We start from the raw sequence: 60,948 nt of genomic DNA, 5'->3' as shown, positions 1-60,948 counted from the left end.
CCCTGAACTAGAGAGGAATATAAGGCAGGAGGAGACAGGAGCTCAGTGCAGTCTGAGCAGTCTGAGGACAGGACTGCCCTTTGCCCTTTTAGCCTGAGCAAACTCTCTAGTGGCTGGCTTCGTTGCTTCTCTGATCTTCAGCTTTAACCCCAATATCTGACTCTGAGTTTTTATTATTAAGAACAATTAGAAATGGTGAATAAAAAAAAAAAAAAAAAAAAAAAAAACCAGGCTGCAGAATCCAGAACCCTCCTGTCAGGACTCTGCAATAGTGGCCCTGAGCAGCAGGTAGCAAGGAGAAACAGATTGTCAGCAAGTTCCCAATCATCTTTCCAACTGTGCCTAGATGGCTTTGTACTGACAGCTTGTTCTGAATCTCAGTGGAAACACAAAGAATTTAGATACAGTTGAACGACAGTAAGTATCAATTCCGGAGTAATTCTAGGAGCACACTGATATTCTGACCACAGGGAGTGAGGCATGTAATATCCCAGTATTAAGCATACACAAATGAAAATTCTGAGTTGTAACTTGTCACCATGTTTGTTCTGTTTGAAAGCAAGTACGATAAAGTGAACAGTATGAAGCATAAACACTTAACAAAAGAAAAGCTACTATGAGCTTAGAAGAGAACATTCAATCAGAGCTTAAAACTTTCTAGTTTATTTCTAATGACCAACACTTGATGCTTGACTCACAGATTTTATTTACATTTGTCTACAGTATCATTTCCTTGTGAAATGAACTAGTACAGCTCAATTAAACCAAATCAAATCATAATTGTCTGAACTGTTTTGTAAACTTCTATTAGCTAAACTTATAATCTTGTATTTGTCTAGTACAGCCCAAGTTTTAAATACAGAAAGCACAAGAACAAACCAAGGCTAACACGTTGGATCTAGAAGATCTGGGCAACTCAGAAAGTCGACTTTCGAGAAGTCTGAGGCACAATTACAAGAGAGTAAGAGTTCGTGTGCAACCTACAGTCAATGCAGCAAGGAAAATAAAGACAAAAAACACAGGAAAGCTTGTAAAAATATTACGAAAATATTTCTACATAGGATATTTTGTTTTCATCTTTAGATCAGTTGAGGTGAAAAACACTTTAAAATAAAAACAATTTGTTTGATCTGTCTACTAAACATCTTAGAATGCTTTACTTATTTAAACTGCAGCAAACACTAAAGGAGGGGAGAAACAGGACAAACAGTTGCTGTAATGAGAAGCCCCAGCACAAGGGCAGGTCCCTTGTATACTTACCTTGCTCTGCTGCTGGAGAGACTGTTAAAGAGAAACCTTTTAACTTTTAAACCAGAGAACAAAATGCATCTCAAGTGACCAGATTTTAACTTTAGAAATAAAACTCTGAAAGCATTTTAAGCCATATGTTTTTTTTTTTTTTTTTCCAGGTGAGGAAAGAAACAATTCTGCTGAAATCATGCAGAATTAAGAATTCTTCTATTACTGTTACTTAGACATCTACAGTGCTGAAAAAAAAATCAGACATCTCAAGGCAAATGTTCACTTAAATTCACATCTCTGTCAGTCTGTAACTGAGAAATAGGCCATTAAAAGCTTTCTTCAATTTTCTCATTAACTATGATTTTGGCTTTTTAGAAACCTTTATTAAGTACAATATATTTGGTAACCAGATTTAAAGGATATCCATTTGTCTTAAACTTATACTTCAGATAGGCAGTTTGAAATAAGATGGATAACCTATTCCTTCTTCAATTGCTAATACCCTCTCACATTAAAAGTGGGATAAAGCTGATAAGAGAGAATGTTTCTAAGGCACCCTCAGAACAGAGAACTCAAAGTTCCCAGTTGTCAGCTTTGTGATGTAATTAACGTCTGGTAAGAAATCACTGCACAGGTAAACAACATGTCCAGGTTGACTACTTCTCCCATATGAACACCCACTTGTATTTCCAACAAGTCTGTAAGCCTTGCCCATGTGTCTGAAGTGCAGGCAAGCCCAGGCAACCCTGTCTCTGTCAATAGGACATTTAGAAATGAAAAGGACAAGGAAACAAAGTACTTTGTTACAGCTGTTTTTAAACAAAGCAAATGGTTGTAAATAATGAACAGAGCATTTATCTGGGGAACAGTATGGCTTAAAATGCAATTTACTTTCAATTTCACAAACACAGTTGTACTGTTCTGAAAAGCAATAAAGGCATGCTCCTCTACTAGCAGATGTAGCACTTCTGACCAAATGAGACATCAACTTCCTAAAAAATATGCTTCATGCACTGTATTTAATGTTTTTTAAAGATGTAAATTTTAATACATTATTTCTTTTTTGAACTTGAACGGGAACCAGAATGGGTTGATCCAGAAGACGACCTGTGGTGCCTGTAAGACATAAGAGAGCAGCACAATCTGTACACAGCACTGAACTGAGTGTCTGTTCCTAAGTCTGCAAGCACCAGAAGAGCAGAGCCAACACTAGGTACCTTGATGCTGGCAAGAGTATTTAAACCTCAGACGGCTTAATCACACTTTTGAATGCGAGCCCAGAATTGGTGTGATTTTAACTCAGAACTCTCTATAAGAATAAACACTCATTTCAAATATAGCCACTTTTCAATTATTCAAGGCAACGAAGAGATAGCCTTAAAAAAATCATATACCTGTACAAGGCAGGCATATAATCCTGGTAAAATGTGTGATATTGTCAGCTGTACCACAGAGAGCACACCAGGTCTCTCTATGAGGCAGCACGGTTTCTGAGTGTATGATAATGTGCATTCAAAGCAATGATGCTTTGGAAGTCATGAGGTGACTGTAGTTAGTTAAAGTGCTAGTCATGCAGCCAACGTGAGTAAGTCAGTATCAACCTGGGCAAAGTGGTGGTGTTCCGGAGGGGCTGGCCCTGGGCTCAGGGTTGTTTAATGTTTTCACCAATCACCTGGCTTATAGGATAGAGAACATGTGCATTAAGTTTAGATGACAACAGACTAGGGGGTGGGGATTATATGTGGTTAAGATAAAAATTTGCAGAAGCGGTAAGAAGGCAGCAGAATGAATTTCACTCAAGTACAGAGTAATTTTTTTACAAAGAAACACTGCACAGAAAGAAGACTGTGTATAATCTTGAACTCCAAGTGTCAAGTACATGTAATTCTGTGAGAGCAGGAGTAACACAATCCTACACACTGAACCCAACTACCACCAAACTCTAACCGTCCTTTTCTTTCACAAGCTGAGAGGATATGGAAAATTTGGTAAAGATTACAAATGAAGCTACAAATCGTAATTAGACATTGAGAACCAAGAGAAAATTAGTGAAACCGAGTGAGTACTCAAGTATGTTGCAGAGTAGGCTATGTCTTAACAAGTGCACTTCAGATGCAGGGACCCAGTGAAGGTCCTCCTTGAAAGAGAAAAGTGGATCTGGACTGCAAGGTGAAAAAAGTACTAACTACAAGGAGTAACTTCCATGTAAAGGGCATAAAAGTCACTGCTATGGAAACACAACTGTACATATTTATATAAGGACAGATTCCCAAAGACAGTGCAAGTTAATCCTGATGAGGTGCCCTACAATCCCTACCATTTCAAGCATTTAATTTTAAAAAAACAAACACAAATTATTTCAACACACAGCTTTTGGGTTCAATCTTTAAGAAAACAAAATAACCGAGAGTTGGCTATAACGTACATGGAAATAAAAATTCAAACAATAAAATAATGGTCGGAGAATAGTGTATCCTGTAACTTTTTCTAAATAACAAGCTAAACAAAGTAACCTGTTTCTGAAGTTTAAAGATGAAAAGAAATCTAACCCTTGCCTACAAAGTCCTTCTATTCAATACAGTAAGAACACCCATTCTTATGCTACAGAAACCCAAACCTTTCGGGAGACCGTGATCTCGTTCGTCTTTTTTTGCGAACAGCGGGTGAAGAAGGTCTAGAGCGACTCCTCTTCCTGTCTCTTTCGGGAGATGACGAAGAACTCGAGTAAGGTCTTTTTCTTGGGGAGGAAGAGCCCCTGTGGGACCTGGAGCTGGATCTTCATTGATTGAGAGACAAAGCAGACGTTTCATTAAGGGCAGAAGTGAAGACTGTCCAGTTCCCAAAGCAAACAGGACTTGACTATGAGGGTGTTGTAAGAGGGAATACTTACTGCTTATTCAGCAGAAGACTTCTGGGTCAACCTTCAACATGTTCTATTTATGCACAACCATTTTATCATTACAAAATTCTAAATATTTACCCCTTGGTAAATATTACTTACTGAATTAAGATGGGATATTTTCATAATTGCACTAGCTTTGTAATTTAAAGTACACAATTAGTGAAATCAAGAGGTAACTTCAATTCTATGATTTTATGGTTAAGAAATTAGAGAGCCTTCCATTTGGGGGAAAATACATATTATATAAAATCCACCAAGGACAATGACCTTAATTTCTTACAGTAAGGTGCAACAGAGAACTGAGGGACACAGCCCAAAGAGAGAACACTATATGGCTAAGTACTCAAAGAAAACGGTAGCTTTAGAACTTAACTTGTGCTTAGGTCTGTGCTATGACGTATGAAGTGGTGACATTCAGATGTTTTAGGTGGAAGTAAATGTAAAAATCTTACAATGCAAATTTATCTTCATTTACATATTTTGGTTGAAGGAATTTAGCTCAAACTTCCCAAAAAATTCACCTTTGGGCTTAAAATAAAATGAGAAAGCCCAAAAGGAGAATTCTTTGGAAAGTTGTAAGCAAATAAAATGTTTGGGAAGGATATGGTTTTCTGTAAACCTCAGTCCTATAGTTCCCAAAGGGACCACACCAAGACTCAACGGTTTGAGGTAGCACCAACATGTTAATACACATAAGGAAGCACCTTTGCTCTACTGTGCACTGGCTCAGTGAGTGCACGCATCGCTCTTCTCCTCAGTGGGACTCAACGGTAGTTGCCCTCAAACGCTAGAATGGGCTCAAGTAAGTGAACCTTTCTCCAGAAGAGCTGTTAGGAAACTTCAATGTCAATTCCCACAAGTGGGATTTTAGAGGCTTTCGTATTAATGCTGCGTGCCTGCAGTAGACAACAATACAGTGACTTAACATAAAGGCAGCATATTTTGATGAAGTACAGAAAAATTTTTCAAGAAAGCAGAAAACTAGCGTTGCAATTGTTTTTTTTTTTTTTTTTTAACCATCATTGTCCTTTGATATTTGACTAAACATAACTGAAATGTTCACAGCCTGGCTTATATCACATATTAGCTAAGCTAACATCCTACTTGACTTAGTGCTAAGAGGGATGTTTGTTACACAGATAATTTGTAATAGTCTTAAAAATCAGGGAGTAAATACATATAGCACTCACTAGAAACTGAGATAAAAATGGCAAAGCTGTTTCTGTAAACAGTTGCCCATAAAACAAAATCTACTTTGAAGCTGCATACTGGACTAGTCTTCCTTTTAGCAATATTTGTGTGTCACATTTAATAACCGACTGTGAACATCATCTTAACACACTAGCTATCTGGTGGAGTAATCTTCCTACGTTACACGTCTTAGCTATGGATGTAAAGCCATCCCTTTTATTCAACCATGGAAGGGTCTTGGCACACACTACGAAATAGAAACATTGTGGTGAGACTAAACTAAGGCAAATGCATTAGTTCCCTAGTGCTAAAATGAAATCGACAAGTAGAAGCAGTCATGTGGGAAAGCAGTGGAGCCTTCTGAAGCCTTTAAGTACTTTCCTCTCTGCTTTAGAGAGAGGTGCTACCTCATTCACCTTGATTTCGAACCACGGGATCTGGAATGTTCTCTGGAACCGGAGTGAGACCTTGACTGCGAGCTGGAAGAGCTTCGTGAACGGGACCTGGAACAACAGGGAAGCATTTTTTTTCCCTAGGACCACATTTTGAGCTCTGTGATATGAACACTGAAAAAAAGACATATATTAAAAGTGCATTTTCACACAAAAAGGTGTCTATTCAAGATACACATTTTCAAAGCAAAAATACTTTAAAACAAGGCTTCTTAATAAAGATTAAGCTGAAAAAAAAAATCAATGACAACTTTCATCCAATTAAACTACCATAAGGCCCTAGACCGCGAGCGAGCGAGCACAACCAAGACAATGTTGACTGTTCTGGCGTCACTTCCACTTGCAAACCTCAGTGTCCTGCAGGCAGCAAGCACTAACTGCTGCCTCCCATCTTTACAGCTACTCTCCATTTACTCCTCTTAAAGAATTAAAGGTGCGACAACCCTAGCAATGCTCTTACATTAATTACAGGAGTATGGAGCCAAGGAAATAAATATAATACACTTTGAGAACCACAAATGGCATCTTTGACATCATCTTTAATTTGTCCCCACAAAAAGGGATTGTCACATTTTTATCTCAGAATTACTGTGTTTTTGAGGAAAGGGAAGGACTTAGGAATTGAGTCCAGAGCCCCATACATGCTAGACAAGTCTCTACCACTGAGGTATATTCTCTAGTTCTCAAAATTACTCTAAAAAATAGCATTCTTAGGCAACACATTTTACTCTTAAATGATTAAAAATAATTGGGCATTAATTCTGAACCATATAATAGCACTACTTACTTTTTTATTATTAAATATGTGTTTACAACTGCACATCCTGGACACCTGAGAAGTTTAAGTACTCAATGGCTAGATTTATTCTGTTATTCAGAAGAATAATACCAAAATAAATTATCAAAAATTGTGCAAGTGTTATTAATAATCAAAGAATCGCCAGCTAAACCTCTAACACACTGAAATAAATATCCACTTGACCACGTCTGAACACACACTACCTACTTAAATATGTATCACTTACACAGTGCTTTGAACTTAAGTTACTCTAGACAAAGCCAAGGGGTGACACAGAACAAGCAACTTCTAAGGTCTGAATTTCTGAAAATATAGGGCAGTATCTGTAGGATACAAAGATAAAGTCTAGCTAAGGTGACTTGATTGAAATATTTAAAATAAAAGGCTTACTTAAATAGTAAAATAAAGTGTATAAGTAAAAAGTTAGATACTGACATTTTGACTGGTGTTACCCTTGGCCTGCACCCGTTTACCTGGACCTGGACCTTGAACTTGAGAGGGAGGATGAGCGTGATGAAGATCTCGAGTGAGATGACCGAGACTTAGAGCGACTCCGTCTATTCGCTTTCCTTTTATTACTGTCTTCTTCTTCACTGGCATCAAGATTATATTTTGAGAGATCAGCATCATCTTCATCCTCATCCTAATAAAATTTTAATACTATTTAGACATTTACATTTTTAATTATATCCACAAAAAGATGAATATTCATTACACTGGACATTGTCAGATGGGTCTGTTACCAAATACTTCAATGCAAACTTATTTTCAATTCTGGGGTTCACCTACTAAGCTCCTTTGATAGAACAGATTTGAGAACTGGGCAGACAGTTCAGGCAAGATCCTAGAAGCTACCCCACTGGCTCTCAGAACACACCAAACTATCAGCAATTTTTAATCTTGCCTGGAGTCGTTGGTCCAGCACCACCAGCTGTGGTTTGGAACACTATTTTCTTCTCTCTGTTACAATAACCATTTGCTTGGTTCTGTGTCCCTAACACTTCAAAGTGCTGGCACTCACCTGCTCCTCCATGAGCTTGGCTTAGAAGATTAAAGACAATATATAATAGATAAATACATACCATTTGTTTCTTAAAACACATCCTAGGACATTCTAAGGTCTGGACTTATAGAGATCCAGACCATAAACTCATATAGCAGCCCACACTGAGTACAAGCTATATGCCTCATCGCCTGCCCCAACCCCCATGGTGAGATAGTGTCTGCAGTGGTTCAGGTGTCGAAAGCATCTTGAGCTCCAGAACAGTTTCAGTATGATAAAGGGGAGTGAGGACAGGAGCAGGGGGCATCACCTCATCCAGTTTATATTTAGAAAGATCTTCATCCTCATCCTCTTCTTCTCCCTCTGATTCTTTATCTTCAACTTCCTTTAATATAGATGCAGGACCAACTGCCTTCCCCCTGTATTTCTTCTTTTTACGTCCAAACTAGAGAAAAACAGATTTAAAAAGTTTTCTTTAGGCTGAAAAACATGAGAATCATTTTACTTTCTAAAACTATTTAAAAAGGGCAGATGTTAACATTTGAGCCTATAATCCCTATACTTGTAGGTGGAGATGGAGAATCCCTTACTAATCAGCCAATCTAGTCTAGGTTCAATGGAAGAATTTGTTTCCAAAAACAAGTTAAGGATCATAGAGGAAGACACCCAGTATCAATCTACAGCTTCTGCAGATATACAAAGGGCACATACACCCCTACTAAGGCATGCTTTCCTACACACAGAGCTCTTCTGAATTTCAGGCTTTTTATCATTTCTCTAACTAAAACATAGTTTATATAAACACACCCACTGAGAGCTTACCTCATCATACTCTCCATCAGATTCTTCTCTTTCGATATATTCAACATTTTCTCTTTCATTAAAACCACCTCCATATCCTTTAGAAAGAATGCATAAATTGCTGTAATACTCAAATAACAAAATTATTATGCCCACACTATTCCCAACTAACAGAAAGTGAAAATCTCATCAATAGTGGTTATTTATGTAATTAATAACTATTCTTTTACATGTTAAAAATCGTGATAGACAATAAGTCAATCTACTTTAGTTGTGAAACCTCAGCAGTACTTACTGATCTTTTCAACTTAAAAATTACCCATGACAGGTCATTCATAGAATATAGAAGCATAATATCTTTCTCTTCTGCTATGACAAAGTTTTAGAAGGACATTCCTCTCCATTTATAATTTTTCTAGAAACAGATTAAACTTTGTTTATCTAAGAGCACAGACTCTAAAGGTAGGTTAAAATGAACAAGGGGCCAGGGAGCATGGAACTCAGGGACACATCCTGATGTAGGCAGCACTAACCTCAAGACACAAAACTCTTCAAGAGGCCAGGTCTTAGCAGGAAATGACAAATTCAGTAGGGGTACAATGAATGTGATAATTGTACAACAATGTAAAATAAATAGCTTTATGGGTAGGTAAAAAACATCAGAGCTGGAAACACAAGTTTGGGTATTACAGTGCATGTATTGTTACTTAAGACTTTGGCTTTAGAAGAAAATACACAGACAACAAAGGAAAGGTAGATAGAGGGCCCAAGGAAGATACTTGAGTATCCCAATCCCAGAGGTAAGGTAGACTACAGGGAGACACAGCACTGAAGAGGAGTTGGCCTGTACAGAAGGCAAAGCTGCCTCAGGAGTTAAGAGGTAAACTCCCAGGAATGAAAAACAGAAACATAACCAAACAACCCCACTAGAATGTTACATAATAAGAGTCCTACATATAGAATTTAAAAAACCAAAGTGGGGAAAGAAAAGATGGAGAGACTTGATCCTAAAGAAAGATCTACCACTAGCCCCCTGAACCACAGAAACCAGACAGGACAGTGGTGTGTGCAATTATGGTGAAAAGGTAAACACTTTCAATCAACTTAAGAGCCTCTCCTGCTGAGTATGTGCACTATCTGTGACACAATCACATTTCAAGGAGGTAATAGTTGGGTAATTGCTCACAATGGAAAAACTATATTCTGCCAGAAGTTTACCACCAACACAGAAACAACAGTAGTCAACAATTACCAAATAGCATCCACACAATCACTAGGCTTTGGGACCCACTCCCAAAGAAGCCCAGTATCTAACACAAGTATAAAGAGTTTACATTTCTTTAACAAAATAACGTTCTCACAAAAGGTGCAACATACTTCAATCATAGGATATGAGGATATGGAGCTATCAAACTGGTACTAACCTGAAAGTTTTATCCCAATTGACTAATTTCATAGTGTCAGAGGGTTCTATGCACACTACCAAGAGAAGAAAAACATTATTTTTTTCCCCAAACAGGGCTTCTCTGTATTGCTTTGGAACTAGCTCTATAGACCAGGTTGGCCTTGAATTCAGAGATCCACCTGCCTCTGCCTCCCAAGAGCTGGGATTAAGGGCATGCAGCACCAACGCCCAGCAGGAAAGTAATCATCAGTCTTTCCTCAGCTGCAAACCCTGCTAGTCATAATGAGAGGTCTTTCCAGATGTGTCCCCTGGTGCAACAGCAACACAATGTTATGGGGATAACCAACCATGTTGTGATTAGATTTAACGCTTTCTCCAGAAGACAGACTCATACATGGTGCCATTAGTAGGGCAAAACAACCCATATCTCGGTAGGTCACAGGCCCTGGGAAAAGCCTGACACAATGTTTCTGCTATATGAACATAGTTAAGGGATGCATGTCACAGTTGATTAATACAGAAGTCAACAGGCAGTCAATATGCAGAAAACGTGTGGCATGCTCCCTTGAGTGGCACGTCTATACTAAAGGCTCAGTCATCATCAAAAGGGGACGGAAAGACTGTAAGCTCTAAAGGGAGTAGAGTATACTACAGTAAAGTTATTGGATGGACTCAACTGCAGCTGGAACATGAACTCACAGTGGCTGTGACTGTGTACACAACACTTTCACAATATCAAGTTGCCAAAGTCCCAAGTCCCATCATAGATTGAGGAAACTCACAAAAATCCCACCCCAGCTCCGATGTCACTTGCAATTGATGGCTGCGTGCCACCCATGCTCCAGTAGATGGATGGCCCGATTCCCATACCACATAGCCAGCACTAATGGTACTCAGTGGTTTAAAAAGGAAAAGAGAGAACATGAGGTTGAGGAAAGAAAAGTAGGGTCACTAGAGGAACTGGAGGTGAGGGAATGTCTGGCCTGTGAATTTGATCAAAACATAGTCACATGTGAAATTCTTAAAGAGTAGAAAGAAATGCAAACAAAACCCCAAGGGCAACAAAAAAGAATTTAGTTTTATGTATTTTGATTTGTAGTTTTTAAAATTTTACTGATAATTCTAAAATGTGGCTAAGGTTAAGATAATTTTTTTGGGGGGGGGGTTGAGACAGGGTTTCTCTGTGGCTTTGGAGGCTGTCCTGGAACAAGCTCTTGTAGACTAGGCTGGTCTTGAACTCAGAGATCCACCTGCCTCTGCCTCCCGAGTGCTGGGATTAAAGGCATTCGCCGCCGCAGTTACCACCACCCAGCAATTACAGGATGCCTTTAAAGGTATCCTTTACCATATGTCACACCAGAACACACGCTATTACTTTTTCACTTCCAACTATGATACATATAAGCTGGGGGAGGGAGACAGAAACACATTTCTCAAAGTAACCTAGGAGCCCAATGCTAGGGTAAGGCTGCCTAACACTACTCTATAACCAGAAATCATCAAATAAAGGATTTTTGTTATGAGTGCTAAGGTGTGGCGGTAATACCAGCACACAGGAGGATGAGGCAGAAGAGGAGAGGTGAAAGCTATTCTTGGTTACTCATCAAGTTTAAACTCAGCTAAGGCTACATAAGCAGAACACACACAACAAACAAACCAACCAAACAAGATGATAGACTGTTCTTTTCCTGTGCTCTCGAGAGGGTAGCAACTTCTGGAAATCGTGATTAGAACATGGCTCATCTTACCTGTTCTTTCTTCTAACTTAGCATACTTTGGAGTATTACACATGTTACACTCCGATCTTCTGGCCCAATTCACATTACTGCAACTACAAATATAAAAAAAGCAAATCAGAAGGTCACCAAACATTGAAAAAATATTAACATTGAAAATTTTGGGGGAATTAGTACAAAGCATTGTTCAGGCTGAACTATGTAGATGGAGAACAAACTCTTTTCAATATAATAATACTTTGAGAAGCGAAGTGACATGACTAGATATTATGCTACTTAGGGATAATATTTATCATCTCTGAATCTACCTCAAGGGAGTAATGTCTTACTTTTCAAATACAGCTGTTGCTCTCAGTCCCCTAAGGACTCCTTTGCAGTACACTAAATCCTGTGACTCACGTTTGCTGCTAAACAATTTCCCAGTATATATTCAAGGTCTATCTAGGACCAGAGCTTTAGCTAAAATGCTTTTCTTATCTGGCGCTCTTTCATACAGTATAGGATTTTACACACACACACACACACACACACACACACACACACACAAACTTACCTATATACTACAAAATGTGGAGACTGGGAAAATCAACACTAAATGAAATGTAAATTTGAAAGGCAAAAATAATAAGAAACCTGACAAGAAGTATTTTTTCATGGAAGGCAATTTATGGTTCTCAAGTGTGATTATTTAGTAACAGGAAACAGAGCACATGTTACCGTCAACGTTCCTCATCCCTTTGGTTATCAGCTCATGAACATTCTACCACAGCAGCAATTGGTCATAACCCCTAAGACACAACTTAAAATTCCCTTTTCATTACACGTACACTAAGACCAATAACCTGGCTTAAAAGGCTGGACAGGCTCATTATTCTAATGACTGGAGACTGGGACGCAGCGATCCCAAGCACCTACGTTTTGCACTGCCAGTCATTCGCACTGAATAAGCCTCGGCTTTTCTCTGCCAGCGTCTTCCCTATTTCTGTGCCTCCAGCTTTCATCATCTTGGCTTCAGTTGTTTTCTCTGAAAACAGACAAACAATGCAATATAAATCCTGGGAATGGTTTACACGCACATTAGTAAGTAAGAGAATCAATCGTCCATAAGCACTTACCTCGACCACATCGATTACAGCTTGTTCTCCTAGCAAAGTTTACATTTCCACACCTGAAAACAAAATGAGAAGCACTTAAAGAAGTAATTCCTAAATACTTAAAATATCTACACCTTAAACTGTCTTCTCTGCACCCTGGAACACAGAACAAGCTTACCCCATCACATTAATACCAGCCACCATTGCAAAGAAGCAACAGTTGGTTAAAAATCTCTACCTTGTACTTACAACTGCGGTAACCATTTCTGGATTCACACCTATTTTCAGACTAGCATGTGTTATTAGCTACATTAAATTCCCTTGTTCCAAAGAGTCATGTGACTCTTCTTCAACAATTAGATAAGATACCAGACATTAAAAAAGAACACCAAACTAACTCAGTGAAAGTTCTGATGAGTTTAAGGAGAAGCACAAAATCCTAGGGATGGATCCGACAGGAATAGGGCTCCAGAGAATGGATGACACATCCTTTTAGAGGTAGGATGTGGGATAAGAAAAATGATTCGCTATATTAACTAAAAATATAAACAGTAGAGAAATTGTAAGTATTATAGTGTTTATAAAACAGAGCTAAAAACAAGAAGCCACACCACAACCAATAGTGAAACCTGATGACATTAAACACTGAAGTTTTTATATGCTCACATGATCTTATTGTTTACCAGTTAAAACATGTTAGATGTTCCAAATAGCATTTAATGTCTAAATTAAAAGACAAAAACAAGCCATCACCCGATTTAAAAAAAAAAAATGAACGAGATAAACAAGTAATGGAAGTCTAACACTGACCTGAACGACTATACAACGTTTAGGTTGCCTTTGGCTGTTAAAAAACATACACAAGACCCAAATGGCACTGAAAATACGTCCTATAAAAACGTCTCCTTCACACACACACACACACACACACACACACACACACACACACACACACACACACGTGAAGGAGACGATACATACATACACACACAGTAGAACTAACGTTTTGTATCTGCCAACGAGTTTAGGCGCAGAGACCTTCGAAAGAGGCGTCCTCCCGAAATATTTACAAAGGTGGGTAGGCTTTCGGTAAATGAACGCAGACCATGTATACTTTCTACAGGTGTCTCCCGGCAGCAGGTCAGGGGCTGGCTGTCCTAAGGTCTGAACGGTCGCCAAGTGTCACACGGTCAGTCCGCCCCCCCCCCCCGCCCCTGGGTCATGACAGTCCGAGAGGACCTCGCCGCTGCCCTGCTGCTCAGCCAGGCGGTTATCAGTCAGGTGAGTACGGGTGACATCATTTCCTTGCCCTCCGCACACCACACCACCCGGGATCCTGCGGTGCTAACTAACTGGAGGCGAGCAGAGGCGCCTTCGAGCTGGGCGCTGGGCAGGGCAGGGCAGCAGACACAGCAGCCCGGGCTCTGGCTCTCGGAGAGCGCGGGCCGGTGCATCGCTGCTTTTCCTTCCTCCCTTCTTTATGAAACACGGACATCTGCAGGGTGGGACGCCCCCCGCCGCCGGCCGAGCCAGCGCACCGCTCCGCACCGCACCGGCTGCAGCCCCGTCCGCGCCCGGGCCTCCGCCTGCAGGGAGGCGGGTGCGAAAAGCCAAAGTCCCCCGGGAAGGGGATCTGGGGGCCCGGGGGTGGGCAGGGCCGGGCCGGGCGGGCCGAGAGCCGAGCTCCGAGCTCCGCGCGGCGGTCACGTGCGAGCGAGCCGCCCGCGACCGCTCAAGGCCGGCGGCGGCCGCCCCGCCGTCCCCGACAAAGGCCGCAGCCCCGCCTTCGCCGCCGCCCTCCCGGGGGCCCCGGGCCCCACGCCGCCCCGCCGCGCTCACTTCTTGTCCGGGCAGATCCAGTCCCCGTCACTGACTCGGAAATTCTTGGTCGACATCTCGGACGCCAGCAGCACCGCCGCCCGCAGCGACGTCCCCGACCGGAGCCGCGGGGGCCTCGCGCCGGGCTGCCCGCGCGCCGCCGGACCCGCCCTCCGCTGCGGGGCCGGGCCGGGCCGGGCCGGACGGACGGCGAAGGCCGAGAGCCGGGCGCCGCCGTGCGGACACGACGCCCCTGAGCCCGCCTCTCGCTCGGCCCGAGGCTCTGCCCCGATGCGGCCTCACCGCGCTCCTGAGCAGGCGCCGCGGGGACAGCCCGGCCCGGCGGCCATCATGGCGCCGCAGGCGCAGCAGAGGGCCCCGCAGGCCGAAGGACCCTCCCTACCTGAGCTGCTCTGCACTTCCGCTTCCGGGGCGGGACTAGCGTCGCGGAGGCGGAAGTGACTCGGCGGTGCTCGGAAGCATGGGCTCTGGCGTTGCCTAGGGTTCACTGGGGCGAGCGGATAAGGTGGGCGGTTCGAGTCTTTGGAGGAGATGCTTTGTTTCTGAGTGTGAGGCTTGCTTAGCGCAGGTTGCCCGGGATTTCACTTGGTCGCCCAGCCTGGCCGAGCCTCGGGCCTGTCAATCTTCTGTAGGCTAGCTCCGCCAGGCTCTCCCCGTTAGCCCCAGCTGACTTGGGATTCCTCGTGTAGCCAGGCTGCGTAGTGTTTGGATAGGAAAGTCCTGTTAATAAAGGAAGACAACTGCCTACTTTGGGATGCTGATTAAAGACTTTTAAGTTTTCAAGTAGGTGACACGTGTAGGAGATAAACAAGCTTTCCTTGCACACAAGGGAGCTATCCAGAGGTTGTAGAAGCAGGACCTTGTCAGTAGCGATACCATTGCCAGTGTCTTCTGATCCCAGCCCCACCACCTTCCTCCAGATTTAACGCTGCCCCTTACTTTGAATTTATTCTCTTGCTTTTTAAGGAAATTCAGTTAAAGTGTGAAATGGGGATAATTTGTTACGGGGGGGGGGGCGTTGTTTTTAGTTCACCGTGTTTTCCAAGTTTGCAGGTAGTTTCTTGTAGCCTACCTTCATTTCAGTTACATATACTGCTACCAGTCCGTCCCTGTGACAGTTAAGTCCCAAACCCCACATTTTGTTGGTGTTACCAACACATGTGAACATTTTGTTTGTTTGTTTTGTTTTTGTTTTTTGTTTTTTGTTTTTTGTTTTTTTGAGGCAGGGTTTTCCTGTGTAGCTTTGGAGCCTGTCCTGTCCTGTAGATCAGGCTGGTCTCAAACTCACAGGAATGTGTCTGCCTCTTCCTCTCAAGTGCTGGGGTTAAAGGCCTGAGCCACCACTGCCCCGCTCATTTGAAAATTCTTACAGTCAACTCCCAACCCCCATGTTTTGCCATTGTGACCAACACACTTGTGAACATTCTTAATGCATTTAAGTTCTGCCATTTATATGAGAAAGAGTTTCTACCATATAGCTCAAACCTAGGAGAAAAATTGTTCGGCTACATTTTGGTTTTAATGTCACCTTTGTTAATTGTAATATTTTGGTCCTCTTCAGTTGGAAACTGTTGGTTATATTTTATTTTGGTAGTTTTTCACATCTTCCTAGTTATTTTGTATTGTATAGTCATTCATTGACTTTTTTTTCCTGGATTTTATCCTGGGTAATGTGGAATTTTTATTTTCTTTTAGCAAGCAATCCTTGGGTTGGCATCACAGGCTCAGTCTTTCGTGTGAGTACTGGTTCTATATCAGTTGGCTCCTCTGAGTATTTCCTGTGCCTTAAAAACATGTTTTTATGTGTATGCATGTTTTGTCTGCATGTATGTTTGTGCACAACATGCATGTTGGGTCCCCTCAGGTCAGGAGCAGGTGTGGATCCCCTGAAATTGGAGTTACAGATGGTTGTGAGCCACCATGTGGGTGCTGGGAATCGAAGAACTGGGATCCTTCAGGAAGAGCATTCAGTGCTCTTAACCACTGAGCCACCTCTTCAGCTCCTGAAGTGCTGCTATCTTGAGTCTGCCCTGTAGGTAAATACTTTGATTGTTTTGGTACCTTAGCAGTACATTTAAGTGTAGTTCATCGCATGAATCATTTCCATCCTGCTTTGATTTGTTCTGCAAACTCAGTTGAGATGTGAGCGCAGAACTTGAGTGGGTTCATACTGGATTTGGAGGACACCCTGCTCCATTTTTTTTTTTTTTTCCTTAGATTCCTTTCACATACTGCGTCTGATCCTTTTCTGAGAAATATGAGATTTTCCTTGAAGTTTTGGCAGCTTGTCATAGCATTTGACTAGGGCCCTAGCATAGGGTGAAGTGGCTAGGTAAAACAGAAAGGTGGGGTTTCCCTGCTGCCCCACTCCCCCAACAGCGACTTCCTCTCCTCAATATTATATGGAAGTACAATTTCTCCTATACTCTGGCTCTTTGGGTGGGAGAAGAGCTGTGAAACAGTTTAGTATTTCCTTACAAACTGGTAGCTCACATATGTATCCTTCTCCAGTTCATTTGGCTAGAAAAAAAATGTTTAAAATTAATTATTATTGGTTGAGCTATTACTACAAATTTACTAGCTGCCCAGCCAGCTACAAAAATGGCAAAACGAAGCAACCATCAACAAACCCATACCACTAAGCTTTGTCCTCTGCTGCAGTTTGCCCACTTTTATTCCTTCTTGGTGCCCACAGATAAGGAAGGGCTTTGTGTGTCTCATCCAGGTTTTCCTTGTGTTCAATGGGAAAGAGAATTGACAGTGAATCTGCCCCATCCTCTGTGACTGCAAGTCAGGGAATTACAAATTAAAACCATGATGTGGTGTTAGTGTTCATCCATCAAAGCGAACAAAGAAAAGCTCAGACAGTCCCAGGAGTCGGAGGAGGACTGCAGTCCTCATGGATGGTAGGCAATGTGTCCCGTCACGTGGCTTGACTTACACTGTTTTGTTTTCATCATAGGGCAAATAATGGTACCTAGGAGACTTCACAGGTTGAACTGTGAACTTTTCTTACTCTAATGATATTTGGTATACTTGAGATTCTGGGCAGTAACAGTGAGCTAACATGAGGGTGGAGGACTTATACTCTACAGTGTACAGTGTCACTAAGCTGTGGTACTCAGTCAGTTTGGTATATTCAGTGTGTTTTCAGCTTACAATAGGTTTGTTGTGTGGTATTTTCAATTCATTAATGTTTATGTAACCCCAGAACAAGTCAAGTGCATTTTCCCCCTCTGGAAAACAGTTGTCAGATTCTACTGAATCTGAACTAATGCAAACACTATGGCCCTGAAACTCCTAAGGGTATTCCCTAAGCCCAACAAGTGTTTTTACTGAAAATATGTATAACAGTGTCCATAACTTCATTACTCATGATGCTCCCAGTTGGAGGCTTCCTGACTTTTATCAGTGGTAGCCAGGGTAAAAAAAATAATCATATAGTTCTTTAATACAGTATGCAACAGTAAGAGTGATGTTTAAGCTACGTTGAACACTGTGAATATCACAAACACAATATTGAACTGAGAAATCCAGACACAAAGTCTATACCATTCCATTTCTGTTAAGTTTAATATTTAACAGTTTAGAATTAGTCTTCTATACTTGTTACCACTGAGAATTGGAAGGAAATAGGAGCTGGAGCTAATAAAAATGGCATGCAGTTACTGTAATAAAGGAGCAACTGTAGCTTGTAAAACTTGTGGGAGAGTTAAATCAACAGGAAAGTGGAGGCAGACTTTTCTGTCCCTCCTGCCAGCTCCAAAATCACAACACACTGACTTATTAATAATTACAAAAGCTCAGCTGATAGTTTAGGCTCTTACGATGTAAATTAACCTATTTTTATCAATCTACTTTTTGTCTTATGGCTTATTACCTTTGTTCTGTACTGTGCTGCTGCTGCTTCCTTTCCATCTGACTGGTGATTCCCTGTTTCATCTTCCTAGTATCCCATGTACCTGATAATCATGCCTAGCTATTTTCCATTTAGCATTTTATGAAACCAACCATAATGACCCATCTTTACAGTGTACAAAAAGATTTTTTTTTTTCACAATAGGAAAGTATTTTACAGTGAGTCTGGGATACAATAAGTACAATTTAAGAGTACGTCTGCCAATAACCTCAATAGGTGAGTTAAAAAACCATAGGTGGCTTTTCAGGGAGGAACATTCCTAGAGTAGAGAGTGAATTTCTTTCTGAAAGTAAGCAAGAAAAACCCAACTATCCATTATATTTACTCTAATTCTTTGATTAGTAATTTTGTCCCATCTCCCTGCTGAACATTTAAAGTGAGTTATCCATGGAAGTTATTCTTGTACATGAAGCTATATTTATTTATGGAACATCAAATAATCATGCAGGCAAGCACATCTTTGTCCCTAAGAGGTTAATCAGGTATGCTGGACACATTTGAGTTTCTGAAATTACATGTTTAAAAAATGCCTCTGGTTACTCTGATAGGGCTCTCTCTACTTGCTAAGAACCAATGTCAGAATATATGCCTTAACCCTTGCTCCCAAAACAAAACCAAAACAGACCAAAAAGGGAGAATGGAGAAGTGTCATGCAGATTGGTCACATGGACTGCTGGGGCAGGAGCATAGCTCGGGTCTGGGAAAGGGCTAAAAGAAGCTCCCGTGCTCCAGCAGTACATTTACTTAAGACCAACTATTTCTGCCTTAGTTCACAAGACACTGGGAGGCTCTAATACCATGCTTAGACCTGAGAAAGCAGGCCCTTAGCTTGTTGCGGCCCCAGCTGTGCTTTGGAAAACCTTCCTTGTAGAGATCACAGTCTCTTGTGTCTTGGGCCACTCTAAGCCTGGTCCTGTGTGGGTCCTGTTTGATAGAAACCCTGGTGTCCTGTATTACCCTCTGGTGGTTAGTGATGAGTCACTCAGGTTTTGAAGTTCTCAGGATGCTCTCAAGTTGTGTATGGGTTCAACAGGTGTTCTATAAGAGCTCTGGGGCTGGATTCTGTGAGATGAACTAGGAGTGCATGGCCATGCTATTCCCTGGAGGGAGGCTTGGTTAATGTTCCCACTGACCAGTGCAGTATTTTTATTTTTATTTTTTTAAACTGGGGGTCATACAAGTTTGAACCACTGAAATGGTGCCAGTTGACTGATTAAAAAGTGTGTAACAGCCTTCCCACTACACACTGCTGATCTTTGGACCTGAGGTCAACTTTGTGAGGTTGTGTGTGAACTCTTCCCTTTCAGCTATATCTTTTCTTGCTTTTAATTGACACAGTGTCTTCTCCCTGCTCTCCTGCGTGGTTAGAAGTCTTGTTCAAATGATGGCCATTGCTTACCTCTATAAGAGAGTGCATCACGACCTGCCTAGGATTCCCCCCCCCCCCACACACACACCTGTTTTTACTGCTGGTAACTATGGGGAGAGGCAGGTTTCCAGTTGTCATTGCAGTGTTCAGATTCCAGGGTTGCCATGAGGAAGGCACAGAAGGGTTAGAAGAAGATACAGATGGAACATGGGTTGCCTTGTAAATGTAAACGCTACACATTGTATAAATGCTCCCGCATTCCAACCATTACTTATGTTTTTGTACATTTTCCCCGTGACACTGTGTTTGTGGTCCTTTTCCACAAATGCAGTGACAGTGTTTGAGAAGGCCGTGGGAAAGTGGCTCACAGACTACGCAGTAGGCACTGAACAGATGGCGTCAGAGAACCCAAGAGGCAAAGTATCTATCTGTTTAACTAAAAAAGACTGCAGAGAGTATGTCACACGACCAACAGTGTCACCACCTTCCCCTTGCAGCAAGAATGGTATTGTACACAAACACGTTCCTCCTGGCAATGGTGAAAATTTTCATGTGCGTTGACAATAATAAATAGGATAGCCATGCAACACATTTTCCTTGCCCCAAATATTTATCAGTAAGTTGCTACACCTCAGGTGGGCCCATAACTGTAATTACTTTTATAATCAAGTTGTTGTTAGAGAGATCTCCTCCCTAGTCACCTCCGAATATTTTGGATATCCTCACAGCATTGCTGGGTAAGGAACTTCTGTTAAGCAGTCTGCACTCCTATCTCATTTAGACCTTGTGCAACATCATATTTCATATTTCCAAAGGTTCTAGTTGCTCTGGTTTGTCTCTGTGTCTACCTGTAACCCAGTAGGATATTTCCAGGTATTCAGGGCCATGAGGACTGCTAGATGGTGCCATTTGGGAAAAATCACAAAGGTAGCTTGTTTTATTTATTTATTGTATGCTGAGTAGCAATTTAACACAAAAGTAGCAGCACAAAAGTTATAATCTTACAGCCTCTGTGACTGCGAAGGCTGGGAGGGGCTTAGTTGGCTTTACTGCTCTATGTCTCGCCATGCAGGTATGAAGTCGGCTGTGTTGATTGCAGAGCCAGGGGCGAGCTGCGATCTCGTGCTTTCGTGCACCATGTTGGGCCCCAGATGATGCCTTTGTCTAATTATCCTCTATCAGTTAAAAACTGGGAGTCAGATATCTGGGTAAGATCAGAGAAGCATCAGAGCAGTCACCAGTGACTTCTTCAAAGAGGGTGGAGATCCTCTCTAAATCCCATCTTACTACATCCTCTGTCCTCCAAAACCTGTGCTTAGTTTTGGTCAGCTAGTGGCTAGCTCCGCCCTCTGATTCAGAACAAACTTTATTGTCAGAACGCAATCAAAATATTACACAACAGTGTGGATTTCTAGTCGCAGTCACACCTGAAACTTACATTTTTCTTTTGAACTATTCTGGTTGTTGGCTTTATAGAACTCAGTCCTTGAGTATTGAGGTCATCATTTTTTTTTGCAGATATTGGCCAGGGCTCTCTCGAAGCTCCTAGAGCCGGACCTCAGACGTGCATCATGTGGCCCTCTGAAAGCATGGAGCTTATTGCTCCGAAGCCAACAGGAGAGCTTCTCCCTATTCTGCTGCTGCTGCTGCTACAGCTGCTTACAACAGCTATTATCGTTGCTAGAGTCTTATATTCAATGTGACACCACAGGCAAAAAATGGTTCTAACACTTTTGTTTTATATTGCATATTCTAATAAAAATAGGGGCATCCGGATACAGTCCCGAGTGCATCAGGAATCTTAGGAGCCATTTTTAGGTCTCACCAACCATGGTTCTTGAACGGGTAACTGCTGCCAGCACATGGAATCCCTCTTAAATGGATTGTCCACTTTTTTCTTTGACATTCTCTTGAGAACAGCCACTAGTTTATTAGTATACTTAGAAAGTATGAATTTTCAGTGTGAATCTACATTGTTACTCATGTCTCACAGACTCCAAAGATACATCTCTGAGCATATTTTGTCACACAGAGTTTTCCTTACCATTTAAAATAAATGTGCTATAAGAAATGATGAAACTGTGTGTTTAGTATAATTTATAATTGATGTTTCAGAAAGTCAGTAGATGGGAGACTGGAATGCACACACACACTTCATAACTCTTCAACTTAACTGCTCTTTCTCATTCTGTAGGAATCATTGGTGGAATTTATCTGCCAGCTGGTGTTTCAGAGTCCTTTATAAATTAATTATAGTATTTACTAGCCATGTGGAGGTGAAGAAATCTAATTAGGTCAAGGAGGCTGGCCCTGCTGGAGGCTGAAAAGCAAAGCTGGGTAAGGTGTCAGCTGCAGACCCCTGTTGTGCTTCCTTGAGAACATGTTGGGGGCAGGGTACTGGAGCAACAGAAAGGATGCCCAAAAACTTACAGTAAAAAAATCATAATTTTGATGAAAATGTTTGAACTTATCCATCAAGGCAACAAAATCAAAAAAGTCTTTTAGCTGAGTAAGACCTTCTCAGGTGGATATAGGATGCTAAAAAACATCGTCAGTCATGGATTTACTCCCACTGCCAGTGAACACAGAGCTGGTTGTTGGTGAAGAGGGTTGTATCAGTCTCCTAGAGGAGTGCAAAGGTAGCAAATACATCTGGGTTTTGGGCAGACTTAAGGGTGGGGGAGGAACGTGCACTGGAGTTACTCCATCACAAGGGTCAGAACTTGCTCAAAAGAGCTTTGTCCCTAAAGGGCTGGGAAAGCAGTCAGGTCTCTAAGAACACAGTAGGAGTGAGCCCCAGCCTCGGGCACTGATCCTGGAGGCCTTGTCAGAGACAGAGTTACCATGCTGAGCCTTTGCCCACACCTCCCATCCTACTACACTTTCACTATTCTCCTCAAACCCTTTGAGAAAACTCACCCACAGTGATGTAAATAACCCTGTTTAGCATTTACATTCTTATAAGGGGTTGCTAATTTACCAGAAATAAAGATCTTAAAATCAGGGTGGTGTGGGGGGTGGTGGTTAAAAAAAAAAAAAAAAAAAATTTACCAGGGCCTGGGGCCTGGTAGTTAATGTAAATGAATGACTAAGGGCCCCAGTCAGACACTAGTGAGTGAAGGAGGTTGTGACAAACTGCTTGAGAACATGAAAACCTGAAAATAAATGCTGTTTCAGCCAAGAAAAACGTGCCAGCTAGATTCAGGGTTAGGGTTAGGGTGCCAGTACCTGCTCCTGTTTCCTGCTTTAGAAGTTCAGTCGTGTTTAGAATTTTGTGGTAGAGAAAAGGATCCAAGGACAGGAGACTGTCTGAGAAACCCTGTACACAATAATCCTCCTTCACCTGAGTCTACTGGGGATGCTCTGGCCAGCATCCCCTTGGCCCACTGTCCCACAGGCCCCAGTATTCGGCCTTCCCTCTCCTTCCCTCTCCTTCCCTTCCCTCCCCTCCCCTCCCCTCCCCTCCCCTCCCCTCCCCTCCCCTCCCTTCCCTCCTCCTGCTGCTATTTGCTTTTCATTTGCTGTAATCTGAGCATCAAAGTAGAGATGGGGACTTCTTGCAGCAAAAACTACAGGGAAATGGATGAACTGCAGGGATTCCCGGCATTAGGACTCTTCAGCTTCTTCTCCGTATGGGAGCAGTGTGCTCAGCTCCCATCGAGACCATGCCTGCCCTGTCACGTCCTACTCCAGGTGGGCCACACGTCCTTAGTTTTGGATTCTAGATCCATGCAGCACAGTCAGAATACCTAGTCTCCTGATGATGAAGAAGAAAATTAGCTGCCCCATAGACCATTCACTCTCTTGGATAGAAGGGAACCCTAGGGGAAAGAAAAGCAAGCTGACAGGCTGGGTGAATTCTTTGGTCAACAGAAAACCCAGCTAAATGGAAGAATAGTTTTAAAAAGGAGGTGTGTTTGGGGGGGGGCGGGGAGAGGGAGAGAGAGATTTTGTTGTTTGTTGTTGGTTTTGTTTTTGCCAACACTTTCCTGAAGGATTCCCCTAGGGCAGGGGTTAGTGTTGCTGGATATTTGATCGCACCTGTGAAACTCTGAGACCTTGTTAATAAAATTAACCTTGGATCAGGGCAGAGGGCGGAACCAGCCACTAGTTGACAGGAATTAGCGATAGAGAAGATGGAGGATCCAGGAATACAGATAGAGAGAATCACAGGAAGGAGTAGGGAGGGGCTTAGAGATTCATGGTCTTTTGGTTTGGGCAGAGTGAAGAGACACTTCTCTTGCTGGGTCTCCAGCCAAAAAGGAAGGTCAGCTGGTTGTTTCTTGGCTTCTCTGACTTAGCAGGTTTTCACTCCAATATCTGAGTCCAGAGTCTTTATTGGGACAGACTGATAGAGACATAGCTAAAACCTACAATTTGTGGCCTCAATCAAACTGGTACCCACCAGGGTACTGACTTCAGGGCCTCAGGGAACAGGACATTAAACCATCAGTAGATTTAGATGTGACTACTAAGCTGACAGAAAAAACAACAGGTTAGTTCTAGTCACTAAACTTGAAATCTGTTATCTTATGCAACATGGCTTCCCTGCAGGATCTCATAAGATGCCATGCCGTTGTACAGAAATCACATGCTCCCACTTTGTGTGATATCGCGCAAAACCTCTTATAGAAAACTTGTACATTATCATAGACCATAGAAAGGTAGGATCTGGAAGCCACCTGCACTATTTCAGAACTTTCTCTGTTCTGTGTTCTGTCTTTGTCTCTAGACTGCTGGCACTCCTGAAATGATTAGTAAGGTTTGAGGCTGTCTTCGACTTTGTAAGATTGTCTTGAAGGCTGATCCAGGAAATACCAGTCAGAATGTAGTATTACCTAGAATTTATTTGGGAATATTGGGAGAGTTCTGTCTTCAGTGGGGTTGCTAAGTTGATGCATGTGAATGTGAAACGTGCTTTATAGAGAGTTTACTCACAGCTGAAGTTATGTAGAGGTGGATGGTAAAAGCTGAAAGATAAAATCAAGAGAGAGGCGCAGGAAGAGGAAGGAGAAAAGGGAGGTTTAAATATAGCACTCAAATTTCCGAATTTAGCTTTGCATAAGTCATGTCTGTTTATTGGGTGTCCTAGTCACATGAACCAAGATAGAGCAGTTTCTTTCCATTGAAACTGAATTGCATAGGATTTTCTAACTTGAGAACATAGATTCTGATTAATATTACAGCTGCACAGAGAGGGTGTGAGAACTTAGGACTCAGTAGCCTTCAAGGCTGGTGACTGTGTGGTATGAAGAATATATGTATTGTAAATATTTCCTGAAACATCAAATACATATCAGATCTAATTCACACATAATCACTATTGGATTTCAAATAAGATTGCAGACATTATAGTAATAATTTCAGGATCTTACTCTATCTGCTTATGAAGGAATATTCTGCCTTATTATTTTGCTAGTTTTACCTTCTGCATGAACTTATTTGGGGCTGTGTGACTAGATGACCAGATAACACAGGGTGTTTTTTTTTTTTTTTTTTTTTTTTTTTTTATAATACATTTTGGCTTTGATTTAGGAAGAAAAACTTAATAACCACTTTTAAAAATAGTTTAATTATCTATGTGTATATGTCCATAATTATATCACCTGGAACATTGTCAGTGCTCAATGCTTTTGAAACAAATAAAGAGAAGAATTTTCTTTTCTTTTCTTTTTTCTTTTTCTTTTTCTTTTCTTCTTCTTCTTCTTCTTTTTTTTTTTTTTACCATCACTGACCTATACAAATCTTTCTGTACAGCCAAGATTTCCTTTACTTTCTTTCAAATGTGCATAATTATTTTACTTGGTATGAAGCAATCTGAAACATTTGTAACCATGAGCTTGCTCACTCACACTGTGCCATAGTTTGGTGAGTGGTTAAAATCCTGGCACTTTGGATCTAGAGAGCGTGTTCTGCCTCCTGATAGCCTTGCATCCTCGGTTCAGGCCCAGGCACTGCCTCTCAGCCTCCTTGCCTGGATACAGGAATGAATGGATCCTGTTCTCACTGGTAAGCACTGTGTGCAGAACTGTTTAGCTGGGGGACATCTGGACACAGTTAAGGGCGGGGTAAGTGCTTGCCATCAAAGCCATTATTATCCTGTAAACCTCATACTCATCGAAGTGAAATGGGGACAATACTATGTGAGCGTGTGACTTTTAAGTGAGTGAGTGGTTCTTGTAGAATGCCTGGCAACAACACACCATTACCAATTTCGTGAACCAAAATGAGAGCGTTGAATATTTAGTACAGCACACACACAGTAATAACCCCTGCAATGTTTGCGTTAACAGGAACGCATCTGTACCAATCTGCCTGGGTTCTAACCTAGGCTGTACTGCTCACTGTTTGAGTGATGGATCCTGAACAGGTTATGTAATGTCTCAGGATCACCTGTAATAAAAAGAGAATAATGATAGCACCTGCTTCCTAATGTGGTTTGAGGTTTAGTTGCCGAGGTCCCTCTAACGCAATAAAGGCAACAGCAGGCGAGCAGCATTGCAGCCAATAAAAACCCGAGCTGTCAGTACCACTCTCAGCCTCAGCCAGTGGCAGCGGTGTGTGAGACGATGTGATGGTACTGGTGGAAATAGCTAGTAAGTGGTGGGTGCTTGATAAATGCCAGCTTTCTTTTCCATTTTTTAAATTAAATTAATTTTTTTTTTTTTTATCCAGGAGACAACTCAGAATTTTATGATGCTTTGGGGTTACAGTATGAGTATCAACATCATTTGTGTGTGGATACAGGACAGAAAAGACTGGTTGGAGTTTTACCAGTGATATATATTAAACGTGGTTCACTCAATGGATTAATCCATTGTCTAGTTTACTTGTAAAAGTGGCTTCATCAAGAAATATCCAATATACGTCGATTCTTTTAATTCTGGTCAGAGGGTGATTTGCTCTCTGCAAAGAAAGATGGAGAAATAGATTATTTTCTTTCAAGGTTTTGGTGGTAAACCCTGGCACAAAGTCTGCAGGAGCTGCAGGAAGGTGCTGTCAATCACGGGTGGACAAGGCACTCAGGACTCATCACGTCTGGTTCACTTCCAAGACTTACACCCGCAGCTTTCTAATGAGCCTGCCCTTTGGAGGCAGCTGGCACTCTGCAAGGTGCAAGCCTCGCTGAGCTGCTGCTTGTCTCAAATTGACTTGTCTTCCTGGCTCTGTTGGTTAAAGTCTGAGAGGCTTTCCTTAGACTATAATAATTGGTGGAAACACTTTTTAACTGGTCTACAGGAGCACACTGAAGGGACTGGACTGCAGAAGTACACATTGTGTCAGGAGTCGGGACACTGTTAACAAAGAGCTTGAGGTGGGGGCCAATCTTCAAGGCATTCATTGAGGAGAGTCTGTAGCAGATAATAAGACACGCAAGGCAAAAAGTCCAGCAGGTGGCAGCTTAGTAACATATAATCACAGGTCGTTGTGTTCAGGATCATCTTTTCTTAGAAAAATAGTGAACTATGTATCCCAAACATTATATATTTATTGTCAGTTTGTGTGTATGTGTGTGTAAAAGTTAGCACATGCCATATCTGTCTATGACCTATGTTAGCTTAGGAAATCAAAATTGTTATGTGAAGTTACCCAACTGAATGGGCATTGAAATTTTCTGTATTTTACTGACACTGTTATTTTGAAGCACATGTGTATATTTTCCATGTTTAAACCTACAATTGATCACTTTGAGAATCTGGCTGTTTAGCATTTCACACATATTTTCCTTAACAGTTAAGGTATTCAGGAAACTAAGAGATGCAGCAAAAGAAATTAAGTCACTTAGGACAGCAGCCTTCCATATGGCGCCCACATGGCTAATAAGAACTTCCACTTAAAATTTAACAAAAGCTTAAAAAAGGGTTTTAGAAACAAAAGAACAGAGACAAACAAGGTTTCTTAGTAACAGCATTTTTCTTGGTTGGACTCTGATTTGCAAGAGACAAGCAGATATTTCCTTGGCTCTTTTAAGGGAAGATTCCTGACTCAGCATAAGCGGCAAAAAACCGCATGGCTTTAAAAAATCACTGCTAACAATTTATTGGTGTGTACGAGAGCTGGCAATGGCAATGACCACATCTCCAAGCCTGCAACATGTGGCTGGATGACAGTGCAGACCAAGGCAGTGAGCACAGCTCTCAGTGCTGGCAGTAAAGGTACCCACCGCCATCTTTGATAAACCATGGCAGAAACAACTATGACTTTCATTTTAGCAATGTTGTTGTTTACCAGATAAATGACTCGTGGCTAGAAAAAGATAAAGATTTACAGTAAAGACAGATTCACATTAAGAAAAAACACCAAAGGTTTACAGTGTGTTCTAAAATATATGTAGCCTTGGGAGAGAAAAGAAATAAAATGGTTTTAAAAATACAGCCAGGAGTTGGGTGTGGTGGCACACGCCTTTAATCCCAGCACTCAGGAGACAGAGGCAAGCAGATCTCTGTGATTTCCAAGTAAACCTAGTATGCAGAGTAAATTCCAGGACAGATAAGAGTTACACAGAGAAACCCTGTCTCAAAAAATAAAAAACTAGAAGTAGAAAAACCAGAGTAATAAAAAAGCCATGTAAAGATGGGAAGCACAAAAAAGAGTGTGAATACTATGTGCTGTTCTGTTATCTTTGTATCTTTTGACTGCTGAGGAAATAACTGTTAAAACAAATGCTGCTGGATCAATCCAATTTATATATTTTAAAAATGCTTTTACTCCAAAATTTAAGTCTAAGGACAAGCTACTGGGGAAAAGGATTTTTATTTTTGTTTCCACAGAAAATGAAAAGCTGTGGATTCCTTCCAGACTAATGTGGTTTGATCAAGCCAGACTGCCTGAAACAGAGTACCAGGTGATCCTACATTCAAAACAGCTGGACAAAGCAGCCTTGCAGACTACAGCCAAGATTTCTGCATCTTCTCAGGATCCCCATGACAGCGCCCCCTATCAACAGGAAGTAGTTTGGAAAGATGCCCAAATTCCCAAATATTGTTTATAAATGTTTGTTTTCATTTATATGAGGTTGGTTATAAATGGTTCATGATCACAACCAATATCTTTTTAAAGGTAAAAGGGGATTATGGTATAGATATGAATACTTTATTTTGGAATAGATTTTCATTTATTGATACAATTTAAGGTCAGTTTTGTGATATGTATATTTCTCCTTTTGTTTAGGTATTGTGTTTACATAGCCTATTTAGAAATGTAATGTATAATTTAATACAGATTTTAGATAGTTACTTATGATAGTCAAAACTTATAGTTAAGTTAGGTTTTTCAAGATACACAGAGTTGTATTTGAGATAGGTATTTTTCAAACCTTTCAAAGACCTACAGAATATGGCATTTAAAATGGCTTAGGATTTTTCTTGACATTGAGACATAAATGCTCCTTGGAAACACCACCTGTGTCAGAAAGGAAGATGGATACCGAAAAAACGAGTTATGAAGTTTACTTCCAATATGGCAAGACTAGCCATTTGGACAAGATACTGCTCTTGTCTGGACTGTTCGACTTTATGCTGTATAAACTGGACATGCAGGACCCACAGAAAAGTGACTGCTGATTCAAGATGGACATTGCTACAGAGTTCCTGCTTCATGGAAGAGTCTGCCAGACAGTCTGCAGGACACAGAAAAAAGTGACTGACAAACTGCCAATACAAGAAGACAGTTTAATGTTTCCTTCTTTGCTGAAGAGTGCCATACACACTATGGCCTATGGGCTGAAGATGGAAGATTACAGAAGAACTTCATGTGACTGACAAGGCAAGATGTCTCTGTCATTTCTAGAGTTTATATATTATCCTTCTGTGGTCTTTGAAGAAGTTGAAGACAGATAGTTAAGGTTATAGTTTTCCTTAGTTAGGATTTCAGATAAGTTACATATAGGACTTTAGACTCACAAAGATAGAATAGATGATGGAATATTTTCTTAAATCTTTATAAATGTTAATGGACTAAATATTGTTAACTGTGATTCTTACTTGATAACTGTTTTGTTATATATTTTGCTATGTTAAGGTTAAAACCCTTCTTTTTATTTAGACAGAAAAGAGGAGATGATGGGAGATGCCATTCTGTAAATATGTTTCTCATACTGATTAATGAATAAAGCACTGTTGGCCAATAGGAAAGCGAGAGAGGAGGGACTAGGAGACAAGGAGGAAAGAGGAAGTAGGAAGGAGGAGTCAATATGGAGAGTCTGGAGAGAGCAGGATGCCAGCCGGCTCTCGGTAAGAAAACCATGTGGAGATATTTAGATTAACAGAAATTGGTTAATAATTAAGACAGAGCTAGCCGACAAGAAACTAGTACCTGGCCAACAGCATTATATCAAATACAGAGTCTCAGTTAATTGGGGCTGGCACGGAGGTGGGACAAGACCGGTGGCGGGAGGAAAAACCTTACTCCTTACAAATGGGCATTGAAATTTTTCTGTATTTTACTGACACTGTGTTATTTTGAAGCACATGTATGTATTTTCCATGTTTAAAAAGTTGGCAGTCTTGAAATTACTTCTCAAGTAAAATGCCATTGCAACCTACAATTGGTCACTTTGAGAATCTGGCTGTTTAGCATTTCACACATATTTTCCTTAACAGTTAAGGTATTCAGGAAACTAAGAGATGCAGCAAAAGGAATTAAGTTGCTTAGGACAGCAGAATGAAAAGGCAGTATTTCCATCAAGTTTTCAATATACCGAGAAGAAAGGCCAACTATTCCTGAGATATAAGCTCCAGGACTTGACTTATTGTTATGTGCACTTAGCACCTTCTCTGGTGTTAGGGTTATCCTGACCCAGACAGAAGCCCACAATGTCCCGAGACAACATTAGACCATTAAGCACTGCAGTTGTTTAACCAAACGTATGTTCCACCCCTCACTAGCAAATCTGCACTGTACTCTATTTTATTGGGCATCAGGGTCTGGTAGATTTCTCACACAAGTAAGGAGTTGAAAATGGTACAGTTTTAACATGAAATGTCTTCATCTTTTGAGACCCATCAGACAAGGCTTTTGTGCTTACACGTTTCTAGCAAAATGAAAGTGTTTCTGTTGGTAAGAATACATTGTAACATTTTAATTGCATAGGCACCATGACTTTTGTTCCAGTTTCCTGGCGACGGACACATAAGCTCTCCCTAAGAGATGTGCACTTCTGGGTACTCCCATGTCACTCAAGCTGATGAAGGTTCAGAACCAACCTTACCATTGTCCTACTTTCAAGAGTCAGCTATTGCACATAACCCCAGTTTTGTTTAATCGAAAAGTATGAAACTTGCAAAGTCCAGTTTATTTAAGTTCGTATGACAGAAGAGGTTATCATGACCTCCTGGACAGTCCACTAAGTGCTGTTCTGCCAACTTAAAGTAGCCTGACCCACACCCTCCTGCAGAAGAGACTTCCATCAGTTTTCCGGAAGATCATAGAATCTGGGGTGTGCAAGTTGTGGTGATTTGAATGAGAGGGGCCCCCCAAAGGCTCATGCATTTGAATCCTTGGTCATTACAGGAGGAGAATTAGTAGTTGGAGTTGGAGAAGTACGTCACTGTGGGTGGGGTTTGGAGTTTCAAAAGCCCAAGCCAGGCCCAGTGCCTCCCTCCTCCTGCTGCCCTGGGATCTGGATGCAGAGCTCCCAGCTCCTTCTCCAGCACCCTGTCTGCCTATGTGCCACCGTGTTCCCCACCATGGTAAGAATGGATGCAACTTCTGAAACTGTAAGCAAGGTCCAATTAAATCCTTCCTTTCATAAGGCCACAGTCATGGTTATCTCTTCACAGCATCAGAACACTGACTAAGGCATAATTGAAATTTAAAGGTACTCTATCCTGAGTAACTTTGCAGGGGTTTTCTCTTACGTATGCCTGCATCTGGGTTTCATCACCACTGTTTTGCATGTGGCATAGCTTAAGAATAGTTTTCCTTATCTAAAACATTTTTATTATCTGATAATTTCATACATGCGCACAATGTATTTTTTAACTATATTCAACTTCTCTTCCCCTATCCCTCCTAGATTATACCCTGTACCTCCCCTCCACAACTTGGTGTACATACATACATGCATACACACATACATCCCAGCACGTTCAGTTTGTGCTGCTCGTATACCTGTAGGTGAGACTATCCACTGGATCTCAGTCTACCTACAAGGGGCCACATCCTTGGAGAAACTTCTGGGGGACTCTCCCTCCCCCAGAAGTCATCAACTGGCAATAGTTCCTCAACTTGGGTGGGGGCTGGTAAGGCTCCTCCTCTATGGAATGTTGACTGGTTTGAGCATGTAAAGATTCTGTGCAGGGAACCACAGCTGCTATGAATTTGAGTATAGCACCAATGTCATGTCCAGAAGACATTGTTTTGCTCAGGCTCTCCCTGACCTCTTTCTCTCACAATCTTTCTATGCCTTCTTCCAAGATGTCCCTCCGCCTTTCTGGGTGGGTGGGTGATGCAGATGCCGCTTTGTGGATAAGCACTCCACACATCGGTATCCTCTGCACTTCGACCAGTTATTGTTTCTGAGTTAACTGCCTGCCATCTACTGTGCAAAGAAACTTGTTTGATGAGGTCTGAGATCTGGATTAATCTATGGACAGATAGATATGAATTTAAGGGGTAGCATAATACCATGTTCAGTGAGCAAATTAATAGAAGTGGGAGCCTATGCCCTCCCACACAATGAGTTCTTGGCTAGATTTATAGTATCAGGTACCAGGCATGTATTTCCTCCTGTGCACTGGGCTTCAAAACAACCAGACAGCAGACCGTTGCCCCCACAACATTAGTCCCACAATTGTACCTGTGGATATGTCTTGTCATGTCAGTTGTTATTGTATATTGCAAGCTGATAATCTGGTTAAGACTGGTGATTTTTTTTTTCTCTCTCTCAGCAGCCTTCACAGCAACTTTTAGTTCTGGAAAAGCTAGCCAGTAGGGAGGAAACTTCTTGGTCAGTACCAACTTGATTTCTTCTTGTCCTGTGACCAATGCGTATGGTGTCTTGAGCAACTGGATCTTACCATCAAGTTCTGGTGGTCAACCAAGAGCAACGGCAACAGTCTGCATTGTTTTGGGATTCTCTCAGACACCCATGACTGACAACCTGAGGGTATGGGGCTTTTTATTTATGAAACTAAGGTCACTGGGGGAAGCATTGACACCTGTGTAGGGTGACTCAACTTAAACACACATGTGCATGTTCTTCGGTGAACAGCTTTAGTGTTAATGATCCATCCCCATGCTCTGCCCTCCCCTCCCACTTAGACTTCCCCCCCTATTTTTCTCTCCCTTACCTTACCCTTCGTGTCACCTGTTTTATGTTCTCCCCACTCCCTTAAGATCTTTGTTCCCTACCAATGGCCCATTTCTTCTTTCCTGTATTCTACCATGCTCCAAGTCACACACATACAGATCTAAAGATTGCATGGTGGGATCTACACATGAGTAATAATCGCTGTTAAAGTTTATTGACAACAGTTACAGTTCCCTTGTTTGTTCACTCATCTCAACAGCCATTTATGAACCATCTCACCTGCACTGCAGTCTAGGAGCCGTGGCAGGGATTGTTAACGTACAGTGCATGCTTCTCCCTGTGCATCTCTTAGAAGGAGCTTGGGCCTGAGTTGGGAAGACAGACAAGTAAATTAATAATTGTACATAGAGTGATAAGGGCTATGGCATATTTGTATATGGCTATGGAAAAACACACAAGGGAGCAATTTGTGTCACTTGGGGAACCGACAGCATGCGGTATGTTCAGGTCCTGTAGCATTGCCACGGAGTGATAATAGAGAACGACAAAGGTCAAGATGTAATTTTTAGAAACTGAAATGGCAACTCTTGATGGTCATATTCTAGGGAGAGGCAGAAATTAAGGGGAAGAGGGAAGTCAAGATTACTTAGATCTAGGTCACATGATTAATACTGAAGTTTAGATAGGCATTTACTGGATCATCTTCAAAAGCCTCTGAAAATCATAGCATGAGGCTCTCCAAAGTCATAACCAATAGGAATGCGGTGAACTGTTGTGTCCTCAGACGATATGCTTAGTTCTTATCCCAATACAATGGTGTTCCGAGATGGACTATTGAGGAGGTAATTCGGCTTAAATATTGTCAAGGGTTTTCACAAGGGATTAGTGCCTTTATAAGAAGAGGGCAGACAGACAGATCTCGATCAAACATGTCAGGATCCAGCAAGAAGGTGCTACCAAAACAAGGGCCTTGAGAATGTGGTGATAGCATAACGCTGTATTTTCCAGCCTCCAGAATGGAAGTCATGAGGTGTGTGTTATTTTGTCACAGCAGCCTGAGCAGACTAGAAATGTCAAATTGTTGGTAATTTAAGGAATTGACATGTTTTCTGACTGATTCTTGAAACCTAACCTCTTCACTGTTCTGTATTTAGTTCTGTATCTGGTCCAGGACCCAGGAGGAAAAGCACATTTTTTTTTTTTTTAAGGGAGGATAATGTGTTCTCTAATATATTGAGGTTGAAGGATCTTGTAGGTTAGGCAGTAGACATATTCAGAAGAGAATTGGAAATAATAATCAAGTTTTGAATCTCATGAAATAAACGGAGTCAGAAAGCTCAGGTTTAAGAGATAGTGAATAAAGTCAGAATAGCGATCCAGAAGGCCCATGAAGTAGACTTACAGTGAGAAAAGAAGGGAAGAGAACTGTACTGAAAATTCCCAAGGCTGTGGAGCAGGAGGGGCCATTGGAGGAGACAGAGGAGGAACATGTGGATTGGAGGAAAACTCCATGTAACTGTGACATACATCCACACAAGCCTGTCAGGACTTACTTTCTCTCCCTTGGGCACATTTTGACCAGAAGCTTGGACCAGAATCTTAATTGTGTATTATTTCTGTGGGAGCCTTATTACGACTTAAAACTCTCATTTACAGTCTCTCTTCCTATCGAGTTTCACTCCACATAGATCACATAGTCATTTGAGGCCACAAGTCAACTCCTCTTCAATGACCCTCCAACCCTCACATGAATTACTTGGCTGTATATGAGCCTGTATCTCTCCTACCAGTATGAAAGATCTACTTATGACATTCCCATGGCAGAGCATGACATATCTCTTCTGCTCCTGCCACTGACCTCATTCACATTTAATATAGTTTAGATGAATTATCGATATCCTGCCACCGCAACCGTGCCCCTCATCAAACATTGCACAGAGCAAGAAGGAAACATGTATCCACACGGTGTATTATAGGTGCTATGCTGTAGAAAGTTGGAGCAGTTGTACCTGAGTTAAAATGGGAACTGTATCATCCATAAGTTTATGGCTTAAAGTTCAAGTGAAAATGTAAAGGCTTGACTTACTCCTGACAGTTCTGTAGCTGGCTCGGATCCTTCTTCAAGTGCTGGGTGTGGTTTTGGTGTCCTGTGCAGACTCCCTACGTCTTCTTGATGGCATTTATCCAGAAAGGCAAACATTCACCTCCTCACTGAGTTAGGCTGGAACTGGAATTGTGTCAATTTCATAATTTTGCTTTGAAATTGTGAAAGTGCTGTTGTGAAACTGTTGGTGTTGTAATTTTTAAAAACAAGTGGCTTGAGAGAGAAAGATGCCAGATGCCATGCAACAGAGTTCAAGCAGAGTTTTTTTTTTTTTTTTGGGGGGGGGGAGGATTGGAAAAAGAGGAAAGCAGAGAGAGGGATACTGGTCTTCAGGGACAGGAGACAGGAGCAGTGGGAGAGGAGAAGAGAGATAGCGAGAAGAACAGAGAGAGAGAGAGGGAGGGAGAGAGAGAGAGAGAGAGAGAGAGAGAGAGAGAGAGAGAGAGAGAGGAACGTAGTGAACAGGTACAGGTAGTGTGGAGCTCTTAGTGGCAGCAGCTGAGGGCACATCCTGTCAGAACCCCAAAGGCAGGCCAGTGCAGATGCCTAAATACTAACAGTTGGCCTGACCAGCTTCATTTCATTTTGTTTGTTCTGTGGAATAATGGTGGCGTGTGTGAATAAGAAAGGATATGAGGAGCTTTCCTTCTCTCCCTCTCCCCCCTTCCCTCCCTGTTTTATCAGGTAGCAGTTAACCACAAAACAGAGAGAGGTGAGTCTTGAAGGCTGTGATGGGCAGTAGGGAGTGGGGTTAAGGAGGGGGAAGCTCTTTAGCAGGAGGTAGCAGAGCGGTGGATTTTCCAGGAGGGGAAGGCTGAAGATGCCCTCAGAGAGGCGATATATAGGAGAGCACCAGCTTCTCACCCTCCTGATTCCCCTTATGCTTGGTCTTGTTAATCGGCGAGACTCTGCTTTTGTTTCCTTTCTTTGTAAGCTGCACAGGCAAAGGGGGCCATTGAGTTAAACCCGTCGCCCATATCGTTAAGCCCCAGCACCCTCTAGACCTCCCTCTCATTCTGGTGTCCCGTCGTCCACTGGACAGCCACCCCGCTTCTGTATTGCATCGGGTACTCACGGAGCAGGTCTCCCTGCAGAATGCCTGTGCTGTCTTCATGCTGTCCAGCCTCTCTGGTGCTCCCAGAAATGTTTTGTCATCCCTTCTCAGCCCATTCCCTCTGTGGACACACAATCTCATCACGTTTTAAACTTTGTGCTTTGTAGATAATTTTTCCCCCGCCTCACCAAGACAGTCAGCATTACACACTTTGAACCTTTATGTCTCTGCCTCAAGGTTTTTTACTGTCATGGCTCTGTCCTGTTCCCTTCCCTCCTTGCTGGCCTCATCACTGTGCCGAGGTGTACCTGACCTTCTTGCCTCCTCTGAGACGACTTGCAGCTCTCATCATCATTATCTTTTGCCCTCCTGACACAGCCATTCTGCTTTCCTGACTTCTGCCCTTGTCCCCAAACTTCTACCCCTGGGCTAGTTATTGCTCTGAAATTATGCCATTTATTACATGCTCAGTTTCTGTCTTTTTTACAACTTTCTTTTCACTCTAAAGCATGTAAAAGTGTTCTCTATCCTAGAAGCATCCATGTTCCTCTCACACCCTTTGCCTAGTCCTCCTCAGTACATATTTACCCCTTAGCAGCCTGGCTCTTGACTTAAAGTCTTGACTGAACATTAGCTGATCAGATTCTTGTACATACTGCGCATGTATATTTGTGCACTAAGGAGCATTTTGTACTTGTTCATGATGCGGTAGAGCTTTAGCCTTTGTCTTTCTTGTACTGGAGGGCGGAGTACAAATTCAGTCATGAGAACCTGCCGTTAGAGGAGCGGTGGGAATTTGCTAAACCATACTTACATGAGTTTGGCAAAATGACTGAAATTTTTAACTATATGGGTTTCTTTCAAAACTCAACTCCATTTCATTGACATTTGATTTTCGGAGACTGCTGCATCATGGGTTAGTGAGTTGAATATCCTGTCTCCCCCTTTGCTTGCCCCTGCTTCTCTTGACATAGGCACACGTTGGGAATTGTACCAACGCACACAAATAATCATCATTGTATGCCCCGTGTGAAACATGGTGCTTAGTGGGTCCCTGGGAACCAAAGGCTTAGTGTCTTGAGTTTCCCCCACAACAGACAGATTTCCAAAGCAGAAACTTGGCACAGAGCAGGTGGTAGGAGCCTTTCTATGGACTGTAGAGGTGAGTATTTTTTTTTTTTAAAGTAGGTGACACAGGGAATTCCTTGCACACGCACACAAAATGTATTCCTGGTATTTTAAAAAAGGTATTTGTTATTACTTTGACACTTTTTTTCATGTCTCGAGTACTTGAATGTATGTCTGTGTACCACCATGTGCCTGGTGCTGCAGGATGCCAGAAAAGGAGTTAGATCCCTGGTACTGGAGGAAAAAGTGGTTGTGAGCCTTCGTGTGGGATGTTGGGAGCTGAACCCTGGTTGTTCAGAAGAGCATCAGTTCTCCTCACTGCTGAACTGCCTCTGCAAACCCCATTTCAGATGTTTTAAATCAAGCGTGCAATCCATTGTTATGGCTGAGAATGCTCTAACATCCTGACTATTGAGCTACTGTTATTGAAAGGGAAATACAGTCTACCAATCAGGACAGCAATTCACAGGATTTGTTTTCTCTGGTAAGTCTCATGTTAGAATGTTGTTTAAATGCAGTCTCCCCATGAAAACACACCCACGAGGAGTTTGAACCACAGCAATAAAACTAGCTATTGCCTGGCCTTCACTGTATATAACTTTTATCTCGTAGCCCGTGAGCTCATTTAACAGTGGAGGGGCTGGTGTCTCAACCCTCTCCTCTGCCCCTTTCTGCATCCCTTTGGGAACTTGCTACATAATGTTGACATTCAATGCAGCCAACCTGACACTAAAATGAGCCATTACCCAGGGCCGTGTCTTCCATTCTCCTCATACCCCAGAGCCTGGTGGATGCTTCCTTTGGGTCGAACATACACACACAAAGCAGTTCATCAACAATTTTCTACATCTTCTGTTAAATTGTGTTTACTCTCCTTACAGGAATTCCCCCCTAGGTACTTCTTTTCAAAAATACATAAAGTATCTGAGGCGAAGTAAAACTTTTAATAAGAAAGTTCTTGACTATAAAAACTGAAGAATACTGAAGCACTTAGGAAAAATTTTAAAGCAAAAAAAATGTCTAAATATTAAAATCAAAATTTCTAAGAGTCAGTGTTACTTAAATGGGACTTACATTCTACTCCATAAAGTGACTGTCTTAGCATCAACACATTAAGCAGAGGAGCCCAGGAGCTGACTCAGCTGGGAAAGTGCTAGTCGTGGAAGCAAGGAGATCTGAGTTCGAATCCTCTGCACCTGCGTGAAGAGTTGGGTGGAATGCTGCTCACCTGTCATCCCAGAGTAGGAGAGGGCAGAAACAGAGAGGCCCCTGGGACTTGTTGGTCATCAAGTATAGCCAGTCAGTGAGCTTCAGACTCAGGGAGAGAGAACTTGCCTCCAAAAATAATGTGCAGAAACCACCGAGGAAGCCAAACTGACCTCTGACCTCAACACGGATGTATTGGCGCGGACATCAGGATGCTAGACCGGTAAGATGAAGTGGAGTTTATCTGAAGAAAATAACTTACACAGGAAACAAGTGATTGTCATGTTGCCCCATCCCCAAGGATGCAGACCCTGCCACACCGATGCTCTCCTCGACCTGAAGGGACTTCCAAGCCCCCTCCATATTTCTTCTCTCAGCATCTGCACCTGCGACCACGCCCAAAAGGGCGTGGTCAGTGCTACAGGTGCAGGGGGTGGGGGTGAATATATCACTACAATTCCCCTTTTAGTCTAAAGAAGATGATTTGGGCTTGATACAAAACTACACACAATGATAGCAAATATCAAGTATGCTCTGGGAGAAGGAAAAACATACACAATTTAAGACGTACTGCCAGTGAAGCAACATAGAGCAATAGACAAGAACTACACGTCCAGCCCTAGGATAAAGGCATAACAGATTACTACAAAGCTGGAAAGTCTAAGTCTTGTACCTAATATTTCTATCTAGGAAGAGAGGACAATAATTTTGGCAATCTAATCTTCAACCTCACCAAAGACCCGAGAAGGAAGATAACATTACTAGGGTAGGCAGGAAGTGCAGGTGAGTGACTTCCTAGGCGCAAGTGAAGACAGAAACAGCAGGCTACCTGGACAGTCACCCAAAGTCTCACAGCATGAGGACAACCAGCTTTGGCTAAGGCCTAGAGTATCTGACTGACCAACACAGAAGCAGGGAGGTAGAAAGGCTGTCTTACCCCAACTTGGCAGGGTTCAGTAGTCTCTAAGTATATCTCCTACAAGCACAGTAGGACAGCATGTCCAAAGTCAGTGGTCAAGGTGGGGGCAGTTCTTTGCTCAAGAGGCCATAGCTGAGGAGAGGATGGACTCCAGAAGGAGCAACATCGTGCCCAACATACTCTTGGGAATAGCTCGATGCTGTCAGGAGCAATTGTGTCTCATGTCAATGGAGTACTAATATTAAAACATTTACATGCTACATTCTACAGGTCTATGAAATGTTTGAAGATCAAATATCTATGTCTGACTAATCTCATAGGTAAAAGAAACGTGAGTAACTATAATTTGTAATTCTCAGGAACATAGCTGTACAATGGCTGAAGCTTCCCAAAATAATGTAGCAAGGATGCTGACTTCAAAAAATGTACACACACACACACACACACACACACACACACACCTCAATAACAGAGATAGAATTGAAATCTTGACTAGAGGTAGAACTGTAAAGTGCAACATGATAAGATATCCTAAGTTGTATCAATATACAACATGTATACATCAAGATAGTTTTATATTTGTGTGCAAAACATCATAAACAGAAAGAAGACTCTATACAGTCAATATACAAGAATCTAACAATTTAGGTTATCTAAAGCTAATAGTTGCTAAAATTAATTCATAAGAAGATATGTTAATGCACCTATATCCCATCCTAACCATAAGTTATCCATCCATACCCTTAAACTTATCTAAAAGAGATACCCAAGTCTGAGTATCACCTTCCATATGAATCCTATACAACTTAAAACCAACCCTAAGCAGGTAAATAATTATCCCTTTTATAACAATGAGAGAAAAGAAAAAAAAATCCAACACATGGGCATGGGTACACACATTGAAAAAAGACTAATAAGTAAAAACAAAAAACAAAACAACAACAAAAAAACCTAACACACACACACACACACACACACACACACACACACACACACACACACACAGTGAACAGTGGTCTTTAGTCTTGGATATTTCAGTTTTTATAGAAACAATCTATCATGTTATGCTTGTTTACTTAGGATTCTCTCTCTCTCTTTCCTTTCTTTCTTTCTTTCTTTTTTTCTTTCTTTTTTTTTTTTTTGAGATATGACTGTCCTGGAATTCACTCTGTAGGTCAGGCTGACCTTGAACTCAGATATTTGCCTGTCTCAGCCTCCCGAGTACTTGGATTAAAGGTATGCACCACCACTGACCAGATGGAAAGAATTCTCTATTTTCTTTTCTTTTCTTTTTTTTTTTTTTTTTTTTTTTTTACTGAAAATGACTGCTTCATTTTCAAGGATTATTCTGTTGCCATTGTAGAATTCTTTTACCAGGAAGATTTAAGGGCAAATTTTAGCCATTTTCATCCCCATTACCCTCTCTCATACTCCCTTCTGCTGTAACATATTTTTCCTCAAGAAGTCACTCTCCATGTCTTTTTGGTGTGTGTGACCCACAGAGTTTAATTATGTTCCATCCATTCATTCATTAGCTTTATTAGTGTTGTCTGTGTGAGCGTGGGTGGGCTATTTGCTGGGAGTAGGCAACTTCTCAGTGGCTGCAACACTGAGGAAAGTTACATTGTTTATCTCAGATGCCATTAATTGCCAGTAGTCCTCCAGGGGCCGGGTGGTGCCTCAGGGGCCTTCCGCTCTGTGATGAAATGTCTTGTCCAGCAACTGCAGCTGCAGTTAATTCATGGCCGCAGGCAGGGACCTTGACACACCCAGAAGACTGGATTTCATAGCGTTCCCCACCCCATGCAGCTCAATGCCAGCATTGCCCAGGCCTTGCAGGGGCCAAGCACTCCACTGTCCCGTGTTCAGGAGTCTCTATGTATGTGAACTGCCCCACAGTAACAAGATGTTTTTCTATTGACTGATAATAACTTTGTTTTGAAAATATATTCAATCTTTAAGTACCTGTGAGCTCTATTTTTTAATGCTCGTGCGCGTGTGTGCGTGCGTGCGTGCGTGCGTGCGTGCGTGTGTGTGTGTGTGTGTGTGTGTGGTATGAATAAGAAGTGGAATCCTAGTTAAGAAAGTGAAACCAATCAGAAGGACTTTGGTGTAAAATTGTAGTAAAAACATTGTCATAAAAGCACATAATTCTCTGTGGAGATGGCTCAGTTATCTACGTGAAGATGGGGCATTGCAAACTTTCAGTTATGTATTCGGAAAGCCTAGATGGAATGTCTAAAAGTAAATGACAAAAGCTGTCTCTCATAGCCGATACAGCCTCCATGACAGGCACCTGTTTCTTGCCCTTTGCTATCCCCAACACCTGCCCTTCCTGTGTATTGCCTGGCAGAAGATTCCCTTAGTGCTTCTTTGAAGTCGGGCTCCTGAGAAACAGTCTCAGGAGAGGGCGCTACAAGGCTGTTGTATTTGGGAGTGCTGAAGCCTCTGGCTGTGGTTCCCTGAGTGCAGTGTAACCTGAGGACATCTGCTGGAGCTCTGCTTGTGCTGCATGCTCACAGCTGGTCCTTCAGCAAGCTTGCAGGGGTGACCCACCTGCTGTGTTCTGACTGAGGGAAAGGTCTCTACAAAGCTGTCCAGCCTCCATCAGCACCATACCTATTCTTAGGTTCCCTCAAGCCACATGTGCCCTGGAGACTTCCAACCAAGCCCTCTGTAAGCCCTGTGTACTGTCTACAGCCAGAGAAGGTTCTGCCCTGCTGTATACCCGCCCTCCCTGTTGCTGACTGCCTACTTCTGACCTGCACTTGAGCCTTGCTTTCTAGCTGCACGGCACCTCTGACTTGGGAATGTTCTTTAGGGCCATATCTTTATCTATCTATCTATCTATCTATCTATCTATCTATCTATCTATCTATCATCTATTTACCTATCATCCATCTATCTATCTACCTACTATCTATCTACCTACCTATCATCTATCTACCTACCTATCATCTATCATCTATCTATCTATCTATCTATCTATCTATCTCTATCTATCATCTATCTATCTATATCTATCTATCATCTATCTATCTATCTATCATCTATCATATCTATCTATCTATCTCTATCTATCTATCATCCATCCATCCATCTATTTATCTATCTATCTCTATCATCCATCCATCCATCCATCTATCGCTCATCCACAGTCTCCCCTCCCTTTTCTCCTTCCATCCCCCCCCCTCATTTATATCTCCTCCACTTTTCTTCAGAAAAGAGCAGGCCTAATATGGATATCTAGCAGCCATGGCTTATCAAGCTGCAGTCAGACAAGGCACCTCCTCTCCTGTTAAAGCTGGACCAGGCATCCTGGTAGGAATGGTTCCCAAAAGCAGGCAACAGAGTCAGAGACAGCCCCTTTTCTCACCATTAGGAGTGCCACAAGAAGACCAAGCTACAAAACTGTAACATGTGCAGAGAGCCTAGGTCAAGGCCAATCTTAGGGACACATCCTAAAGGGTCTTAAACACACACAGTCTTGGAGAAGGGGCCCTTCCCCAATTTGCCTTTGCTTAGGCACTTCGACCCAAGGGCACTGATGAAGTCTTATAATTCGTAGTTGACAATTCATTGTATGAAGCTTTCCTTGTTTGTGTCTCATTGTGGATCGTTTTAAGATCAGATGTAGACGACAGATTTGGTGTCAGGCTTCCAAATGATCGGTGCCCTCCTGGCTTCCCCTCCCTTGGGTTTCGGCAGCTCAGCCAACCTCCCTCATGCGGTTTCACATTGATTTTATGCCTTTGATGGGGCCTGCATTCCTTTTTCACAGAAGCCTCGGGCTCTATGCATACCACGCAACCCACTCTGTCAGTGAAGGAAATGGACTCTTCCCTTTCTGCTTATCTGGACTCTGTGAGAACCACATTTCAGGGCGTGTTCCTTACAATGCACTGCTTCTAGCTTCCAGTTTTACATCAGTTTTGAGCCTTACTGTTGCAAGTGGCGTGAACTCACGTTAAATCAAAGGGAATTTACTGGTTCATGACCCTGACAAATCCACAAGTGAACCTGGATTTATGTTGTTTGATTCTGAGCTCAGATAATATTCAGAGTGCCCCCTTGGGCTGTTCCTCTTCACAAGCTGACTTTCCATATGAACATAAAGGACAGAACAGTCCCAGGCATCTGAGCTTCCGGCCCAAAGCTGCAGTCAGAGTTTTCCTTTTCTTGAAGTGGATGTCTCAAGGGTCGCCTTTGAGGCTAAAATGTAGGATTTTTGTGAATATTGCCCAAGTAGTGTGTGGAAAGTGCATATGCCAATGTGTCAATATCTGTCACCCACAATCTCTTTTACCAGTGATGAACTTTGGCTTCTTGTCAGTTTTTTGTGCCAATCATTGTAGTACAGGAGGCAGAACATCCTGACTATTTTAGAACCTTCTTTCCAATCTCAAGTCTGTGGTGGATAATCTTGTGTCACTTAACTGTACCACGGTATCTGGTCATGTGCTAATCCTGGTGTGTCTGTGAGGATGTTTAGTAACAGCAGATTGCCCTCAATGTCAGCAGCCCCAGTAGAGGTATCCAATGAGATAAAAGGCTAGCTCCATGCTTGTAGGAAAAAACTCTTTCAAGTTGATGGCTTTGGTAGGGACATCAGCTCCCACTGTTTTTGGACCATAATTGAAACTGCAGTTTCTTATAGCAAGCCTGATCCAGGTTCCCAGACCCAGAGCTGCTCTCTGGCTCTCAGGGTACAATCTTGTGGGTGTCTCAGCATCTATAATGTGATCCAATTTCTCATAGCATGTTTCTTTATATATAGATATATCGCATGTGTATGTAACATACACACACACATACACACTCACACTCACACACAGACTCACATACACACACACACACTCTCACACACACTCTCATACAGATACACACAGACACACACACAGACACACACACACATACTCACACACAGGCACACCTACACACACCCACACACATACTCACGCACACACACACAGATACACATAGACACATACAGACACACACTCACACATATCCACACCCAGACACACCCACACACACACACATACTCACACCCAGACACAAACATACTCACTCACACACACACACACACAGACACACACATACTCACACACAGACACAGACACACACAGACAGACAGACAGACACACACACCATACTCCTGTTGGGTCTATTGTTTTCTAAAGAGTCTTGAAAAACACAGAAAATCAATAAATGCCCCTAGTGATGCCTGAAAGTGAGAAGAAGGTAGCAGGAATTTGGAACGGAAATGGCCACGGAAATGGCACAGGGCAGCTGAGGAAGAAAAACATGTTCAAATTCACAATTTTGTTTTGTCCCAATGCTATGCTCACCAGATCCAGATTTTCTGTCTTTTCTTCTGTCAAACAAGGGATCAGCAAAATAAGAACTGTACAGCTTTCCATGACTCACCTAATGGTTCATGTATCAGAACTAGGAAGACACAGGAGGACTTGTTTGTACCTTTGGCTTAGTCACCATTATAAGGAAGTGCCGCCTGAATTATCACCACCTGTTTTGGATTCTGTGCACTTGTCAATACACAGTGTGTGTTATTAGAAGTTATGATCTACATCTGAGAGTGGACATACGGCGTTTGTCTTTCTGAGCACAGGTTACCTCGGCTAATAAAATGTTTTCCTGAGAACATTGTCATTTTATTTCCTTTTAGTTGAAAAAAATCGCATACTCTGCATATACCATATTTTCATTACCCGGTCTCTGTTGATGGACATGCCAGTTGACCCCATTTCCTGGCTACCATGAAAAGAGCAGCAACGGGCATGGATTGGACATGGATGAGCAAGTGTCTACAGTAGGTAGGTAGGACAGAGCCTTGGGACAGGTTGTGCCACTGATGGTTAACCCTGGCTCTTAATTTGATGGGACTGAAAAATGCAGAGCAAGAATGCGTTCCCAGAGAGTATTAACTGATAGCAGTAGATCTGTCCTGAGTGAGTGGGCTACCATCTCACAGGCTGGAGTCCCAGAGAAATGGAAAGGGCAGGAGGTTGGCCCAGTGTTTTCTGTCAGTCATGTGTGAGCCGCTTGACCCAGGGTACCCGCTTCTACAAAGTTTTGAGCTGAAGCAAATCCTCCCTCCCCTGAGTCGTGTCCACAAAGTCTGAACTGTATCGCTTCTTTCAGTGCTGATTAAGTTTCCACACGCTCTTGGTGAATCTGTACTTTCACTTCTCATTGTTCTAGAATATTGTGATACGCAGTTACACTACAGTTTACATATTCAAGCATTGTGTGTGTGTGTGTGTGTGTGTGTGTGTGTGTGTTTGGGAATTATAGGATAAGCAAGTGGTAGATACCTCAAATCCACCTTCCGAAAAGATCTCATTTATAACCTGCACCAGCAGTCCGCTTGAGTCTTTACTTCTCTACAAATTCTCAGCACATGATGTTTTCAGGTAGGAAATTTGCTTTGCACTAGATATTTGCACTAGATATTGCACCCAACACTGGAGTTTGAGTTGGGAAGCCATGTGAACATGGCAGGTGCTGCATTGGAATGAGGGGATGATCTGAGGTAGGAGGTCAGTTGGGATGCTGCTACGGTAAGTAAGTTCATAAGAATAATGTGGCAATCGACTAACACTAAACAGAGGCACTAGAAATGTTGGGCTTGAGATATTAATTCTATAGCATGTATCTACAAACCGCAAGATTGCCGGTGAGCAAAGTGTGGCGTTGAAGGCAGTTATCATACTTGTACTTGACAGCGGTTGGTTGGCGGATAATATCTTTGTTGACCTGACGAGGTAGAAGGAAGTCCACTGAGAGGGTTTTGATTCTAAAAGTCACTACTTGGCTTATCAAACCACTTACCAGCCTAGTGTTTAAATTTGTGACCCCCCCCCAGATTTTTTTTGAAGACTTATTTTCACTGTTGGTGTTGGAAGATCATTCTTGGAACATGTGGGGTCTCTCTGGGAAGAATGACCTGGGGCAGTGATGGGCAGTTAAACTTTCTCTGCCTCAGTGAACTCAGTGGGACTAGAAGCCTTGCTGTTATCCAGACCTGGCAATCACAGTGTAAGCAGTGACTATGTCTAGCACTTTTCAGGTCAGTGATGCAGTTGTGAAGATGATTCTGTTCTGGGTGCTTTCTTCTTACACAGACGTGCACTGTGACTTCTCCTGTTTTTGCAGAGCACTCGCTGTTTAGAGGAGTTACGAGGGATAGAGATCTGCCCCAGGACCAGCACCCACCTCTTACCTGAACCACATCACAGCACAGGCGTGTTATTGCTCGAGCTGCCTTGCTCATAGACACTCCTAGAGGAGCCCATGGAATCATCCCGCGGTTATGTGCATTCCAGTACAGCCTTTTAAGATAGAGGCTGGTTTAATATCTTTAGTGATATTTCATCTGCCACTGTATCTGGAAAAGTATGACTACTCATTAAACTGTTTATATTGCTTCTTCCAATGGGATGACTTTGACAAATGCTTCATCTTAAATTTGTACTTTCCAGGACTGTGACTATGCTTTCATAGCTCACGGGTGACACTAACAAGAAACAGAATTAATAGTATCTTATATTTCTAGCTACTTTAAAATTTACAAAGCATTTTTTACATCTATTACCCTCCATTGCTTCACGAGTGAGGTGTTATTACTTTGTTTCACAGATCAAGAAATGAAAGGCTCAAGGACATACACAGTGTCACAGCTACTGATTTGTGGAGATCAAATCCGATTTCCTAATGTGAGGCTCAGTGCCATTTGGCAACGGCTCTGCCCTGATTGCCTTTTGTATCTGGCTGCCGATTTTCCTATTATCCCTCCACTGTTAATCAGAAATATATTCTTGCCAGGTAAGGATTACGTGTCTATTGAGTACATAGCATTTGACAACAACAGCAGTTCTCAGAATTAACAGGTTAATTTACTAACCGAAGGCAGCCACACGTGAGTTCATCTTCGGGCACAAGCGGCCCCTCTTGCTGTCTTTCCGTTTGCTTCTGTAATCCTTGGACAGTATCGGCATAACTCTGGGCATAACTTAGGGTTTGGGCAGTATGGCTGAGCACCTGTCTCGTCTCCTACCAGGCACTGACTATGCCATTCAAGTTTTGGCTCTTGTCCAAGTCCAAGAATGAAGTCAACACATGTGTAACAGTTTTCAAAATCTCTTTTTAAAATAAAAAATGTATTGTTCTCTCACACAGTACATCCTGACCACAGTTTCCCCTCCCTCCATTCTTCCCAGCCCATCCCATCTCCTCTCAGGCCATGACTCATTCCCTCTCCATCTCCTGTCAGAAAAGAGACAACACTGAAGCATGACACAATAAGACAAGGCAAGCCTTCACACCAAGACTAGAGAAGGCGACCCAGCAGGAGGAAAAGAGCCAAAGACTCACCTGCTCCCACTTGTAACAGTTTTCTTGACTGAATTAAAATTATTCTTTTGGCTTTGTTTTTGTAGATCATGATGTTGCTCGAGTTTCTGAAGATGCTGCCCATTAGTAAATATATTAAAGGCAATAAACGAGCATTAAATGCCAGTAGAGGACAGACTGGGGTACAAGCAAAAGTGTGATGTCACCCCCAGGACGCCTCTGCATAAGAACAATGCAATGGAACACTGACTCCCTCTTGAGTGCTCTTCTAGTGAAAGGGTGTTTGCAGGCCAGAGAAAGGCAGTAGGTGATGAGATGTCCTTACTCACTCACTGCGTGTCCATCCGAAAGAACAGTGACACGGTGAGGGGAGGGCACACACATGCACACACACATGCACATACACACACATACATGCACACATGCACACACACATGCACACACACATACTCACATGCACATACCACACACAAACACATACATGCACACGTGCACACGCACACACACACATGCACACACACACACATGCACATACACATGCACACACACATGCACATAACGTGCACACACACACACACCATGGTGAAGGAAGGGCACACATGCACACACACATGCACTTGCAGGTCTCCACTTAACTGAATGTTTTGCTAATGTTTGCTTCGTGGCCAAGCGGGAACGCTTCAAATTCAACAGATTCCGAAATTTATGAGTAAAGGTAAACTTCCCCACTTGGATGGTGTGGTGGCTATTCCTTTGTTTCTTTGTCTTTTGTTTTTTGAGGCTGGAACTGACTCTGTAGATCAGCCTAGTCTCAAACTCACAGACATCTGCCTGCCTCTGCCTGCCAAGTGCTGATGTGCCTCACCAGCTCCCGGGCGGTTACGGCTATTCTTGGTGGTTAACTTTATATCTAGAATGAATTTCGATCCAGAAATGGAGGGCATGCCTGTGATCAGTATCCTGAGACCGAAAGAGCGGGCTTTTGATCCAGGTCTTGAGGTGGAAAGGCACACCTTTAATCTGGGCCACGCCCTTGTGCTGGAAGCCTATATCAGGACAGAGGAAGAAGGAAGGTTTATTCACTCTTTGCCTGCCTGCCCACTCTGTCAGCAATGCAGCCAACATTAACAAAGTGGAGAAATGGGACCCGAGGACAGTCACAGAGCGGCCATTCCTTCCTTCCCTAGTCTATGGGCGGCTGGGAGCCTGTCTGGATTGACAGCAGTAGAGTCTGACGTCTTAAAGGAACTACAGGGAGCTAGGCTGGCTAAGCCAGCAAACAGGCAAGCCATTCCCAAGACGATCAGTTGATCAGTGTGCCACCTCCGACTTTGACAATGCTAGGGAATATGAGTCAGAAAAGTCAATCAGGAGTTGGCTGCCTGGGAGGTCCAAACTAGGCAGATAATTACTGATCCTTTCTTAAATAGATTTTACCTAGTGTGCTATCATCAGACACAGTTTAAAATGTTTAATAGCAAAAAAGTCACACATGCATTCAGTTAATCTCTCTAGAAGATTCCACACACTATTTGACAGGCTTTTAGGTATCTAAACCAATGATTTGGGGGATTAATTTGGTAATAGTCACAGACTCAGAATAAGGAAACATGACAAGATGGTCCTGGCACTCGTGGCGCGGGAACCTTCTGTCTTCCATAGTGTAGTAGAGCCAGGTTCTCTGCTGTGTTCTCTTAGAACAGCCCCTCATGCCACTGAGTCACCCTCATTTATGGTTTATTTCTAGCAGCATTTGGTTGTTTTCCCTGATTCCTGAAGTTCAGTGTGACAGTCGGTCAAGGTCCTGGCCCACCACCTGAAAGGGGTCTGAGACCCACCCGTGCTGGATCTGGCATAGCATTTGGCTTTTTCCCCAATAAGAGAATTTACCTCTCTATCCCCTGCTTTCGTATCCTTTAAGCGACTTGCCCTGGCTTTTCGTATCACCAAACCAATTCTTCATCAGTTCTGTGCATGTCAATCGACTGGGGAATGTTTTTAGGGATGGGGATTCTCAGACTTACCCTTCTGAAAGTACGTAGTTTGTTTAGCCATGTAGGGTCTGCGCTGAACTGAAAACTACAGCTCAGATGCTAGAACTCAAATTAAATTAGCGCTTAATGTGGAAATGGCTGAAGGTGGAGAGAGTTACCTGGTGACTCCCAAAGGTGTGAATCTCAGTTCTTTCCCTCATTCAGCCATCAACCCACAGACATTGGGGCGATAACGTCCTCAAGACCGTTTGGGGAGGACACGGAGCCAGAAAGCTCACATCTGGATTCCCGAGTCTTATATATGACAGACATTTTCAACCAGCCTTCCAAATAACTAAATGGGCAAGTGTCTATTCTGTTGTCTCTATGTTCCATATTACTCCAAAGTGAACAATTTGGAAGGTTTTTTTATTGTTTATTTATTTATTCATTTATTTGCACATTCTTTCCTATTGACTAAAAACAAGTAAAGCCAGTAGTCTCAGTTCTAGTTAGCTGGGTTTAGGGAAACAATACTGTTGAGTTACACTAATCTACTGGATTTGAAGGAAAACTTCTTTCTGAGTGGCTAACAGACGCACACAGGTAAACTAGGGTTCCTGAGGGGCTGAGTAAGATGTGAAGAGGTTCAGAAACATCTTTTTGTAGAGTACAGAAAGAAGAAAAAAAAGTTTATGTGAAATTAGGCCCGAACTTCATGCTTTTGGAAGGTTTATTTATTTATTTATTTTTGATTTTTAGTTTTTTTTTTCTTATTTTTCATATTGATTCCAGTTTCCTCTCCCTCTCATCCTCCCACGTTCCCCGACCTCCTCCCCCATCCCATTCCACATGCACTTGGCAGGGAGCATGAGGCCTTTAAAGGTTATTTTAAATATAAATAAATGATCTTAAATTTGAAGATATCCCTTGTATTCCCCAATCCTCTCACTCTAAACTTCAATAATGATAGGATAAGCATTCTATGGAGTGTTTTAATACCTAACATAAAAACTTGATTATCTCTTGAAAGGAGTCTGTTTAGGTTTAATCAGAGTCCAGATTAAAACACTTCCACAGATTCATCTGTAATAGGCATTGCATATTCTTTCTGCCTAAAAGTCCTTTAGGTATCTCCCCCTTCCTGCTGAAGGAAAATGTATGTGCACGAAAAAGAAATTAAAATCTGTGACAATGAGAATGTAGATGCTAAGGTTTCTTCTGAACAAAAACTTCGGTTTGCTTAAGCAACACACAATCTAAACCACGCAAATAGTATTGAATTCAGAGAAACATAAAAGTCTATTTCTAACGTACATCCATTGTTCTGACAGTTGGGCTATTTTTGTTCAATAAACATATGCCTCCGAATATTACTTATTTCTAGAAGGAGACAGTGACAGTGTCAATCTATTCTATTTCTTCTTCTTTTTTTTTTTGTGGATATAAGATTTGAGAAGACGCATTTCCATAAATAAGCAGCTAGGAGAGGAGCGTTGGTTTAGCAGAGCCACTCAAACACTTGAGCTCCTTCCAAGTTATATGCCCACAGTCACATCACTATCTATCATCAAAATTATTTTTAATGATCTACCAGCTGTCAGCTCAATTAGGACTTCTTTCAACTTTATTAAAGACAAAGAATTGAAACAATTTCAGAGCCATTATTCAGTTATTAGAGTCGTTTTCCTTCTCAGCACAGTTCCAATATTTTGAGCTGTGCTACTGTTTGCAGCTAGAGATTTCTCTACTTGCTCTCAACATCCACTAATAAAGCGGTCAAGTGTTTGACACGTTCCACCCCTTTCCCCCTTTTTTTTAAGTGTGACAGTCAGGAGCAGCCTGCATGAGTATTCCCAGGAATACATATTAAGTTCAGGATATAGAAGTTATGTTTTGAAATCATTCACACATCCCAAGTGTACAGTTTGAAATATGGTGGTCTGAGTACATACAGCCCTTTAAAAGATAGTTATTACTCATATGTGAAACACAGAGACACGTGGGAGCCTGTGCATGTCCCTGGAGAGTCAAGATCTCCCTTTCCAGGCCCCAGCATGCGCCGTTGCAAGGCATCGCTGTTGAGAAGTAGGACGGGTGTTTCTGTGCTTTGGACTCGGGTGTAGGCTGTGTCTGTGGAGCAGGTGATGAGGCTAGGTCATTAAATGCAAGTTCTGTCTAGTGTTGGAGCCATACTGCAGGAAAGCCAGCCTACAAGGAATGGACGCCAACAGGTCTTTTGAGTAAGTCTCATTTGAGATATGACACAGTAGGGACCACCTCAATGCGTCATGGATCTCCACAGATGTCTGAGAGGACCTGAGCAAGGACCTCAGAACTAAAGAAAAATATAATCGTAAAATGACTACAGGGTAAGACAGTGCATTTTAGGATACCTTATCATTTAATAACAACAAAGACTAGACTTAACAGAATAAGCAGTAACCAAAATAATTCAGCATCAACTATATGAAAGCTTATAAAAGTTTTATCTGTTCTTATGAAGAGTTTGTCAGGTTTTCCAGTTGCTAAGGACAGTGAATACTTTGTTAGATATTTATTAGCCATTTGTTTTAGAACACTCTATTCAGATCGCAGGCCTGTTTTTTTTTTTAAAACGTGTATTTTTTTTTTTTTAACTTTTTTGAGCTCTTTATATAATCTGGATAGTAATCTTCTATTAATCTTCTGTCAGATGATGTGTAACTGACGAGGACTGTCTCCCATCCCCCGGGGCTTCTTCTTCACCCGGTTGGTTCTTACCCCAGCTGCTTCAAAGAGTCTTAGTATTGTGCAATCCCATTTGTCAGTTTCTGGCCTTAGTCCTAGGCAAATGAAGTTCTGTTGAGAAGGCATACCCATTTCTTGTGGCGTTATTACCTATGCTTTCTTCTGGAAGTTTCAGGTTTCACAATCAGGTCTTTGATCAACTTGGAGTTAGTTTTTGTGCAAAGTGATAGATACTAGTCATGTTTAATTTGGCTGTTTTCACAACTTAATTAAAATGCAGCTGGGGATAGAGTTTTGTATTAGAAATAAAGCCTTTCCCTTAGCTTTGTGAGCTCTGTGTACCTACAGTCTAGGCAAGCTTAAGTTAAGGAACTGTGGGCATATCTGTGGGACAGTGCCTTCATTGTTAACTGGTGTAGGTGGACCCAGCCTGCTGTAGCTGGCAACCCTTTGTTAAGCAGGTGGTCCCGGGCTGTAGAAGAAAGCCAGCTGTGCACGAGGCTTTGAGGGAACCACTGAGCAGCATTCCTTCCCGGTTTATGCTGGAGTTCTGACCCTGACATCCCTGGATGGACTATGTTGTGGAAGAGTAAGTTAAATGAACCCTCCCCTCCTGAAAGCTGCCTTTGTTAGCGGTGCCTTCACAGCAACATAACGAAACCAGGACGCCCTGTTTTACTGCCTTCTGCCTGTCCCTTCTTGAAGTCCTTCAGTCTGATGCTCTAACTTGGACGTCTGATGGTTTTTCTACATTTATGGAATTTTTTTTTGTGTGTCTTATCCTTCATGTTTTGATATTTTACAAGGAGTTCTGACGTTCGTCTTTTAATCATGTACTCTGTTCAAGCTCAGTGGTAAGCTTTCAGTATGAAAAGTTATATTCATCATTTCGGCAAACATTCATGTTATTTTTGTTAAGTTTGGTAGCTTTTTTGTCCTTTCTAATAAACTTCTAGTTGGATGTTGGGCTTCCAGCAATAATTAGCAATTGCCTGATTTTATATCTATATCTATATCTATATCTATATCTGTATCTATATCTATCTATCTATGGATGTATATTCTAATTTCCAGCTTTTTTCCTTTATATTTTCAGAATATCCTTAATTTATCACCCATCTTTTTATTGAATATTTTCAACTATTTAAAATTCCTATAGGTATTTCTTTTCTGCAAGCCTTTTCCTCCTCCACCTTTAAAAATCATTCTGATGCTAAGGATATAGGCCTTCCTCTTATACCTCTATAGTTGTTTAAAATTTAGAATTTCTGATGACATTGTTTCCTCTGATTCTTCTTTTCATTCTTTTCTACTTTGATATCTGTATTTATTTCCAGAAACGTCTCCCAGGTATCTCTTCATGCTTTGGCATTTAAACCTGTTTGAGGTAGAAAGATCTGAATAAAAAATTTCTAGTTCCCTGAGCTCGAGGAGCTTGTGGACAACTGCAGAGCCCTCTGCTTGGGTGGCAGTAAAATGTCAACTCTGGATATTTCCTCTTAGGTTGCTAAGTTTCCCTGTTGGAGAGTGTCCCACACTTCCTGGAGGGCAGAACCCGGCTGGGCTTATTCAGGCAAATTGGTTCTTGTCCACTGGGAGTGGGCATGCCAGTGTTTAGTATGAAACTGGTATTTTATCTCCACCTGCAAAACAGGCTTTGTTACTGAAGCCGATTAAGCCATTGTTTTGGGGTGTGGAGATGCAGACTCTAACAAATGACACAGACCATGCGGCTCAGAAACGCATGCAGAAAAGCAGGTCTTCCGCAGCACACACGCCATCGCGGCAGAGCCTCAGTTCCATAGTCCTGCCTACACAGCCACCTGCCTTTGGAACTTCCTGGGCGTCCTCTGTTGGAATCATTGACTTCAGATGTCAGTGCCTGGCTGTGGCTTTCCACAGCGTTAGTGTCTTTTGTGGATGATCTCTGCTACCTCATTCCCTCTCCTTTTCTTTCTTTTATTTTGTACACTCCTCGTTCCCTACGCTTTTGCTGCGTAGGGATTAAACGTGTTTAATCATGTTTAACTCATTTTCTGAAGCTTTTCAGCATGTGCCCTTCCATTCCATTAATTATATCTCTGGGAGCCACTTCCCTGTGTGAAAAGGTAGCATGTGTTTCTTTTTGTGTCTTGATTCATTAGTCTTAAGGATGGTTGGAAATATGGATTGATATTTAAGAGCGCTTGCTGCTCTTGCAGGGGACCTGAGTTCAGTTCGCGGCACCCTCACTGGGTGGCTGACAACCTCCTCTAACTCCAGCTCCAGGGCATCAACCCCGGGGGAAGCGTGTAAGGAGCAGTACCAACAGCGACAGAACTGAAGTCAAAGGCTGTGAGCTTCTTTACTCAGCACCAGTCCAGCTGAGCCACTCAGGACTGGGTCACAGATCTGAGAGGCGACTGAGATCCTGCCCCCCTGAGGCTCTCGGGTCCCTTCCCGGCAACCAAATGCTCATTCACACCGCAGAAGCACAGGGTGTCTTCTGCTGGAGTTGCCCGAGCTTCAGCGTGCCTGCAGCAGGAGGCACTAGGTACATCACCATCACCGCGAAGTCAGCTGCCCGAGAAGGAACTTCCTTCCCCCTGCACTTGCCCCGAACAGCGGTGGTGCTTCTGTGAACCACCTTAAGCAGAGCACACGTGCACATGCGTGCACACACACTCATACAAACTCACACTAACACACATGAATGCACGCTCCTATACTCACATACTCATACACTCATACAACACTTCCATATGCAAACACACACTCACACACGCACACGTACCCCGCTGTACATGCATACACTCATGCACACTCACACTAGAACCATGCTAAGTGGGAGGGACCTGTGGACTTCATTCTTCTTCATCTTTCACTCAATTCGGAAGACATGCGCACACATTTACACATCCACACGCACAAGTACACATTCATACACTTGCATCCACACTACCATACATACACTGCACCCCCCATCTCTCCCCCCCTCCCCATGGCAGAGCCCTATGGGAAAGCAGCTGGCAAGGAAGCCTGTCAGATGCAGTGCCCAGGCTCCTAGCCATGCTGAGATCCAGAGGAAATTCCAGAAGGCTGAGAATGCTTCAGGGAGCCAAGTGACACCCAGCCAAGGCAGAAACTTCAAAGCGAAAGGCAGCAGCTGACCGTGAATCCTACTTTCCACATTTCTAAACACATTGTGGTTTTTTTTTTTTTTTTTTTTTTGGTCAGGAAGACTTTTTGAGAATAAAGTCTGAACTGCCTGTGGCTTACGTTTGGTACTTTTCCAGATGTGGAGAAAACGATACTGATGCAGACATTGCATTGATTATTTTAGCATTTTCAACACTTTTCCTACACAGCCTGTTTTTATTGACATTTACAGGACTTGGAGCAAGCGCATCAACCCAAAGGGTTGTTAAATGGGGCTTTCCCATCGTCTCGGATTTTAGGCGAGCATTAAAAACAGTATAAGAGTTGCTAAAATTCAAACAGGACAGTGGCGTCCAGTGCCTTTAACCCAAGCATTTGGAAGGCAGAGGTGAGTGAATCTCTGTGAGTTTGAAACCTGTCTGCTCTACAGAGTGATTTCCAGGAGAAACAGGGCTACGCAGAGAAACCCTGTCTTGAAAAACCAAAATAAGAAAACACACACACACACACACACACACACACCAAAAAGTTGCTAAATTCAGCTAAAATTGGCTTCAGAAATGGGGGCTAGGACTTGAGCCAAAGTTGCCAGTCTATCCTGTATGCCCCTCCTTCCCCAGAGTTCCCTTCTCTGGTCCTTGAGTACACAGACAGGCCCGCAGGCGGAAGGTGGAACAGGTTTTCCCCTTGGGTGTTGTTTATGAGAGGTAGGGTCTCTGTGTAGGTCAGGCTGGTGTTGAATTCATATTCTTCTGCCTCCAGCCTTCTAAGTTCTGGAAAGATAAATACACACCACTCTGTATTTCCCTTTCTTAAACTGGTTTATTAAGGTAATTTTTTTTTTCAGATGAAGTCTGTATATTTTTATCACTTAAACAGATGGAAATCCTGTTTGACCAGCATGTCTAAGAGACCCTGCTGTCTGCCAAGGGACACAACATTATTACCCATAATTTGTAGCCCCATAACCGAGGCTCAGGGGATTTGGAAGTCTGTCCACCTTCCCACATGCTAGTCATGGGAGAGGTACAATGTAAACAGCTTGCACTTGACTCCCTGGCTCATACCCCTAATCGCCATTCTCCACTGTCCTCTGAAGGTTGACAAATGTTTTGGCAAAGAGAATGCTTGGTTTTATTTATTTATTTTTTTAAATTAGAATCAACCTTGTTTTACATGTCAATCTCAGTTCCCTCTCCCACCCCTCATCCCCTGCCCCCCCCATCCCATCTCCTTTTTGCTCCCCAGGGAGGGTGAGGCCTTCCATGGGGATCTTCAAAGTCTGTCATATCATTTGGAGCAGGGTCTAGACCCTCCCCCATGTGTGTAGGCTGAGAGAGCATTCCTCTATGTGGAATGGGCTCCCAAAGTCCATTCGTATACTAGGGATAAATACTGATCTACTACCAGAGGCCCCATAGATTTCCCAGGCCTCCTAACTGACACCTACATTTAGGAGGTCTGGGTGGGTCCTATGCTGGTTTCCCAGCTATCAGTCTGGGGTCCATGAGCTTCCTCTTGTTCAGGTCAGCTGTCTCTGTGGGTTTCTCCAGCCTGGTTTGACCCCTTTACTCATCCCTCTCTGCAGCTGAATTCCTGGAGTTCAGCTGTGTTTAGCTGTGGGTATCTGCTTCTGCTTCCATCAGCTACTGAATGAAGGCTCTATGATAGCATATAAGGTAGTCATCAATCTCATTATCAGGGAAGAGCATTTAAGGTAGCCTCTCCACTGTTGCTTAGATTGTTAGTTGGGGTCATCCTTGTAGGTCTCTGGAAATTTATTTTCCCCAGTGCCAGATTTCTCTCTAAACCTATAATGGTCCCCTCTATTATGGTATCTATTTTCTTGCTCTCCTTTATTCTTCCCTCAGCTCAATCTTCCTGCTCCCTCATGACCTCCTCTCCCCTCCTCTTCTCCCCTTCTCTTTCTCTTAACCATCTCTCCCCTCCCTCCATGCTCCCAATTTGCTCAGGAGATCTTGTCCCTTTCCCCTTCTCCAACAGACCATGTATGTCTCTATTAGGGTCCTCCTTGTTTCCTAGCCTCTCTGGCAGTGTGGATTTTAGGGTGATCCTTTGCTCTATGTCTAGAATCCATATATGAGTGAGTAATACCATGTTTGTCTTTTTGTGACTGGGTTACCTCAGCCAGGATGGTTTCTTCTAATTCTATCCATTTGCCTGTGAATTTCAAGATTCCATCGTTTGTTTGTTTGTTTGTTCGTTTCCCACTGAGTACTCCTTCATTGTTAAGTTGCACCACATTTTCCATATCCATTCTTCAGTTGAGGGGCATCTAGGTTGCTTCCAGGTTTTGGCTATTACAAATAATGGTGCTATGAACATAGTTGAATAGATGTCCTTGTTGTATGAATGTGCATCTTTTGGGGATATGCCTAAGATCGGAATTGCTGGATCTTGAGGTAGACTGATTCCCATTTTCCTGAGCAACCACCATACTGATTTCCAAACGGCTGTATGAGTTTGCACTCCCACCAGCAGTGGAGGAGTGTTCCCCTTTCTCCACATCCTCTCCAGCATGAACTGTGTTTTTGATTTTAGCCATTCTGATAGGAGTAACATGGTATCTCAGAGTTGTTTTTGATTTGCATTTCCCTGATGGCTAAGGATGTTGAGCACTTTTGGTGACTAGCTTCTTGAGTTCTTTATATATTTTGGGAATCAGCCCTCTGTCAGATGTAGGGTTGGTGAAGATCTTTTCCCAGTCTGTGGGCTGCAGTTTTTGTCTGGTTGACTGTGTCTTTTGCCTTACAGAAGCTTCTCAGTTACAGGATTTCCCATTTATTAATTCTTTATCTCAGTGTCTGTGTTACTGGTGTTTTGTTCAAGAAGCACTCCTCCACCAATTAGTTCAAGGGTATCTCCCACTTTCTCTTCTAAGAGGTTCAGTGTAGCTGGATTTATCCATTTGGACTTAAATTTTGTGCATGTCAATAGGTAAGGATCTATCTGCAGTCTTCTACACACCAGCATTCAGTTATGCCAGCACCATTTGTTGAAGATGCTTTCTTTTTGCCATTGTATAATTTTAGCTTCTTTGTCAAAAATCAGGTGTTCATATGTGTGTGGGTGTTAATATCAGGATATTCAATTCAATTCCATTGGTCTACCTGTCTATTTTTGTTCCAATATCAAGCTGTTTTCAGGACTATATCTGTATAATAGAGCTTGAAGTCAGGGATTGTGATGCCTCCAGAAATTTCTTTATTGTACAGGTTTGTTTTGGGTATCCTGGATCTTTCATTTTTCTATATAAAGTTGAGTATTATTCTTTCAAGGTCTGTGAAGAATTGTGCCAGTATTTTGATGGGGATTTCATTGAATCTGTAGATTGGAAAGCATGTTTTTAAGAGGAAGCATGGTCATAATTTCAGACAAATTTTGGAAAATCTTAGTCTATGTGAGCAGGGCTCACAGCTTTTGGAAAGTCTGCTAGCACTCTGTACTTCTTTGTAGGGACTTAGAAGCTCCCAAGACATTCCATTCCAGGCTGTGCTGCGGAGATGGACATGTGCTTACTGTAGGGCCAGATGTTGTTCATTTTCTGGTGAGAAGAATGATTCTCTCTCTCTCTCTCTCTCTCTCTCTCACACACACACACACGTATATATTTATACATGAGACCTATCATTGGCTTATTATTGGAAACAAGTTTTAAGATGTAATAAAGCTGGGCATAGTGGTGTATTCCAGGACTCAGGAGGCAGAGGAAGGCAGATCTCTGTCAGTTCCAGGCCAGCATGGTCTACAAAATGAGTTCCAGGACAGCCAAGGCTGTTACACAGAGAAACCCTGTCTCAAAAACTACCCACTCACATGCACGGCCCCTCACCCAACATGTTGTAATAAATGGAGATAGGTTATTTTGAAGGGTGTGAAAACTCCCAATCAGGTGCAATTTTAATTCTACTATTTTTTTTTAATATATGTGTGTGATTTCATCAGGATTTTTTTGGTTAGTTTTGCTTTGGAATAATGAATGGAGTTATTTTAACTGAGTGCTAACGTGGTGAGTGCCAGGTGAAAAAATCCAACCGAAACGCTGTCACAAGATTCTTTTGTTTTCCTGACAGGAGGTGTCATGTTCTCTCGGTTCCCGACGTATGGAGTGTGAACTGATAAGTAGTTTGGAGATGAAGCTGTCCGTCACCGTTATTAGACTCGAGCAATTATCTTTTCTGATGGCTTGCGATGTTAGGCACAGAATTCAGGTTCCGAGTTGTGGAAGCAAAGCAGAAGTAAATAATAATGATGATGGTGATGATACAGACATTATCAGAAGCTGAAAAAGGAGATAGGAAAATCCAGGCCTACAAAATAGGCAGAAGGACCTTGTGGTATTTCTGAGACTCTTAAAGGAGGCAAAGCAAGAGAGAGGTGGATCAGGCTCCTAACCAGATGGAAACCGCAGGAGAGCCAGTAGGGAGACTTAACGATTATTTACTGCCAGAAGCAACATCTCCTGGATTTTCCATTTTGGCTTCTCTCCCACTGCATTCCACTCCACGCATGCTTCTGAAGTGTGGCTAAGGATGCGTGAGTGGAGAACACATCTCATTTGAGGTACATCTGTGCATTCTGCATCCCCGCCCTATGGTTAATGTTTAAGTTACCTCCTCCTCATTGTGGTACAGTGGTGCTCCCAGGCACACTCATATGGCCAACTTGGTGAGTGCAATCATTCACTGAATTGTGGTCAAAGTGATCTAAGTATGAGACATGAGTGCACCTTTGGGCTCTGAGCGAGCATTGACGACACCTGCATAAGCAATAGAAACAAGGTTTCACATGAGCAGAGCTAGAAGCTAGACTTTGGAAAATCTTCCTTATACTCAGATATAAAAAGCTGTGATTAGATTCCTCAACTCCTATCAGTCAGTACCCTCACCTGTCAGGCATGCAGTTAATTAATGCACTATGAAAATTTATTATATTCTTGCCTTTTGGAGGAGATAGGGATTTATATGAAATAGAATCCACCGGAATGGTTTCAAGCCACCTTGACTCCAACCTGAGGCTGAAGACACCACGTGGAACAGGAGTAGCGGAACTCTGGAGGTTACACAGCTGGGGCCTGGTCTTCATCTGTGGAAGGCTGTCTGTACTTGAACTTAGGATGGGCCAGTGACGGAGTATTGTCAGCATGATGGTAGGAGGTGAGTTTACTGTTTTCAGAACAATGAGCTGTACACACATGCACGCACGCACGGACGCACGGACGCACGCACACTTTTCAGGAAACCAGGGCAGGGGCAACAGCTTGTTGAGGTGAAGAAATGGGAGACTATGGAAGAG

At 42.4% G+C, this 60,948-nt stretch overlaps 1 protein-coding gene across 1 annotated transcript; it reads right to left on the bottom strand.

Moving 5' to 3' along the window:
• Nucleotides 1–640: 640 nt before the first annotated feature.
• Nucleotides 641–14,633, bottom strand: Zranb2 (zinc finger RANBP2-type containing 2). Its single transcript, XM_051195705.1, is given in 12 exon segments — nt 641–2,337; nt 2,339–2,358; nt 3,860–4,001; nt 4,003–4,018; nt 5,752–5,838; nt 7,060–7,229; nt 7,900–8,034; nt 8,412–8,488; nt 11,544–11,626; nt 12,447–12,555; nt 12,647–12,699; nt 14,465–14,633. Coding segments are annotated over 12 exon segments (999 nt in total). The 5' UTR covers nt 14,521–14,633; the 3' UTR covers nt 641–2,286.
• Between the last annotated feature and the right edge of the window lie 46,315 nt (nt 14,634–60,948).

Source organism: Phodopus roborovskii, unplaced genomic scaffold (genome assembly GCF_943737965.1).
Source record: "Phodopus roborovskii unplaced genomic scaffold, PHOROB, whole genome shotgun sequence".
NCBI lineage: Eukaryota > Metazoa > Chordata > Mammalia > Rodentia > Cricetidae > Phodopus > Phodopus roborovskii.
Note: the sequence above shows the minus strand (reverse complement) of the source record. Positions and strands in the feature narration are given on the sequence as shown.